Genomic DNA, 72,089 nt, shown 5'->3' with positions numbered 1-72,089 from the left:
CCTCCTCGATGCTTCACGGTGGGAACTACACATGCAGAGATCATCCGTTCACCCACACCGCGTCTCACAAAGACACGGCGGTTGGAACCAAAAATCTCAAATTTGGACTCTTGCTTGTGATTCTTGGCCCAAGCAAGTCTTGTCTTCTTATTGGTGTCCTTTAGTAGTGGTTTCTTTGCAGCAATTCGACCATGAAGGCCTGATTCACGCAGTCTCCTCTGAACAGTTGATGTTGAGATGTGTCTGTTTCTTGAACTCTGTGAAGCATTTATTTGGGCTGCAATTTCTGAGACTGGTAACTCTAATGAACTTATCCTCTGCAGCAGAGTTAACTCTGGGCCTTCCATTCCTGTGGCGGTCCTCATGAGAGTCAGTTTCATCATAGCGCTTGATGGTTGTTGCGACTGCACTTGAGGAAACTTTCAAAGTTCTTGAAATTTTTCGGATTGACTGACAATCATGTCTTGAAGTAATGATGGACTATCGTTTCACTTTGTTTATTTGAGTTGTTCTTGCCATAATTTGGACTTAGCCCTATTTGGTAAAATACCATCTTCTTAATACCACCCCTACCTTGTCACAGCACAACTGATTGGCTCAAACGTATTAAGATGGAAAGAAAGGCACAGCTATTAATTGAAATGCATTCCAGGTGACTACCTCATGAAGCTGGTTGAAAGAATGCCAAGAGTGTGCAAAGCTGTCATCAAGGCAAAGGGTGGCTACTTTGAAGAATCTCAAATATAAAATATATTTTGATTTGTTTAACACTTTTTTGGTTACTACATGATTCCATATGTGTATTTCATAGTTTTGATGTATTCACTATTATTCTACAATGTAGAAAATAGTAAAAATAAAGAAAAACCTTGGAATTAGTAGGTGTGTCCAAACTTTTGACTGGTACTCATATATATATATATATATATATATATATATATATATATATTTAAAAAAATGTTTGTACACCAGATACTAACTGTCGTGGAAATTCTTACACAGGGACACTCAAAGTCAATCTTTAAATGAAACATTGTTTATTGTCAGTTGCTGGAGAGGTTCCAACAAACGTAATGCACCATAGTGAATGTCTGTCAGGAGCTCTAACGGGGCACTCCTGTTAGTTCCCTTATATACTGCAGAAAAGTCATATTTGCTTGATTTAGCTTATTCACAATTAATTAATTATTAATGTTTGCTTCATTCATGTGACAGACCAATACCTCACAAGGCTTCTTCTCTCTAAGCTGAGACCTTGAAACTGAGATATCCCTTTCTCTAAACAAGGTTCTGGGCGTACTGCCAAATTGCAGACACTGATAGCGAGGATTCGTTTCAATCAGTCACTTATATGAACACAGAAATTGGTTTATAGAAACTCAAAAACATAGAACATTGAAATTGGTAAATAGAAAACCACCAACATATAAATGACCATCACAAAACATACACATACAAATAACAACTTACAGACGGACACTAACAATGACTAGGCTACATCTCATCGGCCCAGACCCACATGCTCACACCCTCATCCCTAGTTCTGCATTATTGTTTGCCACATGGCCTTAAATTGTAGCAATTTGTTTTTCTCGGTTACCCATGCTATTTAAATAATAAATCATTTGATATTTCCATTGTGTTAATGATGGCGGATTGATTGATTTCCAGGTTTTTAGTATACATTTTTTCAAGATGAGTGAGGAGAAGAGAATTGTCCAGCCCATTGGGTATCTCACTACACCGCCATATGCCATTGTAATAGCCTACTTCTGACAGACAACTTTCTAGCTTCGCCTAGGGCTGTTACGTGACCGTATTACTGCCAAACCAGCAGTCATGAGTTATGACCGCAGTCAAATTCCACGTGACCGTTTGTTCATGGTAGCTTCTCCAAAATTGCACTCTGATGCTGCTGACGGTCATTAGTAACCTACCAAACATGCTAACAGCCTGTTGCTAATGGCCTGGTACTCAGCACCCTATTGTCCCTCTAATCACTCTGACATCAATGCAAAATGTAACCGAAAATCAAATCAAACACTTAATAGAGAGCCCATGAGCTCCTGTTGCGCAACATTTCCATAGGCTATGCAATTGCGCGAGAAAACAGAGTGATGGCCTCTACTAAAAAGAGGAGGATCCCATCGGCTTTCTATTGGCTAGATCTACTATATTTATTTCTCAACTTTCCTAATATTAAGCACATTGCTTATATTTACAACAGGAGTATAGCCTACTTGGCTGGCATGAAAATGCACCATGTGAAAAGCGTCCTCCATTTGCTATTTAAGTGCATGATTACATGTATTTTTCCCGTTGCCCCTGTTTTGATGCATGATAATGGTCCATTCTAAATGAAAACCAATTTCACACATATATTATATTAGTATATGTAAAGACAAGATTAAATCAAGAATAGTCTGATGGGTGACAATATTAGCCTATCACTTGTGAATTATATATTATCACTTGTGAATGATGCCCAGAATAAGATGTCACGGAATCAGCCGAGGCTGCCCCTCCTCCTTGCTCGGGCAGGCTTCGGCGTTCGTCGTCCCCGGAGTACTAGCTGCCACCGATCTATATTTCGGTGTTTGTCTAGTTTGTCCTGATTGTTTTCACCTGTTTCCCATTATGTTACATTGTATTCCCTTTATAACCCCCTGTCTCTCATTGGTTATTGTGTGTGATTGTTTTCCGTGAGGTCGGCAGTGTTCGGGTGTATGCGTATTTTGTTCCTCCCTGTTTGGAGGTTTTGTTTTGTATTTTGATTACTGTGCTAGTAAAGTTCGTCTGCCAGTAGCACGGTGTCCTGCGCTTGACTTCGCTCACAGCATACACGTCATCCTGACAGAATCACACACCATTCATGGAGTCAGCAGGAGCGGCGGTGCCAGCTGGATCAATGGAGGAACGCGTCGAACACCAAGTGGCCATGATCCAGGCTCTCGGCACCGCCATGGAACGGGTGGTGAGCACTATTGAGCGATGGGAAAGAGGGGGTCTGCCTATGCCTCCTCCAATGATACCACCACCATTGGCGATGCCCATCACTTCACCTCCGGGGTCCAGTGGGATTCGGCTCTCGCTCCCGAGGGCTTATGATGGCACAGCGGCCGGGTGTCAGGGTTTCCTGCTCCAGGTTGAACTCTACCTAGCAACCATCCACCCGGTGCCCTCGGGATACGAGAGCGTGTCCGCCCTCATCTCCTGTCTGTCCAGCAAGGCGCTGGAGTGGGCCAACGCCGAGTGGGGGGGAATAGACACCGCTGCTGTCAACTATGCAGAGTTCACCCGCCGCTTCAGGGCAGTATTCGATCATCCACCAGAGGGTAAAGCGGAGGGTGAGCGTCTATTCCACCTTAGACAGGGGAGGAGGAGCGCACAGGAGTTCGCGCTGGACTTCTGGACGCTGGCTGCCAACGCGGGATGGAATGAGAGGGCCCTCATCGACCACTACAGATGTAGCCTGAGGGAGGACGTGCGTCAGGAATTGTCCTGCAGGGACACCAACCTCAGCTTCGACCAACTGGTGGACATGTCCATTCGCCTGGATACCCTGTTGGCTACCCGCGGACGTCCGGATTCAGGGCTGTCCATTCCATCCCCCAGCACTTCCGAGCCGACCCCTATGGAGCTCGGAGGTGCTGGTGCTAGGGAGACCAGGAGAGAGACCAGGAGGGGAGGCAGTCCCCCTGCACCAACTGTGGCCGCAGAGGACACACTGCTGGTTGGTGCTGGGGAGGGTCTCCTAGGAATCGAGGCAGTAGGCAGCGCACTGATGAGTCATTCCAGGTGAGTAGGCACCCAACTCACCCAGAGCTCTCTGTTGCGCATATGTGTATTAAAGTTGTGTTTCCCGAGGTTTCTCCTCACTCCCAGCATAAGGCGCTAGTAGATTTAGGCGCAGCTGGGAATTTTATTGATCGCCAATTCACCTATAAGTTAGGGATTCCTATTGTACCTGTTGATGTGCCCTTCCCCATCCATGCCCTAGGTAGCCGCCCTTTGGGGTCAGGATTGATTAGGGAAGTCACAGCGCGTCTCAGGATGAAAACGCAGGAGGGCCATGAGGAGATACTACGTTTGTATTTGATTGATTCTCCTGCGTTTCCCGTGGTGTTGGGGCTTCCCTGGTTAACATCTCATGACCCCAACATTTCATGGCAACAGAGGGCTCTCAAGGGATGGTCTGATCAGTGTTTCGGGCGGTGTGTAGGTGTTTCCGTAGGGGCAACGATGGTGGAAAGCCCGAACCAAGTTCCCGCCATGCACATTCCACCTGAGTATGCCGATTTGGCACTCGCCTTCTGTAAAAAGAAGGCGACTCAATTACCACCTAATTGACAGGAGGATTGTGCGATAGACCTCTAAGTAGGCGCTGCGCTTCCGCGTAGTCATGTGTATCCTCTGTCTCAGGAGGAGACAGCGGCTATGGAGACATACGTCACCGAATCTCTGAGACAGGGATACATACGGCCGTCCATTTCCCCTGCGTCCTCAAGTTTCTTTTTTGTGAAGAAGAAGGATGGGGGTTTACGCCCGCGTATTGATTACCGTGGTCTCAATCAGATCACAATCAAATACAGCTATCCTCTCCCTGTGATTGCTAGTATGACGGAGTCATTATACGGGGCACGGTTCTTCACAAAATTGGATCTCAGGAGCGCGTACAACCTGGTGCGCATTAGGGAGGGAGATGAGTGGAAGACAGCATTCAGTACCACCTCGGGTCACTATGAGTACCTCGTCATGCCATACGGTTTAATGAATGCTCCTTCAGTCTTCCAATCATTTGTGGACGAGATTTTCCGGGACTTGCATGGACAGAGTGTAGTGGTGTATATTGATGACATTCTAATTTACTCCGCTACACGAGCCGAGCATGTGTCCCTGGTGCGTCGAGTGCTTGGTAGACTGTTAGAGCATGACCTGTATGCGAAGGCGGAGAAATGTCTGTTCTTCCAGGAGTCCATCTCCTTCCTGGACCGGTTGTCCGCGTCAGGGGTGGAGATGGAGATTGACCGCGTTTCTGCCGTGCATAATTGGCAGACTCCCACCACGGTGAAGGAGGTGCAGCGGTTCTTGGGTTTTGCCAATTACTACCGGAGGTTTATCCGGGGCTTTGGACAGGTAGCAGCTCCCATTACCTCCCTGCTAAAGGGGGTCCGGTGCATCTGCAGTGGTCGGCTGAGGCGGACAGGGCGTTTAGACATCTGAAGGACCTGTTTACCTCGGCTCCGGTGCTGGCACATCCGGATCCCTCTTTGGCGTTCCAAGTTGAGGTGGATGCATCCGAGGCTGGGATCGGCGCTGTGCTGTCTCAGCGCTAGGGTACGCCACCAAAACTCCGCCCCTGTGCTTTCTATTCTAAGAAGCTCAGTCCGGCGGAGCGCAATTATGACATGGGGGACAGGGAGCTGTTAGCTGTGGTTCAAGCCCTGAAGGTGTGGAGGCATTGGCTTGAGGGAGCTAAACACCCTTTTCTCATTCTGACTGACCATCGTAACCTGGAGTACATCCGGGCAGCGAGGAGGCTGAACCCTCGCCAGGCAAGGTGGGCTATGTTTTTCTCCCGATTTGTATTTAAGCTCACCTATAGACCAGGGTCATAGAACACTAAGGCAGACGCCCTGTCCCGACTATATGACACAGAGGAGAGGTCCATTGAGCCCACTCTCATACTCCCAGAGTCTTGTCTGGTGGCACCGGTGGTATGGGAGGTTGATGCGGACATTGAGCGGGCGTTACGTACCGATCCTACTCCCCCACAGTGTCCAGAGGGTCGGAAGTACGTGCCGCTCGAGGTTCGCGATCGATTGATATATTGGGCTCACATGTCACCCTCCTCTGGTCATCCTGGTATTGGTCGGACAGTGCACTGCCTTAGTGGGAAGTACTGGTGGCCCACTTTAGCTAAGGACGTGAGGGTTTATGTTTCCTCCTGCTCGGTGTGCGCCTAGACACCTAACCAGAGGGAAGTTACAACCCCTACCCGTTCCACAATGGCCGTGGTCTCACCTATCGGTGGATTTTGTCACGGACCTTCCCCCCTCCCAGGGGAACACGACGATCTTGGTCGTTGTGGATCGGTTTTCGAAGGCCTGCCGTCTCATTCCTATGCCAGGTCTCCCTACTGCCATACAAACTGCTGACGCCCTGTTCACACACGTCTTCCGGCACTACGGGGTGCCTGAGGATATAGTGTCTGATCGGGGTCCCCAGTTCACCTCTAGAGTCTGGAGGGTGTTTATGGAACGTCTGGGGGTCTCGATTAGCCTTACCTCAGGTTTTCACCCCGAGAGTAACGGGCAGGTGGAGAGAGTGAACCAGGATGTGGGTAGATTTCTGAGGTCCTATTGCCAGGACCGGCAGGAGGAGTGGTCAGGATATATTCCCTGGGCAGAGATAGCCCAAAACTCACTCCGCCACTCCTCCACTAACCTTACGCCTTTCCAGTGTGTGCTAGGTTATCAGCCGGTCCTGACACCTTGGCATCAGAGCCAGATCGAAGCCCCTGCGGTGGACGAGTGGTTTCGGCGCTCGGAAGAAACCTGGAACGCTGCGCATGTCCATCTGCAGCGGGCTATCAGGCCAAAAAGGCGAGCGCCGATCGCCACTGCAGTGAGGCTCCGGTGTATGCACTGGGAGATCGGGTCTGGCTCTCGACCCGAAACCTGCGCCTTCGCCTGCCCTGCCGGAAGCTGGGTCGGCGGTTTGTGGGGCCATTTAAAGTCCTGAGGAGATTGAACGAGGTATGCTATATGTTACAACTGCCCATTAATTACCGCATTAACCCCTCATTCCATGTGTCTCTCCTCAGGCCGGTGGTGGCTGGTCCACTCCAGGAGAATGAGGTACGAGAGGCTCCTCCGCCCCCGTTGGACATCGAGGGGGCTCCGGCGTACTCAGTCCGTTCCATCTTGGATTCGAGGCGTCGGATGGGGGGCCTGCAGTATCTCGTGGAGTGGGAGGGGTACGGTCCGGAGGAACGGTGCTGGGTCCCTAGGAGGGACATCCTAGATCCCTCCATGTTGAGGGACTTCCACCGGAGTCATCCGACTCGCCCTGCTCCACGTCCTCCTGGCCGTCTCCGAGGCCGGGGTCGGCGCACGGCTGGGGCCGCGCGTCAAGGGGCGGGGTACTGTCACGGAATCAGCCGAGGCTGCCCCTCCTCCTTGCTCGGGCAGGCTTCGGCGTTCGTCGTCCCCGGAGTACTAGCTGCCACCGATCTATATTTCGGTGTTTGTCTAGTTTGTCCTGATTGTTTTCACCTGTTTCCCATTATGTTACATTGTATTCCCTTTATAACCCCCTGTCTCTCATTGGTTATTGTGTGTGATTGTTTTCCGTGAGGTCGGCAGTGTTCGGGTGTATGCGTATTTTGTTCCTCCCTGTTTGGAGGTTTTGTTTTGTATTTTGATTACTGTGCTAGTAAAGTTTGTCTGCCAGTAGCTCGGTGTCCTGCGCTTGACTTCGCTCACAGCATTCACGTCGCCCTGACATAAGAAACAATGCCTTTTTTTTGCGACTTTTTCAAATCATAGTCACACACCTCATGTAGCCTAGCCTGTAGTGGCTAAATTGTCCAATATAATTGTCTCAATACAATTTCCATTCTAATCCTTTAGCCACAATGGAGAGTGGTGAAATGTTAGTCTTGACGCATACAAATCCAATGTCCAGAGTTTGATTCAAGTTGAAAAATAATAATACATTTATTTGTCGTTCTTCTGGATACAAAAATGTATAGAATTATACCAAAACAAATTCTAATCATTAAACTAAAGAAACAAACAGCATGGTAAACATGGTCTGGTATGGTCAAAAGACGGTGTGCTGCCATTCCAGTCACTCCCAGTAGGCCTTGGAGCATGTATGCCTTTTAACTGTATTCTCCATTGGCCTGTAGAGGGGGTACACACACGTGACAGGGGATTAATGGCAAACACACATACATGGAAACATGCAAATATACAATATGACCTATTTGGCTCCTACATAGCCCATAGGCCTATATGTTTTGATAAGGTTTGTATCACAACTAGGGCTGTTGCGGTGACTGTATTACTGCCACACTGGCGGTCACGAGTCATGAAGGCAGTCAAATTCCATGTGACCGTTTAGTCACGGTAATTAGGCTTCTCCAAGCTCTGATGCTGCTGATGGCCATTAGTAGCCTACCAAACTTTCTGACTGCCTGGTACTCAGCACTCTACTGTCCCTCTAATCACTTTGACATCAATGCAAATGTATTTGAAAATCTAATCAAACACTTCATGAGAGCCCATGAGCTCATGTTGGGCAACATTTCAATAGTCTATGCAGTTGCACGAGAAAACAGAGTGATGGCCTCTACTAAAAAGAGGAGGATCAGCTTTCTACAGGCTAGGCCTACTATATTTATTTTTCAACTTTCCTAATATTAAGCACATTAATTATATTTACAACAGGTGCATGATAATGGTCCATTCTAAATCAAAACAAATGTCACACATATATTATTTAGTATATGTAAAGACAAGATTAAATCAAGAATATATTATATTTTCCCTTTTTAGTCGCACACCTCATGTAGCCTAGCCCATAGTCCTATATGTTTTAATAAGGTTTGTATCACAACTAAAGTGGCCAAGTAACTTTTTTAAATTAAGCACATTAATCCACTTTACAAGGGGTGTAGAGCCTAACTGTCATACATAAGCAGCGCGTGAGTTTCAAGTTTGGGGAAGATCATTTTCACCATAAAAATGCACCTTTATAATAAAAGCAATGCATGCATAATCACACTTATGGTCACTTTTGACAATGGTGTTTTCCCGCTAATGGAACATTCACACTTAAAGCCTACTGCCGTGTGCGCATTGCTGTGCTTATAATGTGAAGAAATAGCCTAATAGTTTATCAACATTTTAAGCTAAACGTTCTGATCTGTTGGGTCGGCCTCATTGCGTAAAAATGTTATTTTGATGCTAGTGGTTGTATTAATTTGGGATCTATCGCATCCCACAACTGTCCCAGACTATGTTTGGAATATTTATTTCTCGTACAGAATAGACTAGGTCGACTTTTGTACTATGGGGGATAGTAGACTGACATAGGCTAGTGCTTTTGCTGTTCGTTAGGCCTACTCATCTTGTTGGCTGACGAAAAGTAAATGTGGACAGTTCCACATCTTCAATATGCACCTCGGAATTGGATAAGGACGTGCGCAGTTGCGTCCCCGATGTGTCTGTCTTCACTTGTAGCCTGTGAGAAAGACCCGATCACGTGATGGAGAGCCATGTGAGTGAGAGGTGATTCGGAGCGTGCAGCACTCAGGGAGAAGGGCACAACGGCCACTGGCCGCAAAAGGCATGGATTTTTTTAGGGTGCATTATGGCCACACAAAGGGGAAGCCACCGTGAAATTCTAGGCATTATCAAGTGCTTGTCAAATTGTGAATGAGTGACTGATGTAGTTTTTACAGCCTGTGCAAAAAACAAAGCAGAGCTCATGCCTTTCAAGTGACTTTTTTCAAATAATTGTTACAATGTATTAAAAATCAAAACATATAGCCCAACGTTTGTAGAACAACTAAAGTTACATTAATAACTCTAAATTAAGCATAAAGGAATACCTATTTCTTTGTTAACCGCTCAACATAGAATAGCCGCATGTGCGCACTCCCTCAAATCGTTTGGAGAAAATATCCTTTCTATTTTATTCAGCTTTGTTCAATTGTAATATTCAGACTATAAAATTATGCCACGGAATTCTAAGCAAATCTTGTCTGCTAAATTAACTAGTGTAGCCCACAGCCATTTGACATAGCCAAATCAGGACCTAACATAAGGACCACTCAGAGTATGCTATTCTGTTCTTCTGAAATAGACTACATTTTCTTCATATCAGTCTTCTTTAGACCTTTCTAAAATAAATACTGGATTTATTGTGAAGGTGTAGGCTATATTACATGGATTTATTAGACTTTTTCAAATGTAGATCTTCCAAAGGTCAGCATCAGTGGCTTGTAGGCTATGTGTGGAAGCCAAGAGATGCTAAATCTGTTTAAGTTAATTAACGGTCAATTACCATGAGACCGACAGTTATTTGCTTCACAATCACCATCTGACAAAATTTCGTGACCGCCACAGCCCTAGCCTCACCCTAATAATTGGGTCCCTTTCCACCTCATAACTAAGCCTACTGTTCTAATTTGGTGGTGCACATGTAGGCTATAGCCTGTTTTAGAGAATTGTCATCATCGAATATTGTAAGATCTTTCATTGTCTGCATACAGTGCCTTGCAAAAGTATTCATCCACCTTGGCGTTTTTCCTATTTTGTTGCATTACAACCTGTAATTTAAATTGATTTTTATTTGGATTTCATGTAATGGACATGCACAAAATAGTCCAACTTAGTGAAGTGAAATGAAAAAAATAACTTGTTTCAAGAAATTCTAAAAAATAAATAACGGAAAAGTGGTGCGTACATACAGTGGGGAAAAAATAGTATTTAGTCAGCCACCAATTGTGCAAGTCCTCCCACTTAAAAAGATGAGAGAGGCCTGTAATTTTCATCATAGGTACACGTACATAATGACAGACAAATTGAGAAAAGAAATTCCAGAAGATCACATTGTAGGATTTTTAATGAATTTATTTGCAAATTATGGTGGAAAATAAGTATTTGGTCACCTACAAACAAGCAAGATTTCTGGCTCTCACAGACCTGTAACTTCTTCTTTAAAAGGCTCCTCTGTCCTCCACTCGTTACCTGTATTAATGGCACCTGTTTGAACTTGTTATCAGTATAAAAGACACCTGTCCACAACCTCAAACAGTCACACTCCAAACTCCACTATGTCCAAGACCAAAGAGCTGTCAAAGGACACCAGAAACAAAATTGTAGACCTGCACCAGGCTGGGAAGACTGAATCTGCAATAGGTAAGCAGCTTGGTTTGAAGAAATCAACTGTGGGAGCAATTATTAGGAAATGGAAGACACTGATAATCTCCCTCGATCTGGGGCTCCCACGCAAGATTCACCCCCGTGGGGTCAAAATGATCACAAGAACGGTGAGCAAAAATCCCAGAACCACACGGGGGGACCTAGTAAATGACCTGCAGAGAGCTGGGACCAAAGTAACAAAGCCTACCATCAGTAACACACTACGACGCCAGGGACTCAAATCCTGCAGTGCCAGACGTGTCCCCCTGCTTAAGCCAGTACATGTCCAGGCCCGTCTGAAGTTTTTTGCTAGAGTGCATTTGGATGATCCAGAAGAGGATTGGGAGAATGTCATATGGTCAGATGAAACCAAAATAGAACTTTTTGGTAAAAACTCAACTCGTCGTGTTTGGAGGACAAAGAATGCTGAGTTGCTCCAGATCTCAACCCCATAGAAAATCTTTGGAGGGAGTTGAAAGTCCGTGTTGCCCAGCGACAGCCCCAAAACATCACTGCTCTAGAGGAAATCTGCATGGAGGAATGGGCCAAAATACCAGCAACAGTGTGTGAAAACCTTGTGAAGACTTACAGAAAATGTTTGACCTGTGTCATTGCCAACAAAGGGTATATAACAAAGTATTGAGAAACTTTTGTTATTGACCAAATACTTATTTTCCACCATAATTTGCAAATAAATTCATTAAAAATCCTACAATGTGATTTTCTGGATTTTTTTTCACATTTTGACTGTCATAGTTGACGTGTACCTATGATGAAAATTACAGGCCTCTCTCATCTTTTTAAGTGGGAGAACATGCACAATTGGTGGCTGACTAAATACTTTTTCCCCCCACTTTATTCAATGGGGGAAGATTACCATCACAATATGGACACATAGAGAAAGTAATCCGACATGACACCCCTCCGACATGACACATGACACCCTCTCTCTCCCTCCCTCCCTTCTATCTCTTTCTCCCTCTTCTCTCTCAATCACTCTCTTCCCCCCCTCCCTCCTTCAATTCAATTCAAATGGCTTTATTGGCATGGGAAACATATGTTTACATTGCCAAAGCAAGTGAAATAGATAATAAGCAAAAGTGAAATAAACAACAGTAAACATTACACTCACAAAAGTTCCAAAGGAATAGAGACATTTCAAATGTCATATTATGGCTATATACAGTGTTGTAACGATGTGCAAATAGTTAAAGTACAAAAGGGAAAATAAATAAACATAAATATGGGTTGTATTTACAAAGGTGTTTGTTCTTCACTGGTTGCCCTTTTCTTGTGGCAACAGGTCACAAATCTTGCTGCTGTGATGGCACACTGTGTTATTATCAAAATTGAATTTGTTTTCTAATACTTTGTGGGTCTGTGTAATCTGAGGGAAATATGTGTCTATAATATGGTCATACATTTGGCAGGAGGTTAGGAAGTGCAGCTCAGTTTCCACCTCATTTTGTGGGCAGTTTGCACATAGCCTGTCTTCTCTTGAGAGCCAGGTCTGCCTACGGCGGTCTCTCTCAATAGCAAGGCTATGCTCACTGAGTCTGTACATAGTCAAAGCTTTCCTTAATTTGGGGTCAGTCACAGTGGTCAGGTATTCTGCCACTGTGTACTCTCTGTTTAGGGCCAAATAGCATTCTAGTTTGCTCAGTTTTTTTGTTAATTCTTTCCAATGTGTCAAGTAATTATCTTTTTGTTTTCTCATGATTTGGTTGGGTCTAATTGTGTTGCTGTCCCGGGCCTCTGTGGGGTCTGTTTGTGTTTGTGAACAGAGCCCCAGGACCATCTTGCTTAGAGGACTGTTCTCCATCATCTCTCTGTAGGTGAAGGCATGCATTATTTGGTGTTTTACGTTGTACACAGAGGATATTTTTGCAGAATTCTGAAAGCAGAGCCTTGATTTGGTGTTTGTACCATTTTGTGAATTCTTGGTTGGTGAGCGGACCCCAGACCTCACAACCATAAAGGGAAATGGGTTCTATAACTGATTCATGTATTTTTAGCCAGATCCTAATTGGTATGTCAAATTTTATGTTCCTTTTGATGGGGTAGAAGGCACTTCTTGCCTTGTCTCTCAGATCATTCACAACTTTGTGGAAGTTACCTGTGGCGCTGATGTTTAGGCCAAGGTATATATCCTTTTTTTGTGTGCTCTAGGACAACGGTGTCTAGATTTAATTTGTATTTCTGGTCCTGGCAACTGGACCTTTTTTGGAACAATTTTTTTAAAGTTTTACTATGAATTACTGTCAGGGCCCAGGTCTAACAGAATATGTTCAGAAGATCTAGGTGCTGCTGTAGGCCCTCCTTGGTTGGGGACAGAAGCACCAGATAATCAGCAAACACTAGACATTTGACTTCAGATTCTAGTAGGGTGAGGCCAGGTGCTGCAGACTGTTCTAGTGCCCTCGCCAATTCGTTGATATATACATTGAAGAGGGTGGGACTCAAACTGCATCCCTGTCTCACCCCACAGCCTTTTGGAAATAAATGTTTTAACCGCACACTTATTGTTTGTGTACATCGATTTTATAATATTGTATGTTTTTCAACCCCTACACCGCTTTCCATCTATTTGTACAGCAGACCCTCATTTCAAATTGAGTCAAAAGCTTTTTGTAAATAAAAAAAGCATGAGAATACTTTTTTTTTGGTTTGTTTGCTTGTCAATTAGGGTGTGCATGGTGAATACGTGGTCTGTTGTACGGTAATTAGGTAAAAAGCAAATTTGACATTTGCTCAGTATGTTGTTTTCAATGAGGAAATGCACGAGTCTGCTGTTAATGATAATGCAGAGGATTTTCCCAAGGTTGCTGTTGACGCATATTCCACAGTAGTTATTGGGGTCAAATTTGTCTCCACTTTTGTGGATTGGGGTGATCATTCCTTGGTTCCAAATATTGGGGAAAATGCCAGAGCTGAGGATGATGTTAAATAGTTTAAATATAGCCAACTGGAATTTGTGGTCTATATATTTTATCATTTCATTTAGGATACCAGCAACACCACAAGCCTTTTTGGGATGGAGGGTTTGAATTTTGTCCTGTAGTTTGTTCAAATGTAATTGGAGAATCTAGTGTGTCCTTGTAGTCTTCACCCTCCCCCCCCTCTCTCTCATTCTCCCCCCCTATATCCTATCTCCCTCCTTGAATGAATGAATATTTACATTTACATTTTAGTCATTTAGCAGACGCTCTTATCCAGAGCGACTTACAGTTAGCGCATACATTATTTTATCGAACCCACAACCCTGGCGTTGCAAACGCCATGCTCTACCAACTGAGCTACATCCCCTGCCGGCCATTCCCTCCCCTACCCTGGACGACGCTGGGCCAATTGTGCGCCGCCCCATGGGTCTCCCGGTCGCGGCCGGCTATGACAGAGCCTGGATTCGAACCAGGATCCACTGCGCCACTCGGGAGGTTAATAATAATGCCATTCTTTGCAAGGTATTGGAAAACGTCCCTGGTCTTTGTGGTTGAATCTGTACTTGAAATTCTCTACTCAACTGAGGGACCTTACAAATAATTGTATGTGTTAGGTACAGAGATGGGGTAATCATTCAAAAATCTGGTTAACCACTAATTGCACACAGAGTGAGTCCAATTGACATCAAACTTTTTACTGTCTGTCTGCCTGCCTGTCTGTCTGCCTGTGTCTGTCTGTCTGTGTCAGCCTGTCTGTGGGAGAGAGGAGGGAGACAGAGGAGGGAGAGAGTGATGAGAGGAGGGGAGGCAGGGAAAAAAGGAGGGAGAGAGAATGAAGGGGGGAGGAGAAAGAGAGAGAAAAGGGGGAGAGTGGGGGGGAGTGGTGAGAGGGTGAAGGAGGGAAAGAGTGAGGGAGGGGTAGAGAGAGACGGAGAGGGTGAGAAAGGGGGGAGAGGGTGGAGGGGTGAAAGAAGGGGGAACCTGAGAGAAAAGAGAATTAGGGGTGGACAAAGGGGTAGAGAGTGTGAGAGACACAGACATGCTGCTGAGCACTGCTGTCCTGCAGTATTAATCCGTTCTGGTCGTCACTAGTTACCACAGCCACAAAGTCATAAACTCCGCCTATTTCTACAATGTATCTTCTTAAAATTTGATTTTAAACCTAAACCAAACCACATTCCTTATTTTATGCCTAAACCTAACCTTAAATTAAGACCAAAAACCCAATTTATAGTTTTCTTGAATTTTTGTGGCTGCGCTTTCAAGTGGAAACCCATTTTTGTTTTGAGAACACTATTCTTTTTCCCGCATTGAACACATATCTCCGGCCATTTTTCATAGTTTAGATTCTAACCATAGAAATAGAATGAATTGGAACAGTGACACCATTCACGTCAATGACGGCATAATGGGTGGATAAGCGGCTATTTGCTAGTGTACCCGTAAAATCAAAGCAGGAAGTAAAATCACGAACTAAAGGCAGGAAGTGTACCCATCAATCTGTACTGTGATTTGTTGAATAAACTCAATTGCCGTTAAAAAAATGTAATTCCATTGCATGAGCCACATCAGTTACCATCAATTGAATTAATATTCCACATTACCAGGCAGCCATTGATAGCGTACCCATGAGTTTACCAGTGAAATTGCAAGGGTTAGTGGTTCCAATGCCGTTGTATTTATTATATTTCTATAATTTTAACCACACCCCATTTATTTCACAATAACCAATGAAACGTCTATGAAACTAATGCACCAACGCGCCTGCTCCGTGGATGATAACACGTGGTTCTTGGCAAACAACGCAGACGTACACGGTGCTTCAACAATGGCGGCCGATGGATGCAGTTTTTCGTTGGGTCTACCCTGCGTTTTCTCTCCAAAATCACGCCAATACCTAGCTTTATTTTCCCAGGATGGCAGACTCCGTATATGGAACACAGATAGTAAAATACTTCATCAAGAATACGTGCCTTCAGCCCACTTGAGTGCCACTTGTACCTGCATAGCTTGGGGACCATGCCGAATGGCCAAGGTATGTGTAGGGGGAGGCATAGCCATAGGCCCGGACGAGCATGCTAGGAAATAATGTTCTGATAACTTGATCAAATATATATGAACATATTTACTTAATTAGATGTATATTTGTGGTAAAGTATCATATTTAGTCGTTTACCATTATGTAATGTGAACTGCGTAGCAAAGTAATTACAATTTTATCTTCGCTAGCAACGAGCTAGTTCGTTACCTCAACTGTCCTGCAGGACGCACATGTTTGTCGCACATGGTGGTTGTTCCAAAATGTTTGCCACACGTCTCTTTGAAAGTGTTATGATTAATACCAAAATCCACTTTTCTGTAAAACAAATGCATATAGTGACCACCAGTAAAAATGAATTTGCATTTCAAATACGAACACGTTAAATGTAACTAGCTATCAATTTAGCGAACCGTAAATGGTTACTGGACCTAGCTAGCTAGGTTAGCCTCTCTAGCTAGCTATTCACCATTCATGACGCAGATTCAGATTACCAAATCCTTATTTTTACTACCCCAATGGTTTTCTTTGTACAAGCCCCACCGTAACATATAACACTACACGAGACTGATGTTGTAATGATTTGAATAGCATTTAATTTTACTAGATACGTTTGACTCCGTTTCACTATCGTTTCCTAGCCTTGTCAGCTAGCTAGCTAACGTTAAATACCCACTGACAATTTACCTAACTAGGTAAGTATGACAAAGTGAATTATACCCCCAATCAGCATTCCACGGCTTCTGTTCCTAGTGTTACATTGTCACTTCAAACTGTAAGAATAACCTGTAGGAGAACCCTTTTTGGTTCCTTGTTGTTGAACCTTTAAACCCAACGAATAGTCATTTGTTGAAAAGTGTTCCTGGAACCAGAAAGAACAAAATAACCCATTGTGGTTCTAGGTAGCATACATTTTTATCTAAAAGTGTAACGTTAGCTAGATACCAGCGAGTTGGCTTCACGTGACATAATTTGATTTGTGACCATAAACAAAATCGTCTTGACAACAAAATACTTTTGTGATTTAGCATATGCCATTGATGTTGTGGTCTAGTTCCATGATTTCGGGTTTCTGTCAATGCAAGGTTTAAACTTGTACAGTATGGTGATTATCAGATCACCCATAAATGAGGCCCTCCAAACAGAAAAGGAAAACAAAAGTGGTGTCAATCAAAGTCAATAAAAAACGTGATTGACTTAACTGTATACTTTTACTACAGGAGGGACCTCTGAGGAAGAAGAGGAAATCAGAGGCAGGACATGTGGAGGAGCAGGTGGACCTGTTGGCTCTGGGCACGGTGGTGGGCAGCATTATCATCTACAGCACAGTGAAGGGGGCACTGCACTGCACACTGGTAAGGACTGGGATGTAGCACGACTGAAGTATCAATCATATTCAGATGAATGTTGCTTGCTCAATGCAACAAAATGGTTGACTTTGTTTGAACATGGTACTTAAAAAAAAAATATATTATGAAAGGCTGCATTGACAAGTCACTGGGGTTAAAGTTCTGTCACTGCGACGGATATCCGTCATATGCATTCTGGAGCGTTTTCTTCTTTTTTGATCAGTGTAGATCCGCAGTAAAAAAATCTCTGGGGTTGTTGGAGATGACAGCCTAATAGACAGAAGCTTGTCTGTTCTACGAAATACATTCCCAAATGTATTCTCAAATTGTATATACACTGTGTGCACTGAACTCACATGCGTGACTGTTGATTACACGCCAATGTTCAGATGAAGGGAATTAAATAGTTTATAATGCGCACCACAGCAGTGCTCAAATCTGACAGCTGGATGTAGCCTACTGTAGCTGCAAAGTAATTCAAAGCCTACACTTTAACACTCAGGATGTAACGTTCCAGTGGTACTTTCCATGTAATGTTATGAAAACAAAATCCAATAACCTCATAGTAGAACAGTTTACCTAGTCGGCTTGTGTGTTCTATGCAAGATAAATATTCCTCACCAGGCACATTCAAGTTCAGAGCTTTAGGAGGGAAAGTTATTCTGACAAGCAGTCAATGCACAACAGTTCTTAACGCTACCGCGGGAAAACACTTTGGAAAAGTTTTTGCATCTGTTAAAAAGAGGGGTATCCCAGTTTTACATTGCTACCACGTTTATTTAGCTGCTCCTGAAATTGTGTGCGTGGCATCATTTTATAAATGCAGTTTTACAACCTGAGTTTCAAGCATGGTATAGGCACAGCTGTGCAAAATAGCTATATTAAAGGGACAATGGTGTCTTAAAAGGGCAATGACATGCTTTGTAATGAAGCAAACATTTTCCATGTTAATAATTACATTTATAATACAACTTATAATTAATAACAATCAGGATGTTGTCCAATGGGGTGAATGCATTTGGAGAAACCCCATGCTTTAGCCTATGTACATTTTTATAGGCACCATGCTTCCTTTAGTTGGGCTACAGGTGACAATTCTTATTGTGAATAGCACATCTGATAATATAGACCCCTCAAACAAAACTCTTGACCTCGAAGCCAGTTCCACTGCATTTTTTTCATTGTTCCCTTCAAATCACGGACTGATTTAGACCTGGGACACCATCTGTGTGTAATTAATTATTAGGTAGGACAGAAAACCAGCAGGCTCCTGACCTCTGAGGGTAAGAGTTTGAATACCCCTGATATAGACTATGCATGGTCCAATATGTTAAAATAATTATAATTTTTACACGCTAGTTATTGGGCCCATTTCTGGAGGTGGAAATTATATTTTAGATGGGGTCCGCATCCTTTTATTTGTTTTAATTTGAGTAGAATGTACTTTTATTAAAAAAAAAAAAATGTCACCAGGACTGAGATTCTCAGTCCTTCTACATATAAATTATCCCCGGGAGGGCCCCACATCTTCTAAGCAAGGGGAATGGAATTGGTCAAACTCAACCGTTTAATACATGTACAAAATTATCCTTTTCCCTAAAAGCATGATGGTCATCACTTTCTTAGATGAAAGGGGTGGTTAACCTGACCCCAGACAATCGAGCTGAGATCAACTTAAAGGAAAATTCCACACCAGAGCTCTCTTTTGGTATTTGTTTCATTAGTCCATTGTTGACCGCCCTAAAATGTTTTGCTTGTCAGCCCTAAACTTTTCAAGATATTTAACTTTCAAAATACAGAAATCATCCCCCGTATGATGCATTTCGCATTAAATGATGCATTAAGGTCCAGGCATGCGATTTTTGTTTTTGTTTGTATTTTTGCTTTAAACATGCATGTAATTTCACAATTACATTTGTCGTCAACCTTGCATCTCTGGTATTATATAATTATTATTGAAATGTCTGATACTATGTCTTTATCCATATTGTAAGCCCTATGATAATTTATTTGGAGTGAAATGTTATCTCACGTTATTAAGGATCATATTTGACCACTGCTCATCTCTGCTCCGTCCCAGGATGGAGGTCACAGTGGCGGAGTGAACTGTGTGCAGTGGCACCCCGAGGACGGCCTGCTGTACAGCGGCTCAGACGACACACACATCGTAGAGTGGGACCTGCGGACAGGCAAGACTTGCTGGTGGGTACCTGCCCTTTCTGTGGGGGGGTGGGGGTGTTTGTAGAAATCGATGTCCCTTAAACAGTAGTCTAAAATCAGAAGGTGATTTTATTTGTTCCCCCACGTTTTCAGAGAAACAACCCAAACATTTTTTGGACATTAGACTGTAAAAACACAAGTATTCCCACGCGTAATACAGATAAGTGATTGTATACAAATGTAAGCAAGGTTTGAAATGATTGTTTTAGTCAAATATTCTATATTTTTGGGCCTCTTGCGGTCAATTTGCAGGCTACAAATTATTTGTAGTAGATTTGTAGGTCCCCTGGCCATCCGCTCAATCTATTTGATGATCCCGGTCTTGCAGGGTCTCTCAGCAGTATTGTAAGGAATAAGGATTGTTGGAATGTGGTTTAAAGTATAGAGCAGTGGGTGCCAGACTCCTTACAAAGGCAAACGTCCAAGAGAAATCAAAGCATCTGGAATAGTTAGAATGTGCATCTGTATCAATGTGATTTAGAATTTAGTAAACCTGTGTCTTGGGTGGTGTAGCAATAATTGCAGCCTCCCCCAGCACACATATATATATATGTATGTGTTGGTGTGAGTTCAAACCTGTCCCACTGCCCATTGACACTCCAATCCTATGTTTTCTCTCTCCAACTATGTCTTTAATAAACAATCTTGGGTGGGTGGGAATTAAAGGGGTCGGAATTGTTTCTATCTGTATTTTATGGAAGACCTATTAATTGACTGTTTTCTCAACAGTAAGTGGAAGGCGGACCGTGCGTCAGTGACCAGTCTGTGTGTGAGTCCTGATGGCAAGCTGCTGCTCTCAGCGGGACATACCATCAAGATGTGGGACCTCAAGACCAAGGAGCTGTACAGGGTAAGTTAGAGGGACCTGTCCAGCAGTGACATGGCCTACATTCACATGGCCTACATTCACATGAATTCATCACGCAACTATCCAGGCAAACTGACACACCAAGGGTCCTATCCTCATGTTCGAGTTCATTTACAGTGCATTCGGAAAGTATTCAGACCCCTTGACTTTTTCCACATTTTGTTATAGCCCCTAAAAATGATTTAAAAATGTTTCCCCCCTGAACAATCTACACACAATACCCTGTAATGACTAAGCAAAAATAGTTTTTTTTAGAGCTTTTTGCAAATGGAAAAAAATTAATGAAATATCACATTTACATAAGTATTCAGACCCTTTACTCTGTACTTTGTTGAAGCACCTTTGGCAAGGATATAATAATAATATATAATATGCCATTTAGCAGACGCTTTTATCCAAAGCGACTTACAGTCATTACAGCCTCGTTTGCTTGGGTATGTTTGCACCTGTATTTGGGGAATTTCTCCCATTCTTCCCTGCAGATCCTCTCAAGCTCTGTCAGGTTTGATGGGGAGCGTCGCTGCACAGCTATTTTCAGGTTTCTAGAGATGTTCGATCGGTTTCAAGTCTGGGTCTGGCTGGGCCACTCAAGGACATTCAGATACTTGTCCCAAAGCCACTCCTGCATTGTCTTGGCTGTGTGCTTAGGGTAGTTGTCCTGTTGAAGGTGAACCTTCACCCCAGCCTGAGATCCTGAGCGCACTGGAGCAGGTTTTCATCAAGTACCTCTGTACTTTGCTCCTTTAATCTTTCCCTTAAACCTGACTAGTCTCCCAGTCCCTGCCACTGAAAAACATCACCATAGCATAATGTTGCCACCAATGCTTCACCGTAGGGATGTTGCCAGGTTTTCTCCAGACGTGATGCTTTGCATTCAGTCCAAAGAGTTCAATCTTGGTTTCATCAGACCAGAGAATCTCGTTTCTCATGTTCCGAGAGTCCTTTAGGTGCCTTTTGGCAAACACAAAGCGGGCTGTCATGTGCCTTTTACTGAGGAGTGGCTTCTGTCTGGCCACTCTACCATAAAGGCCTGATTGGTGGAGTGCTGCAGAGATGTGAGAACCTTCCAGAAGGACAATCATCTCCACAGAGGAACTCTGGAGCTCTGTCAGTGACCTTTGGGTTCTTGGTCACCTCCCTGACCAAGACCTTAAATAGACAGGTGTGTGCATTTTACATTTACCTTTTAGTCATTTAGCAGACGCTCTTATTCAGAGCGACTTACAGTTAGTGAGTGCATACATTATTTTTTTATTTTTCATACCCCCCAGTGGGAATCGAACCCACAACCCCTGCTCTACATCCCTGCCGACCATTCCCTCCCCTACCCTGGACGACGCTGGGCCAATTGTGCGCCGCCCCATGGGTCTCCCGGTCGCGGCCGGCTACGACAGAGCCTGGATTCAAACCAGGATCTCTAGTGGCACAGCTAGCGATGCAGTGCCTTAGACCACTGCGCCACTCGGGAGATGTGCCTTTCCAAATCATGTCCGATCAATTGAATTTACCACAGGTGGACTCCAATCAAGTTGTAGAAACATCTGAAGGATGATCAATGGAAACAGGATGTACCTGAGCTCAATTTCGAGTCTCATAGCAAAGGGTCTGAATACTTATGTAAACTGTTTATTTGGAATAAATTAGCAAAAATGTCTTACCCTGTCATTATGGGGTATTGTGTAGATTGAGGGGTAAAACAATATTTTAGTCTATTTTAGAATAAGTCTGTGACGCAACAACATTTGGAAAAAGGCAAGGTGTCTGAATACTGTCTGACTGAACTGTATATTTCCATGTAGCACCCTCATAACCGTCAATACAAACGGATCCATTGTAGTGCTGACTCCATTTAGTCGATTGTTTGGTGAATGGGCTGTTGGTCGAGCAGTGGCACATATATAAAAAAACATATATGGCACACGAGACACCTGTCTGAGTGGACTAATCCATTGCTGAGGCCACTGGGATGGCAAAAATGTATTGTCTTGTTTTGAGCGATCCTGTCGATCTTGAGGAAACGCACCTGATTACGCATAGAAGTAGGCCTAGGCTACCTGGCCTGCGTGCAACTGTAGGCCTATAAATGTGCCCGTTTGCGGATCTGATACGATTTCTGATTATAACTCACCATCACTAATGAGCTTCTCAAAGTAACTTTTTCTTTGCCTCAAACAGCAGGTAAACAGTCTGTTTTTACATCCATTGAGAATTACACAATAGTTCCTCATTGTAGCCTGTTTGAAAAATATTTTCCAGCTCTCTCCCTTTTGATAACTACTCGGCATGAAAGGGGAAAAGAATGTCATAGTCTGATCCGGTGGAAACTTCATAAAATAGGCCTACCTGATTACTACTTATCCCTTACGCAAATAGCCTACTGCTGTGTCTGTCAGGAGCTCACTGGCTGGGAAACTCTTGAGCTCCCAGAATATTTTATGCAATGTTGCGAGTTCGGCAGGCCAAGTTAATAGTTGATACATTGTTTCAAGTTCCTTGCAGACAGGCCATGCTTAGCGAATGTGGTTTATATGATATTTATTTTTATAAGGATATTTTCTAACTGCAGGCTGCACTGTTTTTCTTTGTTGGCTTTATGTAGGCTATTTTTACTTATTGGCAATGGCAATAAAGTTCCTTTTAGATTTGTATCCTTTTCATTTAGAATTTTTATTAACTGTGACATTGAATTTGAGATGGAGACTATTATAAATGAAATTAAACTGTTCCTCAAATGTGCATAAGAAAATCATAACTGGCACGCAGATCAGTATAAATGGTACGATAACTTGGCACTCCAAATGGAAAAGGTTGCCAACCGCTGTTGTAGCCTATTACCGGAAACTTCAGGAGCGTAATGGCAGAATCTGCTAAAACCAGCAGCAGCGGTAGGAGGGTCGGGAACAGTTTTCTCTTTCTGGTTAGACTATATTGCTCTCTGGCTCCCTCTTTAGTAATTCGTCATTTTTAATCGAAGTGCTTAAAGCATCATACAAGCTCAGTAGCCTACATATAGTTGCTTTTATTCAAACATAGGGTGTGTCCCCCGTCACTGGGTAAGGCGGTGTCCTCTAATGGCACTGATATCTGGCAGGGGAAGAGGGAACAAGTCCATATTCATCCTAGTCATCTCTATTCAGTGAGAAAAAAGGCTGGTTCATGCTATGGCCACAGCAAGCAGAATATTTTTTTTGTGTATGAGTGTTACCACCCTATTTCCGCTCCAGGAGTGTTAGATTTGGGTTGTGTTCAGTAGGCAACAAAACAGAAACGCCTCTTTATTGCAGAACATTTCTGTTGTGTGTCCTAATGAACACGGTCCAGATCAGTGATTACCTCACAAAGGAGGAGGAAAGTATTCAAACGAAACCCCCTGTCTTAGAGGTCTTCGCCAAACTTACATCTCCCACCTGTTTTCATCAGAAGTTCACAGGTCACTCCACAGCCGTGACGACCCTGCGCTTCGCCACCACGCGTCCCCCGGACAGCAATGGCCTCTACTTCCTGTCTGGGGCGGCTCACGACAGACTCATCAGCGTGTGGTGAGAACGGACCACCATAATGCTTCTCTCAATAGACCCACTATACAGTTTTTTTTAATTTTATTGTGTTGCATGTGATATGAAGTGACTCGTTAAAGGAGCTCCTTTGTAAAAGAGACTTGTCATTTGTCTCGACAGCCTGATTGTATAAAGAATAGGGCTGTCAAATGATTACAATAATTAGTCAAATAATTGCATGACTTTCTGTAGTTAATCGAGAATAATGGCTATTTTTGAATGTGCTCAAATTTGGTCATAAAGAAAGATTTAAAAAGCAGTGTATTGAGTTACAGCCATACGTTGCTTTGTAAGGGAAGGAAACACAAAATAATCTGTATCAAACAAAATGCTCCCCATGTTTACATCTGCGGGTTCTTAAAGTCTTAGTTAAACTCTGAAAAAGAAATTCAAGACTCAAGGCCTTTAAAACAAAGGTCTTAAAACATGCGACAGAGATTACTACAGTGTTTCCATTATATTGTGCCTCTGCTTAAATCTACAAAATTGAACATCAAATAATACTTGAGGCACTTTCAAGATGTTAGAGCTATCCACATGTGCACCTCTGTTTACGTCAAGAGCGTGTGCCAGTGTGAGTCGGGCCGTTGCCAGAGGAGAGAGCAAGGTAGCCTATACAATTTGATAGACAACACTAACTAGAGCTGGGATGATAGTGAAAATGAGCTACACCGACATTTCACTCTTACGGAAGCAATTTTGCTTGTCAGTGATTAGGCTACACAACTTTTTTGGGTTTTAAAACCATTATTTGGTCAACATTCATGTGCATTAACTTGATTCCTGCAATGACAGTATCTGTCCTGTCCCTGTTTCGCTGCTGGCTCTCACTCCCGCCACCCTTAGCACACAGAGTGAAGGGAGAGATGCATTCTGGTAAGCATACTGACAGTTGATCAGCATTTCGTAATGTATACTGAACAAAAATATAAACGCAACAATGTTTCATGAGATGACATAAAAGATCCAAGAAATGTCCCATACTCACAAAAAGCTTATTTCTCTCATTTTGTGCACAAATTTGTTTACATTTACATTTTAGTCATTTAGCAGACACTCTTATCTAGAGCGACTTAGTGAGTGCATACATTTTCATACTGGCCCCCCGTGGGAAACGAACCCACAACCCTGGCGTTGCAAGCGCCATGCTCTACCAACTGAGCTACAGGGGACTACATCACTTTTTAGTGAGCATTTTTCCTTTGCCAAGATAATCCGTCCACCTGACAGGTGTGGCATATCAAGAAGCTGATTAACCCTTGGCCTACAACGGTCACGCCCCCGTTGTAGACCAAGGGTCTGTCTTTAAGCTAGAGATGTTTTTATTGCTTGGGCTGCGTCTCAATATGCCGATATCGCCTTTCCGCGTCTGCAGTGAAAGGTGGCAGAGCTAGTGCTGTGTTTGTCAGACCATGAGCCATCCCGAAAATCTCACCTCACAAACGTCTGTAGCGTCCGACTTGTTTGGCCTAAACTATTATGATCACTCTATTGAAAGCTGAGACTCTCACGAACACGATGAGATTCTCCGTTTTGCCCTAGGACGAGACTCACCTGAAGGTCCCCGGTACCAGTTTAAAAAATGAATGGAAGTATATATGGAGATAGTTTACTGGCTAAAATAAGGGGATAAATGCATGTTTTAAAAAATAAACTTTAAAAAAATAAACATTTAAACATTTCTTCCCCCTCTAGACATATTGAAAAACAGATTCACTACATGGAATAACAGATTCCAAGAATAATCTTTCTTATGTCCTTCAGATATAGACCATACTTCCTTTTAGACTTTTCTTGGAATATCTGTTGTTCCATGTAGTGAATCTGTTATTCAATAAGTTTCTAATGGCTAATAGCAGGAATGCCAAATTCAATGTTTCATCCAGTAATATAATAATTATTTGGTACCATAAGGGGTCTGAAAATTCAAGATCAAATAGCTAAATGATCCCTGGTATGACCATCTTAAAACCATTCCATATGTTAGCTTAGAAAACCCCCTCCCCCAGCTAGAGGGTTAAACAGCATGATCATTACACAGGTGCACCTTGTGCTGGTGACAATAAAAGGCCACACTAAAACGTGTGGTTTTGTCACATCACAATGCCACAGGTGTCAAGTTTTGAGGGAGTGTGCAATTGGCATACTGACTGCGCGAATGTCCACCAGAACTTTTGCCAGGGAATTGAATGTTAGTTTGTCTGCCATAAGCTCCAACGTCGTTTTAGAGAATTTGGCAGTACGTCCAACCGGCCTCAACCACAGACCATGTGTAACCATGCCAGCCCAGGACATCCACATCCGGCTTCTTCACCTGCAGGAACGTCTGAGACCAGCCACCTGGACAGCTGATGAAACTGAGGAGAATTTCTATCTTTAATAAATCCCTTTTGTAGGGCAAAAACTCATTCTGATTGGCTGAGCATGGCTCCCCTGTGGGTGGGCCTATGCCCTCCCAGGCCCACCCATGGCTGCGCCCCTGCCCAGTCATGTGAAATCTATAGATTAGGGCCTTATGAACTGTAACTCAGTAAAATTGTTGAATGTTGCGTTTATATTTTGTTCAGTATAATTGCGGGAAATACCGTTTTTAAAACAAGTACTGCTAAAGAGGAGACTCAGCTTTTGAGTATAATTATTAACTGAAATATAGAGGCAATGACAACACTTTAGAGTATATAATTGAGATGATGCACTAGCGAAACTGAGCCGTGCACGCCATTTACGGTGAATCTAGGAGCCTATACAGTGCATTCGGGAAGTATTCAGACCCCTTGACCTTTTCCACATTTTGTTACGTTACGGCCTTCTAAAATTGATAATTGTTTTTTCCCCCCCTCATCAATCTACACACAATACCCCATAACGACAAAGCAAAAACAGGTTTTAAGACATTTTTGCAAATTTATAAAAATAAACTATCACATTTACATAAGTATTCAGATCCTTTACTCAGTACTTTGTTGAAGTACCTTTGGCAGCGATTACAGCAGCAGGTATTCTTGGGTATGACTCTACAAGCTTTGTACACCTGTATTTGGGGAGTTTCTCCCATTCTTCTATGCAGATCCTCTATTATCAGGTCTCTCCCGAGATGTTCAATCTAGTTAAAGTCCGGCCTCTGGCTGGGCCACTCAAGGACATTCAGAGACTTGTCCCAAAGCCACTCCTGCGTTGCCTTGGCTGTGTGCTTAGGGTCGTTGACCTGTTGGAAGGTGAACCTACGCCCTAGTCTGAGGTTCTGAGCAGGTTTTCATGAAGGATCTCTATGTACTTTGCTCCGTTCATCTTTCCCTCAATCCTGACTAGTCTCAGTCCCTGCCGCTGAAAAACATCCCCACAGGATGATGCTGCCACCACAATGCTTCACCGTAGAGATGGTGCTAGGTTTCCTTCAGACGTGACGCTTGGCATTCAGGCCGACGAGTTCAATCTTAGTTTAATCAGATCAGAGAATCTTGTTTTTCATGGTCAGAGTCCTTTAGGTGCCTTTGGCAAACTCCAAACGGGCTGTCATGTGCCTTTTTACTGAGTGGCTTCCGTCTGGCCACTACCATAAAGGCCTGATTTGTGGAGTGCTGCAGAGATGGTTGTCCTTCTGGAAGGTTCTCTCATCTCCACAGAGGAATTCTGGCGCTTTGTCAGTGACCATCGGATTCTTGGTCACCTCCCTGACCAAGGCCCTTCTCCCCCTATTGCTCAGTTTGGCCGGGCGGCCAGCTCTAGGAAGAGTCTAGGTGGTTCCAAACTTATTCCATTTAAGTATGATTGAGGCCTTTCCCATGTTCTGTGCCTCGACACAATCCTGTCTCGGAGCTCTACGGACAGTTCCTTCGATGTAATGGTTTGGTTTTTGCTCTGATATGCACTGTCAACTGTGGGACCTTATATAGATAGGTGTGTGCCTTTCTAAATCATGTCAAATCAATTGAATTTACTACAGGTGGACTCCCAAGTTGTAGAAACATCTCAAGGATCAATGGAAACAGGATGCACCTGAGCTCAATTTTGAGTCTCATAGCAAATGGTCTGAATACTAATGTAAAAAAGGTATTTCTGTTTTATTTGGAATAAATTTGCCAAAATTTCTAAACCTGTTGTCGCTTTGTCATTATGGGTTGTGTAGATTGAGGGCAAAAAAAAAACAATTGAATCCATTTTATAATAAGGCTGTAACGTAACAATGTGGAAAAAGTCAAGGAATCTGAATACTTTCCGAATGCACTTTATAGGCCTACGAAAGGGAAGTTTTTGTAGGACATTAAATTTACCTTTGGTCTATTGCATGGCTATATAGCTAATGTGTTGAGTTCCCACCCTCAAGTGGTAAATGATGGAGCATAGGCTAGGCCCTAGGCCAATATAAACCAAAATGCAGGCAAATGGATCTCTAAAGAGCAAAAAAAGATAAACGCACGTCAAAATATCCATCACGCATTCCCTTACCATATTTGATAAAATGGCTAACTTATTTCATGTCTTACTTGGCACTGTAAAATGGCAGTCTAGAGCCCTCCCGCTTAGCTACCTTGCTTCGAAATATAGCCATTTGAAACCTGATTTCACTGAATGAGGGAATAATTTATAGACTTTAGTTGTAGGCTAATGTTAGTATAATACTTCCAAGAGTTACTCGGTGTGTAGTCTATTTATTTATATATTTTTCCAGCCCCACTCTTAACACACCAGATTCTACTTCTCACCTGGACCTTGTTAAGCTGACACGGGTGTGTTTGAGCAAAGCTGGTTCAAAAGCCTGCACAACCAGCGGCCTAGCTCTCCAGATGGCGAGTTGGCCATATGTTTTATACACTGAGTGTACAAAACATTAAGAACACCTTCCCAATATTGAGTTGCACCATCCCTTTGCCCTCAGAACAGCCTCAATTTGTCAGGGCATGGACCCTACAAGGTGTCAAAAGCATTCCACATGGATGGTGGCGCGTGTTGACTCCAATGCTTCCCACTGTTGTCAAGTTGGCGGGATGTCCTTTGGGTGGTGGACCATGCATGATACACATGGGAAACTGTTGAGCGTGTGAAACCCAGCAGTGTTGTAGTTCTTGACACAAACCGGTGTGCCTGGCACCTACAACCATACACCGCTCGAAGATGCTTAACTTTGGTCTTGCCAATTCACCCTCTGAATTTGCACACACACAATACATATCTAAATAGTCTCCGGGTTTACAAATCCTTTAATCTGTCTCCTCCCCTTAATCTACACTGATTTGAAGTGGATTTAACAAGTGACCTCAATAAGGATATCTTTCACCTGGTCAGTCTGTCATGGAAAGAGCAGGTGTTCATAATGTATTGTACAGTAAGGGCTGTAAATTTGACTAAGGCATTTTTTCATAGTGGGATCTATATGGTATTGTCATACTAAGCTAGTATTGATATTGAAGCCAAAATTCTGAAATTTGATTAGCTTCTTAGGGTAGCCTAAACAAATGCAGATGGCCAACCCCATGCTTTAGACATCTATAGCCTAGACACTATGCTAGTACAGCCTAGGGATGGGCATGGTTATTCGAATATCCGAGCGGACATTAGTATTGGATTAGTTGTGAGTATTAATTTGAGGAGAAATAGACAAGCCCATTTGAAAGACCATGACATTTGAAATTTCTATTAAACAGTTTTGAGTTTTTGAGTGCACCGCATAAAGGTAAACATAAAATAAAAAAAACGGGGACTAATGTGTGTCGGTCAATTGTTACATCCCTAGCATTATTACCGTTAACTTTGACAGCCCTAATAAAGAACAAATGTTTTTGACTTCAAATTATTTGTATTGGTCGCTTGGTGCCAAGAACTCAAGGTCATGTTTACAAATGAACAAAGCAAAGCCAAATGGCTTGTCTTTGGGCTGACACGTGTGTATGTGCTACATCTTCATGTCTGTATCCACCCCTCAGGCAAGTCCAGGAGGACGGCAATGACAAGAACTCGGTGGTGTCCTTCACCCTGACTGACGAGCCCCAGCACATTGACCTCTTCACCTCCAACAGCAAGGAAGAGGTTAGTCGACCTTGCCTCACTGGAGGTAGGGTAGGGGGCCCGTTTTACCTAACAAGTGCCAGATTAAAGTTCACCAAACGTCCCCCTGTGATCAGTATCTCGCTTGGAGGGACCCAGGAGCACTGACTGTGGAAGGTTCTCCTCTTTATCTCTCGCTCATTCTCCACCCTGCTCTCCTCACATTACATAATCCTCATCTCCCTTCTTTAGCACGATGTGCCCTGACCTAATGGCCGTGAGATTGAGATCTGAGGGGACGAAGGAGCGTATCCTCTATAAAATAAAGGGTGTTGACAACTTTATTCACTGATAAGTGCCTCCCTTGGTTCAAGACATTCCTTAGAAACTGTGTGGGCGTGCATTTGGGGTCTAAGACAAGGGTGTGTTGTGGGTGATTTGGGACTGGACCTCTGTCACATGCCTAATGCTATTTCTCCTTCTCCTAGGCGGTGAGGCTGGCGGTGGTGTGTAAGGATGGGCAGCTTCATCTCTTTGAGCACTTTCTGAACGGGTTAGTCTCTAAAACCGTCCCTTCACATCACTGGGCAAGGCTGAGTCTTCTAATGCCTCTGGCACACCAAGGATCGTATCCTCATGTTAATTTACAGCCACTTAGCATTCAATACCACACACCTTTCTCCTGTCACTGGGCAAGGCGGTGTACTTAAATGGCACTTAGTCTTATACAGTAGCTGGCAGGGGAAGAGTGAACGAGTCCATATTCATCCACCATCTCTATTCAGTGAGGGACAAGGCTGGTTCCTGCTATGGGCACAGACGTATAGTAGTATGACAATTGCCAATTTCAGGAAAGTAGTGATGTTCATAGTAGGGTAAAGAGAATCCTAGGCATCAAGTGGTCTTAACTGTTACATGGTAGTTACACAGGGTAATTACAGTGTAGTAGTTAGATGTTATATAGTATTGACAACTGATTTTTTTTACTCTGTAATTATAGTGCTGGGAAACCAGTTTTCCACAAACGCATGGAGTAGCTAGCCGAATAGAAAAGTAGCCATCCAGACTCCCCCTTATTTTTGCCGAACAAGCTCTATTTTGGTGGCCTCTGGTACATTCTATTGCTAGATAGGTCTTTCAAACTAGCAACCAGGGTTGTAAATTAACACCTGCCAAATGTGGGTAGATTTTGTCATTGGTGGGTAAGAATGTATATTTCACCAGCCACGTTGGAGGGTGGTTACACAGAGCATTTAGGAACATGTGAGCTTTGGATAAGGTTTATGAGGAGGTTGGTTGAATTGACAAGAAAGGCTATTAGTGTGACAGTCTCGTGTTTCCTGGCCCGTTACATTGTTCTGTTCACCTGCTAGGTTGTTTTTCAATGTTTGAGTTTGCTGCAACTGTCTGCTGCTAGAAAGACATCGCACTCTTGAGATTATTTTAAATCACAGACAGGCGTGTGCCCAAGTTATGACGGCGCTCCTAGTGGCCAGGGATTTTAATGCAGGTAAACTGAAATCCGTTTTACCTTATTTCTACCAGCATGTCACCTGTGCAACTAGAGGGAAAACTCAAGATCAGCTTTACTCCACACACAGAGACTCATACAAAGCTCCTGATTCCTGCTTACAAGCAAAAACTCAAACTGGAATTCTGGGATTCATCCGATGGCATTGAGGAGTATACCACATCAGTCGTCAACTTCATTAATAAGTGCATTGACGATGTTGTCCCAACAGTGACCGTACGTACATATCCCAACCAGAAGCCATGGATTACAGGCAACATCTGCACTGATCTAAAGGCTAGAGCTGCCGCTTTCAAGCAGTGGGACACTAATCCTGGCTACGCCCTCTGAAGAACCAACAAGGAGGCAAAGCGTCAATACACTAAGATCGAATACTACTACACCGGCTCTGATGCTCGTTGGATGTGGCAGGGCTTGCAAACTATCACGGATTACAAAGGGATTCCCGGCCGAGAGCTGCCCAGTAACTCAAGACCAAAATACGAGCTAAATGCCTTCTATGCGCGCTTCGAAGCAAGCAACACTGAACCATGCGTGAGAGCACCGGCTGTGATCATGCTCTCCGTAGCCGACGTGAGTAAGACCTTTTAAACAGGTTAACATTCACAGGGCCAACCGGATTACCAGGACGTGTATTCGGATAATGCGCTGACCAGCTGGCAAGTGTCTTCACTGACATTTTCAACCTCTCCCTGACCCAGTCTGTAAAACCTACTTGTTTCAAGCAGACCACCATAGTCCCTGTGCCCAAGAAAGACAGGTTACATTGGTGAAATTACTATCGCCCTGTAGCACTCACATCTGTAACTATGAAATGCCTCAAAAGGCTGGTCATGGCTCACACCATCATCCCAGAAACCCTGAACCCACTTCAATTGGCATACCGCCAAACTGATCTACAGATGCAATCTCTATTGCACTCTACACTGCCCTTTCCCACCTGGAGAAAAGGAACACCAACGTGAGAATGCTGTTCATTGACTACAGGTCAGCATTCAACTCCATAGTGCCCTCCAAGCTCATTGCTAAGGTCAATGGGACTGAACACCTCCCTCTACAACTGGATCCTGTACTTCCTGATGGGCTGCTCCAGCTGGTGAGGATGGGCAACAACACATCCGCCAGACTGACCCTCAACACTGTGGCCCGTCGGGTGCATGCCTAGTCCCCTCATGTACTCCCTGTTCACCCATGACTTTGTGGCTGTGCACAACTCCCAACACCATGTTTGCCGAAAATGCGTTGGCTGTGGGCCTGATCAACAATGACGATGAGACAGCCTATAGGGAGGAGGTCAGAGACCTGGCAGTGTGGTGCCAGGACAACAACCTCTCCCTCAACGTGTTCAAGACAAAAGATGGTTATAGTGGAATACAGGAAAAGGAGGGCCGAACACACCCCCATTCTCATCGACGGGGCTGTAGTGGAGCGGGTCGAGAGCTTCAAGTTCCTCGGCGTCCACATCGCTAAGGCCCTATAATGGTTGTAAAGTGGGCACGACCATGCCTCTTCCCCCTCAGGAGGCTGAAAATGTTGTCATGGGCCGTCAGATCTTAGTTCTACAGCTGCACCATTGAGAGCATCTTGGCTGGCTGCATCACCGTTTGGCATGGCAACTGCTCGGCAAACGAACACAAGGCTCTACAGAGAGTAGTGCGTAGGCCCAGTACATCACTGGGATCAAACTCTGCCATCCAGGACCTCTATACCAGGCGGTGTCAAAGGAAGACTCAAGCCACCGGTATGGCAAATGGTACCGGAGCGTTAAGTCTGTGTCCAAAAGGCTCCTGAACTGATTCTACCCCTTAGCCATAAGACTGCTAAATAGTTAACTAAATAGCTATCCAGACTGCATTGACCCTTTTTGCATTAACTCTTTTTGACTGCACACACACTGGACTCTACCCACAACCTACACACACTTCCATACTCATCAAATGCGCTGCTGCTACGTTCTTATCTATCCTGTTGCCTAATCACTTTACCCTTATCTTTTATGTACATACAGTGCATTCGGAAACTATTCAGACCCCTTGACCTTTTCCGCATTTTGTTACGTTACAGATTAAATTGTTATTTTGCCCTACATCTACACACACTACCCCATAATGACAAAGCAAAAAGAGAAAATGTTGCAAATGTATTAAACTGAAATTACATTTGCATAAGTATTCAGACCCTTTACTCTGTACTTTGTTGAAGCACCTTTGGCAGCGATTATAGCCTCGTCTTCTTTGGTATGACACTACAAGCTTGGCACACCTGCATTTGGGGAGTTTCTCCTGTTCTATGCAGATTCTCTCAAGCTCTGTCAGGTTGGATGGGGACCGTCGCTGCACAGCTATTTTCAGGTCTCCGAGATGGTCGATAGGGTTCAAGTCCGGGCTCTGGCTGGGCCACTCAGACATTCAGAGACTTGTCACGAAGCCACTCCTGCGTTGTCTTAGGGTCAATGTCCTGTTGGAAGGTGGCCCTTCGCCCCCAGTCTGAGGTCCTAAGCGCTCTGGAGCAGGTTTTCATAAAGGCCTGGTTGGTGGAGTGCTGCAGAGATAGTTGTCCTTCTGTAAGGTTCTCATCTCCACAGAGGAACTCTGGAGCTCTGTCAGTGTGACAATCGTGTTCTTGGTCACCTCCCTGACCAAGGCCCTTCTCGCCTGATTGTTCAGTTTGGCCGGGCAGCCAGCACTAGGAAGAGTCTTGGTGGTTCCAAACTTCTTCCATTTAAGAATGATGGAAGCCACTGTGTTCTTGGGGACCTTCAATGCTGCATACTTTTTTTGGTACCCTTCCCCAGATCGGTACCTCGACCCAATCATGTCTCGGAGCTCTACGGACAATTCCTTTGACCTCTTGGCTTGGTTTCTGCTCTGACATGCACTGTCAACTGTGGGACCTTTATATAGACAGGCGTGTGCCTTTCCAAATCATGTCCAATCAATTGAATTTACCTCAGGTGGACTCCAATCAAGTTGTAGAAACATCTCAAGGATGATCAATGGGAACCGGATGTAGCGGAGCTCAATTTTGAGTGTCATAGCAATGGGTTTGAATACTTATGTAAATAAGGTATTTTTGTCATTAATGGGAAGTGTGTAGAAGGGGTCTGAATACTTTCCGAATGCGTTGTATAGGCCGGGCTACATGAGGTTGTCATCCTATGATTTGCCTTACTGCACACAAGCTGGGCATCATTCACAAGTCATATCTTTCACAAGTGATGCTAATTGGGCACACATCAGACTAGTCTTGATTTACTCTTGTCTACATATGCTAAATAATGGGACATTTTGTTTTAGAATGGACCTTTTATCATGCACCTGTCTCGAAGCGGGGGGAAAAATACATGTAATCTATGCACTTAAATAGTGAATGAGGACGCTTTTCCAGTGGTTCATTTTCATGCTAGCCAGGTACGCTATACGCCTGTTGTAAAGAGAAGCAGTGTGCTAAATATTAGGAAAGTTGAGAAGGAAATGTAGTAGTCCTAGCCTGTAGAAAGCTGATGGAGCCTCTTTTTTTAAGAGGCTACCACTGTTTTCTCATGCAATTGCATAGCCTATAGAAATGTTGCGCAGCTCTCATGAAATGTTTGATTAGATTTTCGATTTGCATTGCTGTAAGTGATTAGAGGAACAATTGAGTGCTGCATACCTGGCAGTTAGCAATTTTGGTAGGCTACTAATGACCATAAGCAACATCAGAGCTTGGAGAAGCCTAGTTACCGTTACTAAATGGTCACATGGAATTTGACTGCGGTCATGACTTGTGACTGCCGGTGTGGCGGTAATACAGTCACCGTAACAGCCCTATCTGTGACCAACAGATGCAAGTCTGTATTCCCAGTCATGTGAAATCAAAATATTAGAGCCTAATTTATTTCAATTGACTTTCCACAGTCATATAACTCAGAATTTATTTTGGCATGTTTTCTTCTTCTCCCGGTTTATTAAAAAGTTATAATTTAGCATTATTCTTTACAATTGCGTTGTATTAATTGCGACACTGCCAAGCCGCGTCGCTTCTTGACACACTGCCTGCTTAACCCGGAAACCAGCAGCACCAATATGTCGGAGGAAACACTGTACAACTGGTGACCGAAGTCAGCGTGCATGCGCCTGCCAAAGGAGTCGCTAGAGTGTGACGGGACAAGGACATCCCAGGACAGCCAAACCCTCCTCTAACCCGGACGACGCTAAGCCAATTGTGCGGTGCCTCATGGGTCTCCCGGTCGCGGCCGGCTGCGACACAGCCTGGGATTGAACCCGGGTCTGTAGTGACTCCTCTAGCATTGTGATGCAGTGCCTTAGACCGCTGTGCCACTCGGGAAGCCCAGTGTAAAGAAATTCAAATGCAACAACCGCACACTCAGGTACCGAGAGGTGAGGCAGACAGGAGACTGTCAAATCAGCAGTGTTTCCCTGTCATCGCGCACTTTGACTGACAGGCGCCTGTCCTCTCAATAGATAGCTAGAATTTGCATATCGTTCATTCTAGCGGTAGAAGGCTCTGCAGACTTAACTGACTAGTGAATTGCAAAGTAGCCTACTTAATTTACGTGGAAAAGGTACCTGGTTGAAAACGATTCTGTAATGGACTGTATAGCCGATTGCTGGCTAGTGGAAAACAGTTACACTTCTTCTGATACCTAGGTGGTGTTCAGTTGGCATGAAATGGAAGGAAAAGGGGATGGGCCATCTAAACCTGTCCAATAAGAAACCATTTTGTGTTCGGTTGCTGACCGGTTTGTTACGGTGTGCCATGCTTACCACGACCCTGTTAGTTTTAAATGCCCTTCTCCACCTTTACTTTTCTGTAGGCCCTGTAAGAAGCCGCTGTCCCCCTCCTGTACAGTACAGATGTCTGGGGTTGAGGACAGCCCCATGCCCATTCCCTTGTTGGCCGCGGCCCTCACCACGGACACGCGCAGCCTGCTGCTTGCGTACGGCAACTACCTGCAGCCGGTCATGGAGAGAGTGGTGAGTGGGTCACAGTTCAATTGAATACACACTGTATTCTCCAACACACATTTTATTGTAACCTGTCAAGTAGACCTTTACAGCTGAATGTTGTAGTGCGGGTAGCTTATAAACGGTTTAGTCTTTTTTTAAAGGCCTACTGATATAATAGGCAAGCAATGTTCCCAAATTGAATGTTGTATGTGCTATGGCTTTTCAATGTACAGATCACACTTTAGGAATGTTTTTGCATTGGTTTCAGCAGAGTACTTTACTTTCTACCCAGTTAGAAAATGTGAAAGTTTGAAGAAAAAAAAAGATATGCGACCGCTGTGTTAATAAGGTGAATTGGTAGACCTCAATGACGGAATATTCTGCTAACATGCTACCTGTTGCTGCCTTTAGGCATTCATGAATTCTGTGTTAATCTCAGTAAATGCAGTCAGACGCCATGCACAAGTATCCTTTCACTTCTCCCTTGCCAAGGGCACATGCTGTCCTGCGCCTCACAGTCAAATGATTTATAGCACAGAAGAGAAAATACTACACATTTTTATTATTGTACAGTGCATTCGGAAAGTATTCAGACACATTTACTTTTTCCACATTTTGTTACATTACAACCGTATTCTAAATGAGTTTTTTTTTTTGCGCCACAATACCCCATAATGATGAAGCGAAAACACTTTTAAAAAATTTGTTTTTTAATTTTATTTAAAGAAAAGAAAAAAAAACGTATTTACTTAAGTATTCAAACCATTTGCTATGAGACTAGAAATTGTGCTCCGATGCATCCTGTTTCCATTGATCATCCTTGAGATGTTTCTACAACTTGATTGGAGTCCACCTGTGGTAAATTCAATTAATTTGACATGATTTAGAAAGGCACACACCTACAGTGGGGAAAAAAAGTATTTAGTCAGCCACCAATTGTGCAAGTTCTCCCACTTAAAAGATGAGAGGCCTGTAATTTTCATCATAGGTACACGTCAACTATGACAGACAAATTGAGAAAAATCCAGAAAATCACATGGTAGGATTTTTTTATGAATTTATTTGCAATTTATGGTGGAAAATAAGTATTTGGTCACCTACAAACATGCAAGATTTCTGGCTCTCACAGACCTGTAACTTCTTCTTTAAGAGGCTCCTCTGTCCTCCACTCGTTACCTGTATTAATGGCACCTGTTTGAACTTGTTATCAGTATAAAAGACACCTGTCCACAACCTCAAACAGTCACACTCCAAACTCCACTATGGCCAAGACCAAAGAGCTGTCAAAGGACACCAGAAACAAAATTGTAGACCTGCACCAGGCTGGGAAGACTGAATCTGCAATAGGTAAGCAGCTTGGTTTGAAGAAATCAACTGTGGGAGCAATTATTAGGAAATGGAAGACATACAAGACCACTGATAATCTCCCTCGATCTGGGGCTCCACGCAAGATCTCACCCCGTGGGGTCAAAATGATCACAAGAACGGTGAGCAAAAATCCCAGAACCACACGGGGGGGACCTAGTGAATGACCTGCAGAGAGCTGGGACCAAAGTAACAAAGCCTACCATCAGTAACACACTACGCCGCCATGGACTCAAATCCTGCAGTGCCAGACGTGTCCCCCTGCTTAAGCCCGTACATGTCCAGGCCCGTCTGAAGTTTGCTAGAGTGCATTTGGATGATCCAGAAGAGGATTGGGAGAATGTCATATGGTCAGATGAAACCAAAATAGAACTTTTTGGTAAAAACTCAACTCGTCGTGTTTGGAGGACAAAGAATGCTGAGTTGCATCCAAAGAACACCATACCTACTGTGAAGCATGGGGGTGGAAACATCATGCTTTGGGGCTGTTTTTCTGCAAAGGGACCAGGACGACTGATCCGTGTAAAGGAAAGAATGAATGGGGCCATGTATCGTGAGATCTTTAGTGAAAACCTCCTTCCATCAGCAAGGGGATTGAAGATGAAACGTGGCTGGGTCTTTCAGCATGACAATGATCCCAAACACACCGCCCGGGCAACGAAGGAGTGGCTTCGTAAGAAGCATTTCAAGGTCCTGGAGTAACCTAGCCAGTCTCCAGATCTCAACCCCATAGAAAATCTTTGGAGGGAGTTGAAAGTCTGTGTTGCCCAGCGACAGCCCCAAAACATCACTGCTCTAGAGGAGAACTGCATGGAGGAATGGGCCAAAATACCAGCAACAGTGTGTTAAAACCTTGTGAAGACTTACAGAAAACGTTTGACCTGTGTTATTGACCAAATACTTATTTTCCACCATAATTTGCAAATAAATTCATTAAAAATCCTACAATGTGAATTTCAGGAATTTTTTTCCCTCATTTTGTCTGTCATAGTTGACGTGTACCTATGATAAATTACAGGCCTCATCTTTTTAAGTGGGAGAACTTGCACAATTGGTGGCTGACAAATACTTTTTTCCCCCACTGTATATAAGGTCTCACAGTTGACAGTGCATGTCAGAGCAAAATCCAAGCCATGAGGTGAAAGGAATTGTCCGTGGAGCTCCGAGACAGCATTGTGTCGAGGAAAATCTGGGGAAGGGTACCAAAAAACAAGATTCTCTGGTCTGATGAAACAAAGATTGAACTCTTTTGCCTGAATTCCAAGCGTCACGTCACCATCCGTACGGTGAAGCATGGTTGTGGCAGCAGCATGCTGTGGGGATGTCTTTCAGCGGCAGGGAATGGGAGACTAGTCAGGATCGAGGGAAAGATGAACGGAGCTAAGTACAGAGATCCTTGATGAAAACCTGCTCAGGACCTCAGACTGGGGCTAAGGTTCACCTTCCAACAGGACAACGACCCTAAGCACACAGCCAAGACAACGCAGGAGTGGCTTCGGGACAAGTCTCTGAATGTCCTTGAGTGGCCCAGCCAGAGCCCGGACTTGAACTCGATCGAACATCTCTGGAGATACCTGAAAATAGCAGCAACACTCCCCATCCAATATGACAGAGCTTGAGAGGATCTGCAGAGATGAATGGGATCAAATACAGGTGTGCCAAGCTTTTAGTGTCATACCCAAGAAGACTCAAGGCTGTAATCGCTGCCAAAGGTGCTAAACATGTGAAGAGTTAAAAAAAATATATATATATTATCCATTTTAGAATAAGGCTGTAACGTAACAATGTGGAAAGTCAAGGGGCCTGAATACTTTCCGAATGCACTGTGTATGTATACAGTGAGGGGGGAAAAGTATTTGATCCCTTGCTGATTTTGTACGTTTGCCCACTGACAAAGAAATGATCGTCTATAATTTTAATGGTAGGTTTATTTGAACAGTGAGACAGAATAACAACAAAAAATATCGAGAAAAACTGTTATTAAAATGCAAATCAATTTATAACAATTTATGAGGGAAATAAGTATTTCACCCCCCTCAATCAGATTTCTGGCTCCCAGGTGTCTTTTATACAGGTAACAAGCTGAGATAAGGAGCACGCTCTTAAAGGGAGTGCTCTTTATCTCAGCTTGTTACCTGTATAAAAGACACCTGTCCACAGAAGCAATCAATCAGATTCCAAACTCTCAACCATGGCCAAGACCAAAGAGCTCTCCAAGGATGTCAGGGACAAGATTGTAGACCTACACAAGGCTGGAATGGGCTACAAGACCATCGCCAAGCAGCTTGGTGAGAAGGTGACAACAGTTGGTGCGATTATTCTCAAATGGAAGAAACACAAAAGACCTGTCAATCTCCCTCGGCCTGGGGCTCCATGCAAGATCTCACCTCGTGGAGTTGCAATGATCATGAGAACGGTGAGGAATCAGCCCAGAACTACACGGGAGGATCTTGTCAATGATCTCAAGGCAGCTGGGACAATAGTCACCAAGAAAACAATTGGTAACACACTACGCCGTGAACGACTGAAATCCTGCAGCGCCCGCAAGGCTCCCCTGCTCAAGAAAGCACATATACATGCCCGTCTGAAGTTTGCCAATGAACATCTGAATGATTCAGAGGAGAACTGGGTTGAAAGTGTTGTGGTCAGATGAGACCAAAATGGAGCTCTTTGGCATCAACTCAACTCGCCGTGTTTGGAGGAGGAGGAATGCTGCCTATGACCCCAAGAACACCATCCCCACCGTCAAACATGGAGGTGGAAACATTATGCTTTTGGGGGTGTTTTTCTGCTAAGGGGACAGGACAACTTCACCGCATCAAAGGGATGATGGACGGGGCCATGTACCGTCAAATCTTGCGTGAGAACCTCCTTGCCTCAGCCAGGGCATTGAAAATGGGTCGTGGATGGGTATTCCAGCATGACAATGACCCAAAACACACGGCCAAGGCAACAAAGGAGTGGCTCAAGAAGCACATTAAGGTCCTGTAGTGGCCTAGCCAGTCTCCAGACCTTAATCTCATAGAAAATCTGTGGAGGGAGCTGAAGGTTCGAGTTGCCAAACGTCAGCCTCAACCTTAATGACTTGTAGAAGATCTGCAAAGAGGAGTGGGACAAAATCCCTCCTGAGATGTGTGCAAACCTGGTGGCCAACTACAAGAAACGTCTGACCTCTGTGATTGCCAACAAGGGTTTTGCCACCAAGTACTAAGTCATGTTTTGCAGAGGGGTCAAATACTTATTTCCCTCATTTAAAATGCAAATCAATTTATAACATTTTTGACATGCGTTTTTCTGGATTTTGTTATTGTCTCTCACTGTTCAAATAATCCTACCATTTAAAATTATAGACTGATCATGTCTTTGTCAAAGGGCAAACGTACAAAATCAGCAGGGGGTCAAATACTTTCTTCCCTTATATGTGTGTATGTATATGTTACTAACCATTTGTCTCCCATATAGGAAGTGAACACAGCAGAGAGACATGTGTGCCTGACCCGCGATGTCCACACCACCATCTCCCTCTCCATGGAAGCCACTGTTTCCAAGGTAAGGCCCGACGGATGCCATTTTGGTATTTTGCGCTGTTCTAAATGGCATTGGCTTATTTCTGGTATGTTGCTCAATTAACTTACTGAACATGTCCAAGCATGAATTTGTCTGTCCATATTTGTCTTTCAACATTATGTTTTAATAAATAAATGGGTCCTTTGAAATGGTGGTGTTTTGATAGGTAAAAATTGGAGAACAGTCAGAAATAACTATACTGAACAAAAATATAAACGCAACATGTAAAGTGTTTCATGATAATCCAGCCACCTGACAAGTGTGGGTTATCAAGAAGCTGATTTAAACGGCATGATCATTACAAAGGTGCACCTTGTGCTGGGGAAACTATGCCACTCTAAAATGTTCAGTTGTCTCACAACGCAATGCCACAGATGTCTAACATTTTGAGGGAGCGTGCAATTACATGCTGACTGCAGGAATATCCACCAGAACTGTTGCAGAGAATCGAATGTTCATTTCTCTACCATAAGCCTCCTCCAACGTCGTTTTAGAGAATTTGGCAGTACGTCAAACCGGCCTCACAACCGCAGACCATGTGTATGGCGTTGTGTGGGCGAGAAGTTTGCTGATATCAACGCTGTGAACAGAGTGCCCCATGGTCGGGGTATGGGGAAGGCATAAGCTACAGACAACTAACACAATTGCATTTTATCAATGGCAATTTGAATGCACAGAGATACCGTGACAAATGATGGTCACAATAGATACTGGCAGGTTTTCTGATCAACCACTTTTTTTTTCTAAAGGTATCTGTGATAAAAAGATGCATATCTGTATTCCCAGTTGTGAAATCCATAGATTAGTGCTTAATACATTTTATTTCAAGTTGACTGATTTCCTTATGAACTGTAACTCAGTAATATCTTTGAAGTTGTTGAGTGTTGCCCTGTATATTTTTGTTCAGTATACATACTCTTGTCTTTCAGGTGAAAACCCCAGTAGTTAACGCCAAGAGCAAAGTTCTAGTCCCTGGTCTTCCCGGTCACCAAGCGCCGGTCAAAGCATCCTTGGGATCCGAGAAGAGGAAAAAGGGCACAAACACCAAAGAGGTATGTCGACAAAATTGTTGTACATAAACCTTGACTAAAACCGTCAAGGCCTTTCAATGTTCAACACAACCTCCAGATAGTGTTTGTTGCACAAAAATACATATATTCAACCTGCCCCTCTCAATTCTGTTGGCGTTTGCAATAAAAACCTTTTGGAAACTCAGAACATAAATCTTGTGTAATTGTATCGGATGCTCGACTAAGTTCTCGGGGCAGACCTGTTACAGAAGATGTTAGAATGAGGAGAGTTTTATTTATATTTTTTTACTGAACATTGTGCAAATGTCAGCAACATGCTGAATTGTGAGTAACTTACATTTAAATATAAAAAATGGCAATACAAACTAAAATACAATAAACAATATCGGCCAAAAGACCCATTCTGAAATTTGAAAGATGCAAACACCTGCAAAATCGTGATATGTGATCAGTGACGATCTGCGCACCAGAACAAAGTTCATCGTTAGTCGTTGCATCCCAGAGTCTGACAGACGCTATGATACCAGTTACATTAGGTGCGTCTGTCCATGAGAGATTAGATTTTAAGCGATGACCTGACGGTGTTTCACTCAGCAATATGTTTAAATAATCATATGTACCATTTAGCATACGCTTTTAACCAAAATGTAGTCATGCGTGCATACAACTTATGAATGGGAGTTCCTGGGAATCAAACCCACTATCCTGGCTTTGCAAGCAATGTTCCCTCATTTTTTTCTGCTGACCACAAACTTTAACGCTGTGAAAATTTCTGCCTACAGCAATCTTTTGCATAGTTTGTTTTGTTTCGGTATGTTTAATTGAAAGCGGCTAATATTGTGTTGACTCGATCATATATCCCATAGTAAAGGGAAACGTAGTGTTAACTGAGGGGAAACTCTGAACGTCACTCAACTTTCTAATCTCGTGCTTCTCTGTGCGGGCTGATATTTATTCCGCGCGGAAGTCCCAGGGGAGCTGCACGCCCCGCGCACAGTTTAGAGGGAACATTGGTTGCAAGCGCTATGCTCGAATAACTGAGCTACAGAGGACATGTTGCTGCCATTAGGCATGGACGAATTCTGTGTTACTCTGTCAGTAGTAAATACAGTCAGACACCATGCAAAAGTATCCTTTCACTCCTCCCTTACTAAGGGCGAGTGCTGTCCTGTGTCTTACCCAGTCAACGGAGGAGTGAATACATTGTAGCACAGCAAATATAATACTATATAGCCCTGTATCTCTTAGCATCAAACTGCTAGTGTGTTGCCTCCGTCATTTACTTCACTGTTAACCCTTCCACTGCTACTCAACCTTTTTTCCTCTCCAGATGTCAATAGAGGAGCGACTGGGAGAGATTGACTTGTCACTTGAGAAGGGGGGCGTCAAGGGAGCCCCCTCTCTGCAGACAGACAACTTTGCGGTGCTGCTGGTGCAGGGTCTGGAGAGCAAGGACGCCAACATCCTCAATGTGAGTGGACCCTTTTATTTGTGAAAATATGGCCTCCGATATGCCAAGATAAGGCACGAGCAACATACACCGCAACACGATCCCTGTGGTGTTCATCAAAATTAATGATTTTCCTGATTTGGGTGTTCGTAATATCAAAAGGCTCCAGTGATCATGTGATGTCGAAACAACATTTTTTCACTATAGTATTGATTGTTAATGCTTGATGTGAATGCTTTGGGGTCTTAAGGAAAAGGATGTACATGAGTACATGGCACTATTTACCTCTGTCAATTCCCTCAGTTTAGAGGTGGCATAGACGGTTTGGTTGTTCAGCAACAAAACCGACGCGTGCGTAACTATGGGGAAAAATAGATTGACAACATGTAAACTACAGTGCGTTTGGACCCCCTGACTTTTCCCACATTTTGTTACGTTACAGCCATATTCTAAAATGGAATATATTATTTTTTTCATCAACACACAATACCCCATAATGACAAAGCAAAAACAGGTTTTTAGACATTTTTGCAAATTTATAAAAAAATAAGGAACTGAAAAAGTATTCAGACCCTTCACTCTGTACTTTGTTGAAGCACCTTTTGCAGCGATTACAGCCTTGAGTCTTCTTGGGTATGACGCTACAAGCTTGGCACACCTGTATATTTCTCCCAATCTTATCTGCAGATCCCCTCAAGCTCTGTCATGTTGGATGGGGAGTGTCGCTGCACAGCTATTTTCAGGTCTCTCCAGAGATGTTTGATCGAGTTCAAGTCTGGGCTCTGGCTCAGACAAATCCTGCTTTGTCTTGGCTATGTGCTTAGGGTCGTTGTCCTGTTAGAAGGTGAACCTTCACCCCAGTCTGAGGTCCTGAGCGCTTGGAAGCAGGTTTTCATCAAAGATCTCTCTGTACTTTGCTCTGTTCATCTTTCCCTTGATCCTGACTAGTCTTTCAGTCCCTGCCGCTGAAAAACATCCCCATAGCATGATGCTGCCACCACCATGCTTCAACGTAGGGATGGTGTTGGCCAGTTGCTATTTTATTTAACCTTTATTTAACTAGGCAAGTCAGTATAGAAAAAAATATTATTTACAATGACTGCCTACACCGGCCAAATCCGGACGACGCTGGGCCAATTGTGCGCCGCCCTATGGGACTCCCAATCACGGCCGGTTGTGATACAGCCTGGAATCGAACCAGGGGGTCTGTAGTGACGCCTCAAGCACTGAGATGCAGTGCCTTAAAACGCTGCGCCACTCGGGAGCCCAGGTTATAAGCGGTACCTGGTTTTCTCCAGATGTAACACTTGGCATTCAGGTGAAAGTTTAAACTTGATTTAATCAGACCAGACAATCCTATAGGTGCCTTTTAGCGCACTCCAAGCGGGCAGTCTTGTGCCTTTTACTGGAGTGGCTCCCGTCTGGCCACTCTACCATAAAGGCCTGATTGGTGGAGTGCTGAAGACATGGTCGTCCTTCTGGAAGGTTCTCCCATCTCCACAGAGGAACTCTGGAGCTCTGTCAGAGTGACCATCGGGTTCTTGGTCACCTCCCTGACCAAGGCCATTCTTCCCCGATTGCTCAGTTTGGCCGGGTGGCCAGCTCCTGGAACAGTCTTGGTGGTTCCAAACTTCTTCCATTTAAGAATGATGGAGGCCACTGTGCTGTTGGGGACCTTCAATGCTGCAGAAATGTTTTGGTGCCCTCTACGGACAATTCCTTCGACCTCATGGCCTGGTTTTTGCTCTTGACATGCACTGTCAACTGTGGGACCTTATATAGACAGGTGTGTGTCTTTCCAAATCATGTACAATCAATTTAATTTACCACAGGTGGACTCCAATGAAGTTGTAGAAACATCTCAATGATGATCAACTTAAAAAGGATGCAGCTGAGCTCAATTTCGTAACAAGATGAAACTTGCTGAAATGAGCCACCTACGATTCCACACATTGCAGCTTCTTGTCATTGTTGCTAGTGAGGGTGTGATGTTTAAACTAATTTGGGGTCATAAAAAAAATCCTAACCGAAAAGCTTTTTCGAAATCGCAGTACAGTTAACCCAAAACTACCACTAACATAGCGTTTCCCAAACTCTGTCCTGGGGACCCCAAGGGGTGCACGTTTTAGTTTATGCCTTAGCACTATACAGCTGATTCAAATGATCATCGCTGGATGATGAGTTCATTATTTTAATCAGCTGAGTAGTGCCAATGTAAAAACCAAAACGTTGCAACCTTTGGGGTCACTAGAACTGCGTTTGGGGAACGCTGCACTAACAGGTCCCCATCCTAATAATGGCACAACAATTTTCACTAATACGTAACCAACAATGCTGTAAGGAGGAGATGTGCGTCTTTAAAATAGTTTGTCACGGATATAAAGCTCTCCGCACGTCTTCGTCGTGAAGTTGGAAAAACGGCAGTGTGACAGAAGCAATGTCCTTTATGGCAATACTTTAATTTAAAAAAGCAAACTTTGCGAGGTGGAAATGAGCTACAGTGGCAGTAAGTATGCTGAAAGGGAGGCACCGTGAGACCAAACCCATTGCTGACAGAAGGGACTGAGTGAGAAAATCACAGCGCTGATTACAGAAATAAGTGCAGTTGATATACAGTATTTGTCAATGGTAGAGGATGTCCGCGTCAATAACCTAATGGTATATCTAGAACCTAACTACAAGATGCCATATCGATAAACAGTGATGGCCCTGATGGAGAAATTGTACAATGATTGCTCTGCAAGTACAAAGCGCAAGCTCTTAAAAACCATACTTGGCGATAACACATTGTTGGACATTGATGAATATGCCGACTTGTATCACTGCAGCGAGCCATCACATTGATAAGAAGTGGGACATGAAGTCACATTTACTGAGAACATCAAGGAGAGGCACACAACCTAAAATGACTATACCATTTGTTAGAGTGGGTGGGGGACAGCAGTAAAGTGAGCGCACCTGGTAGGTAGCCAAGACTGCGGTAGATTGAACTGCATTGCCCCCTAGGGGTCATATGCAGGACCATATCTGAATTGTAAATGCACATTTTATAAAATTATTTAAAAAATAATAATAATAAAAATGGCAGTTTAAACATTGAGAATCTTTGCATTTGTTACATCCCTAGTTGCTATCTGATGTTCAGAATCTTAAATCACGGCTTCCGCCCCCATCGATGGGCGTGCATCATTTTCATGACGTTGTCAACCAACCAGTCTTGAGATCCTTGTTTTATTTCTATCTTATTGTGTGAAGGTAAATTGGTTATAGAGTTTATTGGTCAGTGAGATCCCTGACCGTTCCGCCTCTTATTGTCAGTGACATCCATTTACAATTGCCGTACTTGATAGCACTTCCAACTTCTGGTTTCTCTGACATCTATTCTCTGATGTTGATCTCTCCTCCGCCCCACAGAATGTGTTTCAGACCCGGAAGGACATCTTAATAAAGAAAACCGTTTCCGGGTTACCTATCCCTGCTGTCTTGCCATTGGTGGAAGAGATCACCAAGAGAATGCAAGGGCATCCATACACGTAAGTGAACACCCCAGAATCGGTTTTCATATCAGATATGATCAGATCTTGATTATATTGCATTCTCATTGATGCTAGACGAAGACCATATAAATTGTGCCGTTAAAATCTGTATTTATGTTTTAGTAGGCGTTCTTAACCAGAGCGATTTACAGGCGCAATTAGGGTTAAGTGCCTTGCTCAATGGCACGTCGGCATATTTTTATCCTAGTCCGTTCAGGGATTGGAACCAGCAAACTTTCGGTTACTGGCCCAACGCTCTTAACCGCTAGGCTACCTGCAAATCAGGATTTTGTCTGTAATATCCATGTGTTCAGTACCACCTTGGTAACTAAGCATCTATATTCCCCTTGGGTTGTTTTTAGTTAAATCCAGCGGGCATCATTCCTAAACCCTTCACCCTGATATTGTTGCCCAAAGGGAACCTAATTGCACCCCCACTCAACTAGTCTCTCCTCTTCCCATTTGTCCTACAGGGCTGTGCTGATGGTGCGATGGCTCAAGGCTGTTCTCATGCAGCACACCTCTTACCTATCCTCGGTGAGTCTATCCCTGGGTGTCTTCAGCTAGCTTCAAGCCCAAAACATGGTTTGTTCTGGGGAATGTATAACGGCAATACGGTTACGCTCTGCTAACCATTAGCTCACAAACTTTTGTAGAGTTAAGTTTTGTTTTTGTTTATTCAACAGTATATACTTATACACTCAGATTGTTATTGACACAGGACCAATGTTTATACTTCCTCAAAACGAGGAGTGGTTATTTTTTTAAATATTGATCTATGTATGTGTTCTTTCCCCGTACCAGTTGCCAGACCTGGTGTCTCAGCTGGGAGTGCTGTACCACATGATCGAAAGCAGAGTCAAAATGTTCCACAAACTGACCAAGCTGCACGGCAAGCTCTATCTGCTCATGACACAGGTACGTCTTGGCACTCGTAGTGTAATGTTAGTTTTTTTTACTCCACAGTTAATACCAGTGCTACTCCCAAAAACTACAGTGGGGACAGGGTCCGGAACAAACTTAAGCTGTGTTCGAATACCCATACTAACATACTGTATATTACATACATAATGAGTGTATATACTACATACTATAAGTCAATTTTAGTATACTGTAAACTAATGGTATGCTTTCAGTTGAGTGTTGTAGTGCTTCGCCTGTCTACCAGAAGTTGATGCTGTTGCTATGCAACTTCTTGCTCGCTTGTTAGCAAATTACTAGCTAGACGTCTTAAGACTTCATTAGCAATGTCCATTGAGAATGCACAACGACTATACCACTTAGGTAAGCAAAGAATAATCAAGTCAACAAATGTTGGGTTGTTAGTTAGATGGCATATAATTAATATACTGGGAAGTTCGCTGTATTAATAGTCAACTAACGTTAGGTAGCTAAAATACCGGTACATACAAGCAATTGCTGTAATGATATGCTATGCGGTTCGTAAGGCTAGCGCAGCTAACAATTTGTCAGCCAATGTAACTTAAAGTAATTACTTTAATACATTGCTCAACATTTTAACATTTTTCATAATTAGTTAAAGCAATGAATTTGTATCCGCTCTCGATTGAGTATGGCTGCAAATATTCCGCCATTTTCTTCAAATCTGAAAATTGTGAAGCCACTCCCATTTTCTGAAGAATTGCATTATGGGCCCCAAAAGCACGGAAATAGTGTCCACTGCTTGTATACTTCGTATTTTGGCGAATGTTGTACGACATCCGGGAACTTTTGGCAAACTAACTACAGTACCAGTCAAAAGTTTGGAAACTTGCTCATTCAAGGGTTTTCCTTTATTTTTACTATTTTCTACATTATAGAATAATAGTGAAGACATCAACTATGAAATGACACATTTGGATTCATGTAGTAACCAAAAAAGTGTTAGAATATAAAATATATTTTGATTTGTTTAAGTAGCCAGCCTTTGCCTTGACAGCTTTGCACACCCTTGGCATTCTCTCAACCAGCTTAACCTGGAATGCTTTTTCAACAGTCATGAAGGAGTTCCCACATCTGCTGAGCACTTGTTGGCTGCTTTTCCTTCACTCTGCGGTCCAACTCATCCCAAACCATCTCAATTGGGTAGAGGTTGGGTGATTGTGGAGGCCAGGTAATCTGATGCACCACTCCATCACTCTCCTTCTTGGTCAAATAGCCCTTACACAGCCTGGAGGTGTATTGGGTCATTGTCCTGTTGAAAAACAAATGAAAGTCCCACTAAGCCCAAACCAGATGGGATGGCGTATCGCTGCAGAATCCTGTGGTAGCCATGCTGGTTAAGTGTGCCTTGAATTCTAAATAAGTCACTGACAGTGTCACCAGCAAAGCACCATCACACCACCACTTCCATGCTTCACGGTGTGAACCACACATGCGGAGATCATCCGTTCACCTACTCTGCGTCTCACAAGGACATGGCGGTTGGAACCAAAAATCTCAAATGTGGATTGATCTGACAAAAGGACAGATTTCCACCTGTCTAATGTCCATTGCTTGTGTTTCTTGGCTCAAGCAAGTCTTCTTATTGGTGTCTTTTAGTAGTGGTTTCTTTGCAGCAATTTGACCATGTAGGCCTGATTCACAGTCCCCTCTGAACAGTTGATGTTGATATGTCTGTTATTTTAACTCTGAATCATATATTTGGGCTGCAATTTCTGATGCTGGTAGCTCTAATGAACTTATCCTCTTTAGCAGAGGTAACTCTGGGTCTTCCTTTCTTGTGGCGGTCCTCATGAGAGCCAGTTTAATCATGGCGCTTGATGGTTTTTGAGGCGGATTGACTGACCTTCATGTCTTTAAAGTAATGGACTGTCATTTCTCTTTGCTTATTTGAGCTGTTCTTGCCATAATATGGACTTGGTCTTTTACCAAATAGGGCTATCTTCTGTATACCTCCCCTACCTTGTCACAACACAACTGATTGGTTCAAACACATTAAGAAGGTAAGAAATTCCACAAATTAACTTTTAACATGGCACACCTGTTAATTGAAATGCGTTCCAGGTGACTACCTCATGAAGCTGGTTGAGTGTCAAGAGTGTGCAAAGCTGTCAAGGCAAAGGGTGGCTACTTTGAAGAAATATAAAATATATTTGTATTTGTTTAACACTTGTCTGGTTACTACACGATTCCATATGTGTTAGTTCATAGTTTTGATGTCTTCACTATTATTCTACAAAGTAAAAATAAAGAAAAACCCTGGATTGAGTATGTGTCCAGGCCTTTGACTGGTACTGTATATTCATACTATGACCAATAAGCATACTAGATACTCATTTTACGTTACAAATAGTGTGGTTAGTATGAGTATTCAAACACAGCTCTAGTCTACTAGTCAAGGGCTTGATGATAGGTTGACTAGTTGAATATAATAAGTTCGCACTACAATAGCTCAAATAACTTAAACTGGCTAGGGTGCTCGGAGAGGTTTGGGAAACATCTTGAGATGGATAAGACAGTGATGCCACTTCTACCCTGTATCGAAAGTGACTGGCCTTTTTGGTGGCCAGGTCATTGATAGAACGGGTGTTTCCATTCAAGCCAATGATGACATAATGGGTGGGCTGGTGGAAATTGCGAGTGTACCCATAAGAGCATAGCAGGAAGTAAAATACAGTGCATTCAGAAGGTATTCAGACCCCTTCACCTTTGCCACATTTAGTTACATTACAGCCTTATTCTAAAAATGGATTACATTTATTTGTTTCCTCTGCAATCTACACACAATACCCCATAATGACAGTGAAAAAGGTTTTTATAAATTTTTGCAATTTTATAATCAGACCCATTGCTATCAGACTAAATTGAGCTCCGGTGCATCCTGTTTCCGTTGATCATCCTTCAGATGTTTGTACAACTTGATTGGAGTCCACCTGTGGTAAATTGATTGGACATGATTTGGAAAGGTGCACACCTGTCTATAAGGTCCCTCAGTTGACAGTGCATGTCAGAGCAAAAACCAAGCCATGAGGTTGAAGGAATTATCCGTAATGCTCCGAGACAGGATTGTGTCGAGGCACAGATCTGGGGAAGGGTACCAAAACATTTCTGCAGCATTGAAGGTCCCCAAGAACACAGTGGCCTCCTCCATTCTTAAGTGGAAGAAGTTTGGAACCACCAAGACTGTTCGTAGAGCTGGTCGCCCGGCCAAACTGAGCAATCGGGGGTGAAGGGCCTTGGTCAGGGAGGTGACCAAGAACCCGATGGTCACTCTGACAGAGCTCCAGAGTTCCTCTGTGGAGATGGGAGAACCTTCCAGAAGGACAACCATCTCTGCAGCACTCCACCAATCAGGCCTTTATTGTAGAGTGGCCAGAAGGAAGTCACTCAATAAAAGGCACATGACAGCCCGCTTGGAGTTTGCCAAAAGGCACCTAATAGACTCTCGGAACATCAGAAACATCTACCTTATGAAACCAAGATTTAACTCTTTGGCCTGAATGCCAAGTGTCACGTCTGGAGGAAACCTGGCACCATCCCTACGGTGAAGCATGGTTGTGGCAGCATCATGCTGTGGGGATGACTGAGCTTGAGAGGATCTGCGGTGAAGAATGGGAGGAACTCCCCAAATACAGGTGTACCAAGGTTGTAGCGTCATACCCAAGAAGACTCGAGGCTGTAATCGCTGTCAAAGGTGTTTCAACAAAGTACTGAGGAAAGGGTCTGAATACTTGTGTAAATGTGGTGTTTTCGGGGGGTTTTAAATACATTGACAACATTTTCTAGCCCTTTTTTTGTTTTGTCATTATGGGGTGTTGTGTGTTGATTGATGGAAAAAACTATTTAATCCATTTTAGAATAAGGCTCTAACGTAACAAAGTGGAAAAAGTAAAGTGGTCTGAATACTTTCTGAATGCACTGTGTTAAAATATATATGCTGTGTTTTGTTGATTCAACTCAACTGACATTACAAAAAAGGCATTCCATTGCCACATCAGTTAACATCATTTGAATGAACATTCTACATTACCATGAAAGATTGCATCACAATACCAGGCAGCCATTGCTAGTGTACCCATGATTTGACCAGTCAACTACCAGGGTTAGAGGTTCCAAACCTGTTCTATTTCTGTGTGCTGCTGCATTGTTGCCAAGGCCAGTGTTTCCCATGACTATCAGCAGTCCTGTGCTCAACATGACAATGCCGTCATTGGACAAATGAAACTGTCCATTCAGCTTTTCCCCCACCTGTGGCAACTGCTGTCTCCTAAAGCGTTTTTCTCTCTCGCCAGGTGGTGAAAGGTGACAGTGGTAACACAGACGTGGACCACAAGGCCAAGCTTGTCTACGAGGAGGGTAAGGGCACACTGTTCACTTTTTTCTTTTTATACCTTTATCACTGTCAATTAAGCAAAATATGTAAAGAGGATACAATGTTTTGAAAACAGGATAAGCAGGATAGCAATGGGGGGCGGGGGGTCTCTTACAATTTGCATTCCAGCAGATTTGCATACCCTGAGTTACACTTGCCGATGTGCTGAACGGCAGGCCAAAACACGACTGCCTCTCTTGCTGGGCAACCAGCGAACAGCGATGGTACACAGTTACACTCATTACAGCACTGTATAAAATGCTTTCTTGAACCGCATAAGAAATTGGCTTTTGATTAAATAATTAGGGCCGGTAGCTAGTTCCTATTAGGGCTGGGGGATATGACCAAAATATCACTAAATGTTTTAAAGTTTGGACGGTGTTTAACAGTTTTATGTTTCTGAATAATACATGTTCTAATTATGGTTAATGAGTAGTAGGCTTGGGAGGTAAACTGTATATACCGGGGTATTTGGAAATAGCCACGGGATGGTTTTTCAATACATTTTAATATTTGCAGGAACTTTTTAAGTAAATACCTGCCGACAACTTGAGTGGTACGTTAGGAGCTAAAGCAGATCGCGTTCATTTCACGTCACATTATTTTACATTCTGAAGCTTACCATAGTTCCCCAGAACAGTTGAGCCAGTCAGGTGTTTTAAATAGCACAATGGGGAAAGCGGGCGCAGCTGAGTCCAGCTGTTTGACAGTTTTTTTTTTTTTTTTTTTTTGCTTCAATAGTGATCTGGGACGTGCAACTATAGTTTTCCGTCACAGAAAATACATTAGTGCAACACATTCGCTACAGGGAGACAGGACGGACAGCTGATTGTCCTCGCAGTGGCAAACCACGTGTAACACCTGCACAGGATCGATACATCCGAACATCACACCTGCGGGACAGGTACAGGATGGCAACAACTGCCCGAGTTACACCAGGAACCCGCAATCCCTCCATCAGTGCTCAGACTGTCCACAATAGGCTGAGAGAGGCTGGACTGAGGGCTTGTAGGCCTGTTGTAAGGCAGGTCCTCACCAGACATCACTGGCACCAACGTCGCCTATGGGCACAAACCCACCGTCGCTGGACCAGACAGGACTGGCAAAAAGTGCTCTTCACTGACGAGTCGCGGTTTTGTCTCACCAGGGGTGATGGTCGGATTTGCGTTTATCGTCGAAGGAATGAGCTGTACACCGAGGCCTGTACTCTGGAGTGGCATCGAGGTGGAGGGTCTGGGGCGGTGTGTCACAGCATCATCGGACTGAGCTTGTTGTCATTGCAGGCAATCAACGCTGTGCATTACAGGGAAGACATCCTCCTCATCCTGACATGACCCTCCAGCATGACAATGCCACCAGCCATACTGCTCGTTCTGTGCGTGATTTCCTGCAAGACAGGAATGTCAGTGTTCTGCCATGGCCAGCGAAGAGCCCGGATCTCAATCCCATTGAGCACGTCTGGGACCTGTTGGATCGGAGGGTGAGGGCTAGGGCCATTCCCCCCAGAAATGTCCGGGAACTTGCAGGTGCCTTGGTGGAAGAGTGGGGTAACATCTCACAGCAAGAACTGGCAAATCTGGTAGAGTCCATGAGGAGTTTCACAGGGTTGTTAGCCCCTTTGATGTTCCACGAAATGTACTTGATGGTATTATTCCGGCCACCCTGACCACTCCATTTATACAACCCTGTCATTAGAGAATAGAGTGGAAAAGCAATGAATATCCAAAAAACCCAGGATAACCTGTCTGAGTAATACTGTACTCCCCCACCCCAGACAATACCTCCCCAAATGAGGTACAAGCCTAAATATAACATGTTTTCTTTGCACAGTTTGTCTGTGAGAGTGCGGTGTTAAACCCAGAGATGCCCTTTAAAGTAGAGTTCTGTGTTAGTGACTCAAGCAGCAAAAAAATTTAAAATTAAAAGTGAAACCCATGTGCAAACAAAATTAGAAAAGCACCATGTGTAGATGTATAAAATTATATTCCCAGTCTTATAACATGTATTGAGGTAGAAAATAAATAACATTTATCAAGGCTCTCAGCCAAAAACCTCTCATTTGAAGTAAGCAAATCGTAGTAAAATGACCCCCCCAAAAAAAAAGAAACATCTAGTTGGACGATGTGACAACGTACAGCCAAGACCACAAAACGACGTCTGTGCAACTTTGAACGTTTGCTGGGTATAAATGATGTTCAAAATATTGGAAGTGAAGAAGTGGAGCCTTGGAACATTTACTGTTTGCTGGGTCAAGACAAACAGATGCGGTAAACAAATAACCACTTATTTTTGGGTTAATAAGATGATGTAAACAAACTCAATAGGTCAATGAGACAGCATGGAAAACAAAGGAATTACGTAAACCCTTAATAAAATAAAAAATGACAATGCTTTTAAGGCAGGCACACTAGATGATCAAAACATTTGATCACATCAAATAAGGCTGAGTGGGTTTTCCAACTCCTGAACTATACCGGAATAGTGCAGTTATAACTAAACATAGTTATACCACAGGTGGGCTACTTACTTACTATCCACAGTTAGCAAGCAACAGTTGCTGATCTATGAGCAAGTTCAAGACTTCTTGATGTGGCGTTGAATGTGAGCCATAGCCATCTTCTCATGGAAAAAGTGCACTCGACGAATGCCACGGGGCCTCTCACCGTCCCGGGGCTTTGGGCGCAGTGACCGGTGGGCACAATCAGGGGCTTCTCATCCATGGCGAGAACATCCTTCAGCAGGCTGGAGACTAAATCCGTGGCGCGTGACATTTCCGCTGACTCTGGGACAGATACCAGTCTCAGGTTATTGCGGCAAGAAAATCCCTCTAAGCTCACACAGCTCTCCTGTACCTTTTTTTCCGATCCGCAGCAGCCCCCCTGGTAAAGTGCGCGTCCTCGGGCTCTCCGTCTCAGAGAGCGGTGATAAAAATGGGTCTTGTATGCCGGGTTTTCTCATTTGTGTTTTTGGCCTTATGTTTCGTCGACATGCTGACATTTGAAAGCAAAGTAGTCTTGGGTATTACGGAAAGGGATCACCAAACGAATATTTGAGAATAAATACAGTTTTGCTGCAAAATTCACAAACTTTAAGAATACTGCGGGAGCAAATGGAAAACACGTCAGTCGCACATTGCGGCCCCCCTGCGAATTAACTTTTGAAATGAAAAGTAGCTTAGTTAATATGAAGTGGAAAAAGTAGCCGGCTGAAAATGTGTCTTAACAGACTGATGAGCCGGCGCTAATGGAAAACACTGGTATTTTATTATTATTTTAATCCCTTTTATAATGATCGGGACCTGTTAGTGGTAGGGACCTGCACTGTGATTTTGATTTTGTGGACTAGGGATTTTTTTTCTTAATGTTCCATCCCAAGTTAAATGTTACCTGTGTAAATGCGCTCTAGCTGACGACCTGTATATATTTGCTTTAGCGACTAATCACATCAAGCAGCCAGTCGAGATCCCCCGTCACAGCCACTGAGTATTTAGCTCAAGTGCGTCGGCAAAAGCAAACAGGCCCTGAATGTTGACTAATTCTAATGCGAATATGGACATTTCCCCCAACAGCATTTTAAGAGAAATTGGTGCACTTCAACAAGGGGCTTTGGTACAGTTTAGTCCCTCCCACCTCTCATTTGTCAGTCCTATTTCTCCAGCTGTCTCTCCCCTCTTCCTGTGTTATGACTCCTCTCTCTATGATGTAATAAAGCTGTCAAGTGGTTCTGTAAAGTGTCTCGACTGTGGCTGTGACTGACTGTTTTGTCTTGTCCCTCCGCTCTACAGAGTCCTCTGACGAAGACAAGGCTTCAGGTGATGAAGGTCTTCCAGACGAAGATTCTGATGTAAGTGGTGCTGATGAGACACAAAAGGGCTGTGGGTGGGAAGGAATACAGATGGATTGTTAAATGCCTACTGAAGTTTATTCGACAAGGTGTTGTAAAGCACATACACATTCTCACAGATCATTACGTTTATTGGTAGTTTTGACGCGTGAACTGAAGTTTTTCACTGAGTTGTGGGGTTGACCTGGGAAATGTGTGGTCTGTGCAGAACTGGGAGGAGGATGGCATAGAGGATGAGACTATGGAAGACGAGGAGGATAAAGAAGAGCCGGAGGAAGTCATGAGGATGGAATCCAAAGCGAACGGTGATTCCGTCATGAAAACGAGAGCGAGGAGGAGTGACGCGCAAAGGAAACCAATCTAACAAAAACACACAAAAATGGACCTGAGATTTATATGTACTTTCATTTTATTTTCATGCTTTGATTTTTATTGTCGGAACAAAAATGGTTTTACAAAAAAAATAACTCACAATGGACAGGCAGTGGGTGCGCGTGACCATGTGAGTGAGGCCACTCATGTCGGTTCCCGGGACAGCCACTAGGGCGGCAATGTTATATCCCCACAACCAAGCTGAAAGACTCATATTTTGAAACTGTTCCAGAGATTCAAGCCCCACGCTTCTCTCCCCCTCTCCTGCTTTCTCCACTTTTCCTCAGTGGTTCAAGAGTGTGACCCCCCCCCCCACTGTGCTTGTTCCAGAGAAAAGGTGGCCTTGTTGCCTGACATGGGGTTGATCCCAAATGGCACCATATTCCTTACATAGTGCACTACTTGCTCTGGCCTGTAGTGTTCGTCAAAATTAGTGAACTATATACGGTGCCATTTTGGATGCAATCATGGCTAATAGATCATGTCCCCTCGCAATGTAAATCTGTATGAAAGGTGCAGTGTTTGTATGCGTCCCCAGCTACCCACCAGAATCCTTGGGGATTAAATTAAATTCTTCTGTAAAGTCTCCAACTGAACCCTTTGTTTTTGTTTGTCCTTCACTCCTTTGTGCAATGAGTTTTTCGGGGCATGGAGGTTGTGTCCACTGCCTATAATCATAGCCGGAGGGGCGACCAGAGAAAAAAGAATGAACTTTGCTCGATTAGGTGATTGAATGGCTTTTCAAAATGGCTGCCATGTCTAAATGCATAGAAGGTGGTCAGAAAGGGTTATTCTTTGTTCATTATTGTTCAACAAATTTAATTGAAAATCAGTTTCTCTCCTTGTTCACAGCTGTTTGATGCTAGTTTACTTTTTCTTGACAGGAAAATGCAACTGACAATGTGAATGTTCCTTGATGTAGTTTAGCACTTTTTCTTTTTTTTTAGGGGGTAGATCAGCTTTAATATTGCAGATAGATTGTAACTTCCATCTATGTAATTGTCTGCATCACTTCCAATCCCCCGTGTTTTTCTTCTCTCGCATATATATCCTTTAAAAATATATATATTTCCCTTTATTACTTTCCAACCCCACCACCCATTCCCTAATTGGAGTAAACAAGTGAACAATGCTTACGCCTCTACTTCCAGCTAATACATACATTTTATGGACAGTCAATTTTACAATAATTCTATTTTGTTTGTTTTTACTCCTGAACTTCCTCTACCCTCAACCTCTCCGATCATTTTCATGATGTCCATCCGGTTTGCTTCTATATGCCATATCTTTCTAACTGTGTTCTTTCACAAAAGTGTAGTTTAGCACTTTGTGGGCAGACTAAAAGTGGAATTGGTATAAATATGCTCATGGTACCTCGATTTACAGGTTGGTTATTCAAAAAAATGCCACAAACCCTTTTTAGCGACAAAGTAGTAGTACAAATGAAACAACCTCCTGACGGGGGTAATATTTGGGGCTGAGATGAGCAGGGTTGCACATGGGTATAAGGACTAATATTAGGTTATCTGCTCTGTAGAGGACTAAAGCCAGATTTAATAATACTCAATTTGGACAGACATTCTTGACAGACGAGGTGGAAAACGACAACTGTTGAACCTACTAAAAGGCACTAAAACAAAAAATCTCTTCTAGTCAATGTAGGATAATCTGATGAAAGGCACCGAAAATAGAACTAACAAAAGATTCAAGATAGAGCCTGCAGGGCTTCACTGTCAGTAACCATGTTTCCATCCACAGTATAAAAAAATAACTATCACGACAGCTGTGATGGAGACGGTACGTTTTGGTACAATTTTTGTTTGTTCGACTTGGTGTGATTTTTTTGTGTTGATAAAATTAGTAATGCGAGAAGTGGTGGTGGAAATGCCTATGCGCAAATATTGATAACCATATCAACATACTTGGAGTCACATGATGACATGGTGTGTAGTCCTCTCACTACGACTCGGGAAAACCATGCAGTTTATTAGGCTACAGATGAAATAAATTGATGAGCGCTGTGATCTTGATGCTCCTTTCCAATAAATGAGGGTCTTATTCTGGTGTCATGATGATCGTTGCTTGACTGGCGTTAGACAAATAAAAAATATTATCTTATCCATAATAATCTCATGTAGACTAGCCTACCCGCACTGTATCTGCGAGCTGGTGGCTAGAGCGTACATGCCAAGACCAGAGTAGGCACATTTAAGCAAAAAAGTAAATTGTGTGCACTAGATCAGCACGCACTGATTTGTATCTACAACAAATCAGTTTGGTGGGAAAAGGTGCATATTTTTTTATATTCGCATAAAAATCTGCCATTTGGATGGAAACCTAGCAATGATCTCTCGAGCTTTCACACCGCATGGCTGAAAAGCACTTTGACTACTAGAGGGAGTCTCAAGTGGGAATTCAACTCCCACGGCGCCATATTATACCCATCAAGAAATCTGAAGGTTGATGCTTTCTCAAGCGCACCCGGATGTATTCCTGTAAGGCCTTAGTCCACTGAACACCTTCCCATTTTAGCTGAGCAAACCTGGAGGCGGAGAGGGCAAATCCGAATGTGCTTCATCTGCTAAATAGTGTTATTCATCATAGATGTGGTGGTAACCCCCCCCAAAAAAGTGAACTAGGCCTATATCTATATATATATATATATATATATATATATATATAGTTATTAGGCTAGACTACTTTTTTTTTAAATGGTCAAACAATGCCCTGTGCGATTAACTTGAAGTCATTTATAATGCATAGTCTATTCATTTACACATTTAAAGGTCCAATGCAGCTGTTTTTATCTTATTTCTGATTGCCCCTTTTGAAGGCCCAGTGCAGTCAAATGTGATATTCCTGTGTTTTATATTTCCACACAGGTTGGAATAAAACAAATAGTTAAAAATGATAATGCCCTATAGCCTCAACATGGTTAACGCTATTATTTTGATATCATGGATGGCCAGTGGTTACATTTCTCCAGCCCCATCCCTCAGCTTTTTACCGAAATGGGCATGGAGAGACTGGTATTGTTTCTACTGCTGATTACTGCTTTAACGAAAAGCTTTCCTCTTAATCCTACATGAGTGTCTTGGACATTGGCTCTTTCTCATTTCTAAACATTGGGTTGAGCGAAGAGGACCCCAGTTCGTCATTCAACAGATCAGTGTTTGTAGACTGCTCTGCCAGGTCATTCCAACACTTTCGATTAAATAGGGTCCCAATGCAATCAACTGCAAATTAAGGAATCCCCACTGGGTATTCACGCTAAAGGATTAGGCTATACGACCACACAGGGACGCATGAACACGGATTAAGTCCTATATGCATTTATCAATTGTCCGTTTTGGTCTGTCAAAAGGTCAACTATTTTTTGTAAGAGCGACATACAGACACAGACAATTTGTGCATTTTTTGATGGACAATCATCCGCTGTCCAGCATCCGTCAACGGATCCCTCCCATTGGTAGGTGTGGTTTTGTTTCCATGTCCAATGATCGACAATCTCTGAGACAAATGCCGCCTTCACAAGCTAGTCGGCACTACGAAACTCAAACATGTCTGATTTGCTAACTGGTTGAATGCGGCACATGTATAGGCTATCTACAACCACTTAGCAGGTCGGTTATTTCAGAGTTTTTAGTTCCGACTAGCATGTGAACGCGGCATAAGGCCTAGATCAAATCAGGTTAGTGGTAACCAACATTTGCATAGCATATCATTGTTTTTGAGGGGGCGATGTCAGAGGTGTAACTGCGTTGGAGCTGTCAAATCGGTGAGCGGCTGCTCTTGTGGTCATTGTCATGAAGCCACACCCGTACTTATATCCCACCCATGTTAGAAATTCAGAACGAGAGTGTAGGCTATATATAAACTGTCCGGTCACGCCATGGTTAGGATCTACATAAATACAATTGAGTCACTTGATTATATATATATATATACTTGCAACACAGTCATAATTGATGTTGTGCAAAGTAACTGTTTAAACCAGCATATATTTTAACAGGATCCAGTTACACACATAATGAAGTGTAGCCTACTCCAGAAACTACTAAAAGCACTTTCTCGTTGTATGTATATACAGTAGTGGTCAAAAGTTTTGAGTGACACATATTGGTCTTCACAAAGTTCGCTGCTTCAGTGTTATGAGATATTTTTGTCAGATGTTACTATGGTATACTGAAGTATAATTACAAGCATTCCATAAGTGTCAAAGGCTTTTATTGACAATTATATTAAGTTTATGCAAAGACCCTTCTTTTTCAAGACCTCTGCAATCCGCCCTGGCATGCTGTCAATTAACTTCTGGGCCACATCCTTACTGATGGCAGCCCATTCTTGCATAATCAATGCTTGGAGTTTGTCAGAATTTGTGGGATTTTGTTTGTCCACCCGCCTCTTGACGATCGACCACAAGTTCTCAATGGGATTAAGGTCTGGGGAGTTTCCTGGCCATGGACCCAAAATATCGATGTTTTGTTACCCGAGCCACTTAGTTATCACTTTTGCCTTATGGCAAGGTGCTCCATCATGCTGGAAAAGGCATTGGTCGTCACCAAACTGTTCTTGAATGGTTGGGAGAAGTTGCTCTCGGAGGATGTGTTGGTACCATTCTTTATTCATGGCTGTGTTCTTAGGCAAAATTGTGAGTGAGCCCATTCCCTTGGCTGAGAAGCAACCCCACACATGAATGGTCTCAGGATGCTTTACTGTTGGCATGACACAGGACTGATGGTAGCGCTCACCTTGTGTCTTCTCCGGACAAGGTGTTTTCCGGATGCCCCAAACAATCGGAAAGGGGATTCATCAGAGAAAATGACTTTACCCCAGTCCTCAGCAGTCCAATCCCTGTACCTTTTGCAGAATATCAGTCTGTCCCTGATGTTTTTCCTGGAGAGAAGTGGCTTCTTTGCTGACCTTCTTGACACCAGGCCATCCTCCAAAAGTATTCGCCTCACTGTGCGTGCAGATGCACTCACACCTGCCTGCTGCCATTCCTGAACAAGCTCTGCACTGGTAGTGCCCCGATCCCGCAGCTGAATCAACTTTAGGAGATGGTCCTGGCGCTTGCTGGACTTTCTTGGGCGCCCTGACGCCTTCTTCACAACAATTGAACCTCTCTCCTTGAAGGTCTTGATGATCCGATAAATGGTGATTTAGGTGCAATCCTACTAGCAGCAATATCCTTGCCTGTGAAGCCCTTTTGGTGCAAAGCAATGATGACGGCACGTGTTTCCTTGCAGGTAACCATAGTTAACAGAGGAAGAACAATGATTTCAAGCACCACCCTCCTTTTTAAAGCTTCCAGTCTGTTATTCTAACTCAATCAGCATGACAGAGTGATCTCCAGCCTTGTCCTCGTCAACACTCTCACCTGTGTTAACGAGAGAATCACTGACACAATGGCAGCTGGTCCTTTTGTGGCAGGGTTGAAATGCAGTGGAAATGTTTTTGGGGGATTAAGTTCATTTTCATGGCAAAGAGGGACTTTGCAATTCATCTGATCACTCTTCATGACATTCTGGAGTATATGCAAATTGCCATCATCAAAACTGAGGCAGCAGACTTTGTGAAAATTAGTATTTGTGTCATTCTCAAAACTTTTGACCACGACTGTACATACAATGAGAAAGTGCTTTTAGTGAGCATTTCTCCTTTGCCAAGATAATCCATCCATCTGACAGGTGTTGCATATCAAGAAGCTGATTAAACGGCATGATCATTACACAGGTGCACCTTGTGCTGGGGACAATGAAAGGCCACTCTAAAATATGCAGTTTTATCACACAACACAATGCCACAGATGTCTCAAGTTTTGAGGGAGCGTGCAATTGGCATGCTGACTGCAGGAATGTCCACCAGAGCATTGAATGTTATTTCTCTACCATAAGCCGCCTCTGTCATTTTAGAGAATTTTTGCAGTTCGTCCAACCAGCCTCACAACCGCAGGCCATGTGTATGGCGTTGTGTGGGCGAGCGGTTTGCTGATGTCAACGTTGTTAAGAGAGTGCCCGATGGCGGTGGCGGGGTTATGGTATGGGCAGGCATAAGCTACTGACAACGAACACAATTGCATTTTATCGATGGCAATTTGAATGCACAGAGATACCGTGACGATATACTGATGCCCATTCTCGTGTCATTCATCCGCCGCCATCACCTCATGTTTCAGCATGATAATGCACGGCCCCATGTAACAAGGATCTGTACACAATTCCTGGAAGCTGAAAATGTCCCAATTCTTCCATGGCCTGCAAACTCACCCGACATGTCACCTATTGATCATGTTTGGGATGTTCTGGATCGATGTGTCCGACAGTGTGTTCCAGTTCACTCCAATATCCAGCAACTTTGCACAGCTATTGAAGAGGAGTGGGACAACATTCCACAGACCACAGTCAACAGCCTGATCAACTCTATGCGAAGGAGATGTCACGCTTCATGAGGTGGTCATACCAGATACTGACTGGTATTCTGATCCACGCCCCTACCTTTTTTAAAAGGTATCTGTGACCAACAGATGCATATCTGTATTCCCAGTCATGTGAAATCCATAGATTAGGGCCTAATGAATTTATTTCAATTGACTGATTTCCTTATATGAACCGTAGCTCAGTAAAATATTAAAATTGTTTCATGTTGCATTTATATTTGTGTTCAATATAAATAAATGCATTGAATTTACACCATCAAAAATAAATCCTTTATTAATTTGTTTAGGCAGGTTCTAAGACTAATAAAATGTATTTTTAAAACAGAATGGCATATTTTGAATTTAATAATGTTACATTCAGATCAAATCAGTTCATTATTTTATTCATTAAACAGACAAGAGACACCTACCGTGATCACAGTCAACACACTTTTTTTTTTTTTTTGTAGTAAGAATGTAATGAAATATATATACAACAACCTCTCCCTCAACATGAGCAAGACAAAGGAGCTGATCTTGGACTACAAGAAAAGGAGGGCCAAACATGACCCCATTCACATCGACGGGGCTGTAGTGGAGCGGGTAGAGAGCTTCAAATTCCTTTGTGTTCACATCACTAAGGACCTATCATGGTCCAAACACACCAAGACAGTCGTAAAGAGGGCACGACAATGCCTATTCCCCCTCAGGAGGCTGAAAAGATTTGACCCCCTTATTTTATTTTTTGCACTGACTCTCTTGCGCAGGATCGATGTACACTCATTGGACTCTAACCACACACACACTATACTGACACTCCAACACACACACACACACATTCACATTCCTTCACACTCTTCACATTCGCTGCTGCTACTCTCTGTTTATTATCTATGCATAGTCACATTACCCCTACCTACATGTACATATTACCTAAATTACCTCGATTAACCCGTACCCCTGCACATTGACTCGGTACCTGTACCCCTTGTATATAGCCTCGTTATTGTTATTTTATTATGTTACAATTTGTCCTTTAGTTTATTTAGCACATTTTTCTTACATAAAAACTCTGCATTGTTGGTTAAGGGCTCGTAAGTAAGTATTTCACAGTAAGGTTTACACCTGTTGGATTCACTGCATGTGATAAATACAATTTGATTTGATTTGAAATATAACAGAATAAAATACAAATAATATTTTTCCCACACAACTTGCATCACGGTAACGTGTGGAACCGCTGTTATATAATAAAAAATGATATTTTGAAAGTGTCCAAGGCAAGCCCATGCTTTTTTGATCCACGTTTAATCTCTTTCCTACTCTCATTCTGCTTTGTTAGGGAGCAGGCATAGGGTCTTACATTGATAGTATCTTCATCATGATACCGATAGAAAATAATAGCAGTCTCGTGTTCAAATTTCACAACCTCTGCAGGCTTTTGGAGTTGCCTTTTGTCATGATGCAGACCAGGCAGTGAGTTATCCGGTTTAGTTATGTTTAATAACTCTTAAATCAGATCATTAACATGCAGTCCACAGAGCAACTATCTGCTAGTCCTCATTGCTAGGTTAGTCACGTCCGGTTATCATGATGACACGCATAACCAATCAATTACGGAGATATCTATCAAACATCATTATATAATAGGCCTACACTTGATGTATGCTACATTATTGCATGCTAAATGTTTCTGATCAGTGATAGATGAGCAAACAAATTAGCTATACCACCCTCCCAGAGAATTAACTAAATATAGAGATGGAGATTCAGCTAAACAAAATCACATTGATTGTTTATGACTAGTCACACACTTGGTCGGTAAGCCTAGGCTACTACCCGACTGCAGGTGAACAGCAAAATAAATGTTGGGGGTGTTAACTATTTAATATATAGGCCTACTGTCTTAATATGTTGGGGATGTTGACCATTGATATAGGACTACAGTCTTAATATGTTGGGTTTGTTGTTAACCGTTGATAGGCCTACTGTATGAACTGAATGTACTGTGCGGATTGGCCATCTGGCAATTCTGGCAAATGCCAGATGGGCTGGACTGTTTTTGTAGTTGGGTGGGCTGGTCGAAATTGACACACACACAAATATTGTTTTTATATAAACCGGTGACATGGCCGGCGGACAATTTTTTATAGTGCATAGGGCTGCAGCCCAAAGGTTGTAAGTTCGCAGACCACCGTGGACAAGAGTAGGGGTGGAAAGATCTCCTTTATAGTAAAGCATCGCATGACTCTATCATCGTACTGTATTTGCGGGTCAGAGAAAAAATTGCCTTTTATAAATATTTCATGCAATTCTAAGAAAAATTACATGACTGGAGACCTTAGCAGAATCTTTTTTAATACCACACAAATTACCAAAATTACAGACTAATGGACAGAGAGATAGGCCTATGCGTTCATCTTATCATATTTCTCCAATGCCAAAGCAGTGTCTTGTTTGCAATTAAACTGTCACTTAGCAAATAATGAAATCTGAGAAGTCATGAATCTGAGCATGGTACTTTCAAAAGTTAGGCCTACCTTTCCACCCCAAACAGAGTAGGGCTACCGACGCAGAAATATTTAAGCTTTAACTGCCGGCTACTCTTCTTCAGTGGCTTAACCAAACAAGTGTTTCCCTAAAAGCTGTCTGGGTTTCACATCTTCTATTGTACAGAAAGGGAATAGCTTAAGCAATTGATATAGTGACAGAATTAGATCACTTCCCAAGTCTTTTTATTTTTTTGTCTCATCGGCTATAGAATGTTGTAGCTCTTAATAGGTGGTCCAGGTATGTCATGACAAAGCACAAGTTGGGGGGTGGGCCTTTCCTCTTTTGTTCTCTATTGCACCTCTATTGTTCTTCAAGCAAGGGGGAGGCCGATGACATCACAGACCCATCAGACCAACTCTTTAAATACCCGACTCCTTGAAGTTTGCAGTTCTGTCTAAAAAACATTATTATGCTCAAAACGAAGTGTTTTACCTTAGTGTGTGTACTTTATTGTATTTATACTTGGAATGTTGCTTTTCAACAGTAAAAATAAAACAAATAGCTGGAGGACGTCTTTAAGCTAACAAGGGGTAGGTCTATGCTTTTTGCCATTTTCTTTAATAAAAGGTATGCCTGTGGCATACCCTCTCAAACTCCCTCAATTTGAGTCCTTGTTTTAACTTAACAGTCCTTCACTGACACAAAGGTAAGCTATCTAAAGAGTGCAGGGTGGGTGGATGAATTGGCAGACAAATCTATGGATAGCAGCCGATAGCCTAATTTTGTCTGTCAAACAGGTAGGCCTACCTCGTATTTCTTAAATAGGAAGAAATAGGCTCCAAAACAAAGCCCTCTTGTTGCTAAAGTCGAATTTAAATGGAGAGGGTTGTGATGAATTATGCGGTAGGGCTGATGTGGTGACCATATTACCGCCACACCGCCAGTCATGACCACAGTCAAATTCCATGTGACGGTAATCTCCTCTCATGCACTCTGGACATGTATTGGTAGTACCCAACTCACTAACAACCATCAGGTCGCTAATGGCCTGGTACTCAGCACTCTATTGTCCCTTTAACCACTCTGAGATTAATGCAAATACATTTGAAAATCACATCAAACACTTATCAAAACAGTGTCATGCTTTTAAAACACATTGTTAGGCTACATTGTTTGACCTCACTGTGATAGATCAAATTGAAGAAAGAAGATCAACAACAGGTTGAAACTGAGTGTAAAACATTGTAATTATGGATGTTGTTTCAAAGTCAAACAAGGAAATGGACAGCCTTTCTAAGGTGATGATTAATTCAAAGCATTTAAGATGTTGCATGTAGAACACCAATACCCATATTAGAGTTTACGCATAGGCCTATATATGAGCCCAAATACTGAATTAAAATAATGATTGTGCTGTTATCCAATACATAGCCTAATAGCCTACCCCATATTACGAATGGCAGATAAACATAAAAAAAAAGATTTAAGATGTCTTTAGTACATCATTGGTCTAGCCTATACTCCAAAATTAAACATATTCTAGTAATCACCTTTGAATGTGGACTGTATTATTATGCATACTGAATGGACTTGTTACCTTATGCTACATTCTAAACTTTGTATCCATGTAGTCTGGGAGAGAACGTATAGACCTGGGCGATGCTGTTTATTAATTGATTGTGCAGGGCGGCCTACAGAGTTAGCCTACAGTTATAGCTAACCTACAATTAAACAATTATTAGCCTACAGTGATGAATTTCTTTTTGATTTTGAATAGCGTAGTACTAGGGCATTTTTTATTAATAGGCTGACACATTACCTTTAGCTACAGAACATCTCACCGCTGTGCGTTTCCATCTCCTCTCTCTCCTTCATTCCTTTCTCGAGCGCGCAGCAAGAGGCTGCATGCTCCTCAAACAGTGGTTGATGCGTGGACTGAAAAAGTGTGCTTATAAGCCCAGACATTTCTATATGTAATCCTGTGTGAAAGCAGAGTTTTGATGGTTGCCACTAAAAAGAGGATCCCAGCCTTCTACTGCTACTATATTTATTTCTCAGCTGATAATATTAAACATTGCTCCGCTATAAAACCAAACCGGAGAAGGCCTCCATTTGCAATTCGAGTGCATACGGATGTCACGGATTCCCCTGGTACTGCTGCTCATTCCGGTCACCAGTTCCGGAGGTCTACGTCACCGGCCTTCTAGGCATCTGTTATAATGAGTTTCTCGGATATGAAGTAATCAAGGATGTAAGAATATACTTAGACACTTTGTAGAAAGTTAATGCAAATGTTTTATTAGTCAGTACCAGGTTCGATACAACAAGGACAGAGCTTTGCCTCTTGCTGTTTCGAACTGACTCGAACAAAGATCCACTCTCCCTTATATACCCTCGGTTACCATTTCCTTAACATACATCTGGTAAACCTCCATGGGCACTCCCTCTCTTTGATATTATTACCCTTTACCCCTAGTCAGTATATCCTGTCCATCAATCATGCTATCATGAACATCAGTAATCTCCTTTGACATAAGGAATGCAGACTTTGTGTAACCCAACCACTTATCTATTAACTAACCTGGTCCACACGATATTATGACATGACATCATTACACATTTTTTCTTCTTCTTTTGTGGTAAGAAATATTACTTAACTCCCAGCAATTCATACAAAATACAATATTTCCAATCAGTAGTATATATCTGACTAGAGCCTAAACTATACTAGATAACTGATAATTCACCCCTTTCTACCTTCTATACCTGAATCCAACCTGATTCTCAATATATTTAATCAACAAAGGTATAAATTCTCAGTCATCTATCTTAAGCGATATTAAACCTCTCAAACCTCTATAGACTCAGTCTGAGTAAAAGATAAACAAATAATTAACTACTATATATTCATGCTAATAATCTATGTAGTCAAAACCTTACTTATATATATGTATATATAAGGAAAAATCCCACATAGACATCCCCCATTTTAAAATGACCCCTTTTTCTGAGACATGCGACCAAGAAAAACATACATAGAAATAAATTCTTAACATAATAACATCATCCATACAAAACAATTATACATAACCATTACTAAGTTACATGGATATTATAATCTGGTCACATGAAAATAAAAATAACAAAAACGTCTGTTTTCGTCATCCATGCGCAGTCAGATGAACCCCAAGCTTTTCACTGTTCACTTGGGGCGCTATCTGATCGACTGAGGTCTTCATGTTTCCACATCTTCAATCCTGTAAACCTTAAATTCCATGGCATACAGTTCCAACTTAACATTCCCTATTCCTCAATCAACATTATTAATGGACTCTAAACTGGAATAAGACGACATAGAATAAGAATTAGTCCTCTCCCTCCTTGTATTAACATGAACTGATACATCTCTAGCTGTAATCACCGGCATGTTAGTAATCGTTTGTACAGATCTTAAAAACAATCCCCGAAAAATTGGAAAACAACACCCCATAACTATGGCTACAATAAGTACAATGGCCACTAGGGGACCTAGAATGCTTGCAATCCATGTACCTATGGAATTACCACTAAAAAACCTTGAAAAGACTTCAACAGCATTAAAATGGCCATATCCTCCCACAATCTTTGCATCCCTATTAGTACACTTAATGCCATCCTGTATGTCTCTAATATTTCCCATAGCTGTAGTTAAATTCCCAAGACCCTCTGATTCTGATGGTAGGTATGTACAACAAGTATCTCCTCCAACAATTGCACACACACCCTTGAGCAGCCGTAATAGCATCCAATGCTATGCAATTATCAATAGCATATTGTCTAATGAGAGCCAACTCAGAACCAATAGCTTGAAAACCCATGACAGTTGCATTAGCCACTCTAGCAACATCATGACGTGTCAATGCTATGAGATAATGATTGGAATATTGCAATTCTGTATTTCCAAAAATAGTCTTAAAAACCGAGTATGTGTAAATATTTTAAAATCTTGACGTATTGCTTTGTGTCTAGTAGCCAAATCAATCGGATTCGTATTCTTTAAATGTACATATCCCATAAGTTCCGAAGTATCCCTCCTAAAACGTCCCATAATGTTCGTATTTACAAATTCAACAGGCTGAACCACATAGATAAGGTCATTTAAAGTACAGACTCCACATATTCCCCTGAATAGTGGAGGAAGAGTAGTCCATATATTATTTCCACAACACCAAAAAAAACCTGGAATAGGTAATGTTCCCACTATTGAAATGCGATATTTTTCCCCCATATCCTTAAACATCATGAGACATTGAGAAGCTTTCAGAAATCCAATATCTATTACTGATAACTCTTCTCTCTGTCTTCCCTTTACGCACACATCAAATACAGAAGACGCATTTACCATAGCTGAGACTTTAGTGGGTACAATTGATAAATCACTAGGTACTTGAATTACATGTTTATCATAGAAGATCGGACATCTAGTAACGGATAGCAAATGTTCCGGAATCGCAAAAAGGGTTGAATGAACCTTATGCAAATCTATACCATTCTCCTGTCTTACAGAGATATTAGTATAAATAACATATTGAGACTGTAGTGTCGAGTTAATGTTGCTAATTATGCTCTGAAACAAAGGAGTCCACTTATACTGAGCTTTGATCATAAGTTTTATTCATATCACAAGATTTCAGCATAAGTTTACAGATGTCAAGATCTTCCGGAGAGCAGTGTCCGAAAATAATATGTCTGCTCTAATGTTCTTTGTTCAAACCCAGTACTTATAATCTTTCCCAAAATATGGGGGGTTCCCCATACTGACCAATCCCCTGTCTACAACACACAGACTCCCTCTGTTCTATGAGGTGTCACTCTAAAACGGCTCCCTCTGAAACTGAATAAACATCCTCTCAGGTTCCACTTGAAAACATTAGTGAAGTCATAATTCTTAATACACTACATATTTCCCCCCTTCGAGACTAACTAAAAGTCTCGAAAACAAAAAGAATAGGATTATAACAAGTAACAATTTATCTTATTGAGTATCTTTAACAATAAACCAAAAACATTTTTCTATTGAGTGTAAATATATTTCTATGAAATATGAACAAATCTTTATGGAATATGAACAAATCTTTATGGAGTGTGAGAGCGAAAAACCTGTCTGGCAGCCTTCTTTCCAAATATCCATCCATCAATCAAGACAGTAAAATTCTCTCACGGCCCCTCTGCCCCAGGCAACCACCTAATTACTCCAGATCAATTCATAAATCTTTATCAATGCATTTCAAACTATGATGCAATTAAATACACATGAAAGCCCCAGCAAACAAAATACTATCCAAAATGTCCACTCTCAGGCTGGTCGACCCATCGGACCCTACTGTGGATTATCTCTATCCCTGCCTAGACTCCATGTCCCTAAGCATTCACGAAATAAACAAAAACATCTGAGATCCCCACATGTATCCAATAACATCAAATATCATTCTACAAAAATTTATACCTAATACAGAAAGAATATTACACAAATTATGTATTACACATGCAAATATGTCTATATTTCATTGCAGACACTGGAATGTAGTCCACTACACTTCATTTCCTCAGCAGTGTCGACTTCCAATGCATCGTTGATGATGGACTCTGAACATTTCCACACCTTCCTTGTTCCATCTCCTCCAGTCCCTTCATATTGTCCTTTCATATTGTCCTTTCATATTGTCCTTGTTTGAGTATTTCAATCTCTACACATTCCCCCATATGCTTCTGGAAGAAAAGAAAAGACCAAACAGTATCTTTTGCAAAACAACACATTCAAATTAAAACATCAATATCAACTAAGAATATAAAAATGATATATAAATGATATATGAATGAATCACATTATTCTATTTCCCCCCTTTGATTCATAACAAAACACTAAAATCACACTAATATTGAAAAACATTTGAAAAATGATCAAATAATCAAAATGGATATTTATCCATCAATACTCCATCCAGTCCCACTTGTCCCTCTTCATCCAGATCAGGAACAGTCAACAACGGCATCTGAGTGTTGTCTCCAGGCATCACAACTCCAACCCATCTCAATATCATAGCTTTTGCAAAGGTCATTAACAAAGTACAAAAGCAAAACATCACACACAACGCTATCAGAGCTGCTACTAAAATCTGAACCATCACTGCTCCTCCTGGGCCTAACTGATCTTGCAACCAAGTCTTCGCTGACCATCCAGCACCTTCAGATCTACCAAATGCATCCCTTATATTCTTCAATGCATCTATAACACTAGTGATATTATCTGAACTATCTGGAATCAAAGTATAACAATCATCCCCCGTCAAA

The 72,089-nt window shown here is 42.8% G+C and overlaps 1 protein-coding gene and 1 non-coding gene across 2 annotated transcripts; both read left to right on the top strand.

The window, feature by feature from the left end:
* The first annotated feature begins 15,666 nt into the window (after nt 1-15,666).
* On the top strand, nt 15,667-57,434 carry LOC121545192 (WD repeat-containing protein 43-like). The gene is given in 18 exon segments (XM_041855650.2): nt 15,667-15,911; nt 17,135-17,269; nt 19,344-19,465; nt 20,213-20,333; nt 23,772-23,890; nt 29,830-29,932; nt 30,379-30,443; nt 36,238-36,397; nt 41,198-41,284; nt 42,232-42,354; nt 43,664-43,804; nt 47,198-47,316; nt 47,793-47,856; nt 48,124-48,237; nt 52,554-52,617; nt 56,418-56,476; nt 56,685-56,787; nt 56,790-57,434. Coding segments are annotated over 18 exon segments (1,935 nt in total). The 5' UTR covers nt 15,667-15,704; the 3' UTR covers nt 56,819-57,434.
* LOC121545240 lies at nt 43,403-43,539 on the top strand. Its single transcript, XR_005996235.1, has one exon. It is a non-coding gene; the product is annotated as a small nucleolar RNA SNORA15 (small nucleolar RNA).
* Nucleotides 57,435-72,089: the final 14,655 nt, after the last annotated feature.

This window comes from Coregonus clupeaformis, chromosome 29, assembly GCF_020615455.1.
Source record: "Coregonus clupeaformis isolate EN_2021a chromosome 29, ASM2061545v1, whole genome shotgun sequence".
Lineage (NCBI taxonomy): Eukaryota > Metazoa > Chordata > Actinopteri > Salmoniformes > Salmonidae > Coregonus > Coregonus clupeaformis.
The sequence above is the reverse complement of the archived record's forward strand: the minus strand, read 5'-3'. Positions and strand labels throughout refer to the sequence as shown.